Consider the following 72,089-nt stretch of genomic DNA (forward strand, 5'->3'; position numbering starts at 1 on the left):
GAATGCCCATCAGAAAAAAGGGATCTGGCGTTCTATCTCCAAGCAAGTGCGAACCTTGGGGGTCCACAGCTGGCAGACCACCCACTGCAGAAAGAGGTGGGAGGACCTGAGACACTGGGCCTGGAAGACCGAGGAGGCCCAGCTGGGGATGTCCTCCCAATGAGGGAGAGGTGCCTGTGAGACCCTGACCCCCCTAATGGCTTGCCTTTTGCCAGTGGCCTACCCTGAGGTGGATGGGCATATGAGGGCAGCACAGCAGCCACAACGGGGTGAGTACAGACTTGATCCTGGCACTTGGCTGGGCTTACTAGGGATGTTGTGCCTCGCTGCAGGCAAAGTGACATTGTTGTAATGACATCCTGTGTATCATCTATTCCAAATGGGTAGTATGCACCTTGGCTGAGTATAGGTAGTAGATGTGTTGGCATGCTTTACTGTAAGTGGATGTACATCTCCGATAAAAAAACCTCTCCATGTCTGGAATGTGGAGATGCTCATATTACATTGCCACATGTGTGAGACCATCCTGCCTATGCAAAGGATGTCTGTATTAGTATCACCCTAAGCATTGAGTATCACCAGCTCCATCCATCTGCATTAGTGGCTCTGAGGTGTCAGTCCACTCCCATCTGTGTAGCATACCTGTATATGCTACTGTGTGACTCTAAATTTCTCTCTGGACTGAATACATCATGTACTGTGAATGTTTTTGACTGATTGTGGGGCTGCCATCTAAGTTCCACTACAGATATGGCCTTCATGGGACAGGATCATTGATTTGATAGTTGTATTGTCATATATAGGTGAACTGCTGACTGTAGGGTATGTGAAGTTAGACTAACTGGGAAACTGACACATGTACAAATGATGAGGTCTGGTTGCACACATTATGCTTACCTAGGTGCAATATTTGTAGGGAAGTTACAGTTAAACCAATGGAATGGTACTAGAGGTGGTAGATGCCTTGACAGGTCTCGCATATGTCAGTATGGTGTGTTTATGGGATGGATGGCAATGGCCTAGCAGTTGATGTGCTACATTGCAGAGTTACTGCCTACATCATGCCCTAATGGTAAGTTGGGGGCACATCTGGTGGGCTGGGACTTTTCTGCTTGCCTTGGCCAAGCTGAAGTGGCAGTTTAGGAGAGGCTGGCCTATTGCATGTCACATGACATGTAGATGGGATTCAGATATTGCATTTAGGCCCTCATTATGAACACTGCCGTAAATCGGGCAGTGACCTGTGCGACGGGGCACTGCACAGGAGCACCTCTTCTGCCAGCCTTTCTCTGGCGGAGAAACCCACCAGGGAAAGGCTGGGGGATTTGGGATCATTATCTGAGGGGCAGCAGCGCTGCCCTGTCGGATAATGATGCCGTCCACCGCCAGGCTGTCTGTCGGAGGCAGCCTGGCGGTGGGTGAGGGACGCCTATGGCGGCCCTCCCTGTCATCATTATGTGGCGGTGTGGGCCGCCATGCCGGATGGTGGGATTTCCCGCCACCACCGGCATGGCAGCCCACACCGCCACGTTCATAATGAGGGCCTTAGTCTCCCCTGGCTGGCTCGTGTAGTAGTGGGATGTGTAAGTGGTATACAGGCAGTGGTGTTGGTCCACTTGTGCCTAATGCATCCTGACATATACCCTCTGAGATGTTTGTTGTCTGACCTCTGTGACAGGTATTGTCATTCTTTCTGGAATGGTGTTTGAGGGTTGAGTTGTGATGTTGCACATTCTGACTGGTGTGACTGCATGTGTGGTTGCATTGTAAGTTGACATGATATAATATGTGTGGTTCTGGAGTACATCTGGTGTGACACTGCACTCGGTGATTGAGTATGCATGTGTCATGTGTACTATATGGGACTTTTTAAAAGCACTTAGCAGTATGATCAGTTGTGATATATATATATGTGTTTGGTGTCGGCTGATCTGGCTGTATGATTGGGTCAGCCTATTCTAATGGCTGTACCACAGACTCTCATTTTACACATCAAATGTCAACTGTTTGGGTGTAAAACTTGAAATGGCCAAATCAGTGTTGATTTCCATATTTGCATCACTGTACGAGTATTTGCTCCGGCATGTAAGTGACAGGCAGGTGCAGTGTAATCTGTGAGTGGAGTTGTCTTCAATGTTATGGATATGTTACAGAGGGCATGGTCTGACCATGTGTTGTTACAGTAGTGGCCAGAAGTGTTTTGTTCAGTCAGCTGAACATCCAATGGCTGATAGGGGCATGGAGAGGTATGATGTGTATTCAGGCATTCTATTGATACTCCAGCCAGGGCATGCTGTGCCAGCAGAAATGGCTTTGATAGTCATCATGTGGATGACTCCAGTTGTGCTGTCATACTTGGATATAGATGTAGGAGTGAGGGTTGCAATACAAGTGTAGGTATTAGGGACATGTTGTGACATGATGAAGGTGATGTATAATGGCACTTGCGATGGCCTAACCAGGATAAGAATTGTCACAAAAGTGCTTGTTAACCAGTGTGTATGAGAGCTATATGTTAGCCCACTTTTGCCCTATCTCTCTTCCTGTCTCTCCCTCCGCCTCTCTGTATTTATGTGCATCAGAATCGTCAAGGCTGGGCAAATGCAGACCACATGCACCAAGTTTTCTTCTGCCAGATGACAAAGGCGGCACTCGAGGGCACCCGCCCGTGGCCCCTTCATCCATTTTGGCATGAGGTCTAGTGTTAGAACTTCACTCAGCCTGAGCCTTAGAAAGCATTGCTTGATTTTCCGTGAGTAGGGGGCGGCCATAAGTGGTGATTCTTTGAGTATTTTATATGAGTTAAGGATCAACCAGCCATGCGACCTTTTAGCTAGAGCATCGCTGTCTTCTAACCAGCTATGTAGTTTACTTGATTTATTCACTGCTTTGTTAAAAGCCTGCGTGGGGAGCGACATGTTACACAACATGCTGCAAGCCACTAGCCCTAAGCGCCTGGTCTCCTTTAGTTACCGTTCTGCACAGGTCGAATCTCCAGGCTCCTAGGGCAAAGCTCGTTTGCATTTGGCACAGCAGCTAGGAGTTGCTGTTGTACACATCCATTACATCCTTCAGATGGCATACTATACACCTGTCAGACTGTGCAGGTTTGGTCTTAAACCTGATGACCATTGTGCTGGATGTGGTATAGATAGAGCAGACTTTTTACACCTGGCCTGGTTCTGTGTGCTGATACAATCCTGCTGGTTCGAGGTGCAGGAGGCCCTTTCCCTTATGATAGAGGAAAGGTTTTTACTGGCTTCCTTCGTGGCTATACTTGGATATGTTAATGAATTATCTGCCTCCTACAGGCACTATGTTGCTTTGGAACTGCTGCTTGCCAAGAAACTGGTTGCCTGTAACAGGGGACAAGGGCAGGAACCTAAATTTAAAGACTGGATAAAAATACTGTAATGACCAATTATCTTTATATGCTAAATGTCTACCTATTTCCCAACGTCCCAGAGATATCTGGCACCCCCTCCATGCCTATCTACAGTTGCAGCCCACAGATCTTGCCCTGACAGTATAACCCACTCCTGTACATTCTTCTGTCATTCTGTACTACAGTATTTATACAGAGGTAACCTCTCTCAGATTTGGCTTGGCTTTGGCTTGTGTTTCCAAATTAGCTGAAAACCTTGATAGTTGCCTCTGTGAGTTGGGTACGCCCTGTCATGCCTACCACTATTTTCTGTTGGGTGAAGATTGAGGTATGGAACAGAATTGCTTGGAACTCCTAAATGTACATTGGAGTGAGAAATGTCATTAATGTACGTATGCTGTAGCTCTGTTGCCACAATTTCTGTGCTGACATGTTTCAATAAAATCCAAATAAAAAAGTGTTTAAATCTGTCACACCACAAAAAAACGTTATTTCTAAACATTTAAAATTCTGTGCTTTATGTACCTGTGACAGCCACTAAATGCTGAAGAGCTGTTTTCCATGAAAGAAAGATAAGTTGCTTTTTTCAGATGGAAATTCAAGAGCGATGACCCCATGTTAAATTTTGCCCAGTCTTGGTACAGCTGATCTTCTTTTTTGCCCTTCATACTGCAACCTACTGCAGTGATGCTTCAAATTTTGCAATGTACTGTACTATAACATAATATACAGGTTAGCTTTGCTGTTTCAATGCTCTTAGGTCTGACAGACTGCTGTAATTCAAAGGTATGCTATATCTGAGAAGAAAGTTCATATGTGTTTCCATAGGGCTCGATCCTTTGGGATGAGGTTACAGTAAATGGGCGAACCCACAGATCATTATTACTGTAAGCAAGTAGGCCAAGTAGACTTTCTCCAGTGCACCATTTTGGCAGTGTAACAAAGTTGAAAAGTTGTTATTAGCAAGTGTGTTTTGATGTAGACTCTGATTACTGGCCAAAGTTTATGGTGTCTCTTGCTGTTTTTACATCTGCATCCTAGTGTATTTTTTCTATGCAAGCTAGCAATAGTTCCTTCTAATGGCCAATATTTTCCTGAAAGCACTAGCTGGGACTAGAAATATATGAGCCCCTTTCTTGTGAGTAAACTTTATCACCTTTTCCTTCTTATCCTTGAATACTTGGCGGGGTATGCTCTTTTTTACATGAAGCTGATACCTCTTACTGTGAAATTTAAGGTCCATCCTTTGTGTAGGAATTCTTATTGTACTGGTTCCAGGTTAAGCAGTCCTTTGGTTGCGCTGGTTAATTTGAGGGTGGTTTAGATATAGTTATGCCAACAATAAGAACAAGAGAAAAGTCTTCTAATTGTGAAAGTGAAATTTTTGGGGAGGAGGCAGTGTGCAATTTGTAAAAACATAAGTGCAGAGCCCCAAACATTGTCTTAGGGTACCATTGCTCAATGCAAGTGTGGCCATTTCATTTGTTTTTCACTACCTTACACTTCCTTTAACTTTATATTAATCTTACAGGTTCTTTTTTCATCCCCTTTTCTGCCTTCATCATTATTTTCCTATCTCTCTTTCTCCTTCTTTCTTCCTTTTTTTGTCTCTCTGTCTTGCTTTGTGTTGTGGTCTGTTGGTGAAAACTCTCCTAACCTGAGTGTAGGTGTCTACCACAGACATATTATCGGTGGGTAGGACTAAGTAAGCATACTTTGCATAGATGAATGGTCTCACCTCTTGATGGAAATGTGCTGCACACGGAATATTGTGGCTGGTGGAGGGGGCTGGTGGTGGAGTTTGGTTGTTCAATCCTTCGGTAATGGAAGTTTTACACTGATGAATGGCAACATTGCTTTATGTATAGCTGAGAAACGTATGAGTCTTCTTCTTAAATCAGGTGTGTTGATGTATATGATTCTTGTCCCTTGGCTTCATGATCCACTTAACAATCTCTGGAAGCGTGCTGGATGATTTCCAAACATGGCAAGGATGGTCCTCACTTCGTGTCCAATGTCTTGGCCACTTACATGTATGCAGAATTTCAGCACTGTTTTTTGCAGTTACTAGGGTCTCACTCCAGTCAATGTATGAACCTCATAACTTTAGATGTTCTCAATTCAACTCTGTAGTTCAAATTACACCAATTTCTCACAATAGTGAAGAGTTTTTAGCACCATGAACTTGACAATGGCACGCTTATGAAATGTTATTGTTATTGCACGTCGCCCTTCATTAATATTCATAGAACTTATAGACCCTCCTCTTTCTCTTTGGAATTCATTGCTTTATGTTAAGAGATGGTTGACTGCTCATCACAATGTAGATGATCCTCAGTCTAGGAAGGTAGATCCTACTACCCATCACATAAAAGATACCAGATGCATGGGATTTTTTCAAAGTGATTTTGTTAGTTCAACATGGTGGACGGAGCGAGGTTTCACAGTGGCTACCTCAGAGCTCCTGGCACTGCCTGCTGCCCTCCACACCTAACTGCATTTTTGGCTTTGACATTCTTTTCCCTGAATGCTGTAGACCCCAGGGAGGGGTCTCTCTCTCTCTATCTCTCTCTCTCTCTCTCTCTCTCTCTCTCTCTCTCTCTCTTTCTCTCCTTCTCTCTCTCTCTATCTCTTTCTCTCCCTCTCTCTCTCTCTCTGAGGGCAATTCATAGGGGGGCAGCGGGGAGATGAAAGTGCAGCACCCTGGAAAGAATGGAGGTGCACCCAGGTCTCTGATGAGAGTCAGATGAAGGCAGGATATTGGAAGGGAAAATGGTCAGCACAGAGCTGCACTACACAATAATGCTGTAGCTAAAACTATTCTTTCGGTCACACCTGCTACATTAATTTTAGGTGCAGCCTGCAGCCTTGGAAGCCATCCATGGAAGGTATTATCTGTGGGCTGCATGGTGGGACAGAATGAGAGGTACTAAGAGAGACTTGGGAACAATGCCAGCCCCTAGTTTGGGGGTGACATATCTGAAGCTGTCTGAGACTTTCTGACTTGTACTCTCACTTGTAATTTGTCACTCTGCCACATGTAATCTATCCCAAGGTAAATGGAGTTCTTTAGGTTTTCTTACGAAGGACCTTAGGTTTATTCAGTTGCCTGTTCCACTTCTTATCCCCCCCATGGCTCCATCACTTTTGGCAGCCCTCTGTGGCAACCTCCTTATTTATTTGTTTAGATGAGAAGCTATGCCCCTGGAAGCAAGGTACCGTGATCATAAGAGGAGCTCCAATTTGGTGAGTGCCTTTCTTTTTCTCTCTCACTGCACTCCATTGTCATATCAATTTTTTTCACTGTCTGTAGGTGGAGATGGAGCCCTGAGAGATCCACTCCAGTAGTATACCTTCCCTGATAAGAGTGACTCTCTTTCTCCTCTAACTTTAAGGGATACCTAGAGACTTGATGGTATGTAAGAGGGTGGTGGCTAAATTTAGGCAAGAGCTTGAAAGCCGTCCAGGACTTAATTCACTAAGGGACTGCGAAAGCAGGATTGAGAATGGGCACAGGCTCTATCAGAAGAGGGAGAGGTCAGACAGGGCTATGAATTCTGATACCAGGTGATCGCAGTGCTACCTCTTCAATGACCATGCCAAAGTTGAGAAAGGAGGATCAACCTCCCCCACCCACCAGGCCCTCTTGGCCTCAGAGAAAACCGCTAAAACTATTGAAACCATGGAAAACATCAAAACCATTGAAACCATCAGTATAGGTCAAGACAGCCAAGTTAGGCAGCAATGGGGGTACATCCCGGAGACCTCAGGGCCTAACGTGGTCTTGGCAGATTAAAGGATGCAATCCACAAGTGAGAAGAGCTTCAGAAGGATGGGGAGCCCATAAGAGCCAAGACCCGATAGGCCTGACTACTCTAACTTGATTGTAGATAAGGCCGTCCCCTCCTTTTCTCAGGCCAAGGAGTATATCTCAATGGGTCTAATAGTATTTCCCACTCAATTTAAAACAAAGGCAGACCTGAGTTTGGAGAGCCATTTGGACTACACACATTATACTTTAAAGATCTTTGCGCTGGCAGAGCCTGCAGAAGTCAGAAAAGGATTATGTCTGGAAGGGGCAGCCACTCAGGTGGGAGTGAAGTTAGATGCAAGTGAGAGAACTCGATCAGCTTCAGGTTGGGAAGCCAGAACTCAGAGAACCAAGCCGATTCAGACAGCCCAGTTGCCTCACTCTCTTCAGGCTGGTCCTCCTGACAGAAACTTAAGTGTATCCTGAAAGAGATCAGGATGGTTGAGAAAACCCAAACCAAACAAGTTCCCCACGTGGAGGAATTAATAGAAAGGTGGTAGCCTTAGATGAAAAAATTATGACCTTTATGACCAATCAGTAAGAGATGGAAAATCACCTGATGCTTTTGGATATACAGTCAAAATCTAATATTTGCAGAATTGACTAATAAATTAGGTCTCTGCCAGGAAAGTGTGAGTAGCTGAAGAACCACTCTCATTAATTCAATATACGGATAGTAGGAGTCCCTGAGGGCTCAGAGTATTGCAATCAGATATGGGAAAATAGCTGCCTCAATTACTAAGAGAGTCACTGGGCAGGGAAATTACAGAGATGCCTGTTCAAGATCTTTCAATAGCGAGGGTCCATCGGGTTTTAGTAGGCACCCAAAAGGCAGGTGCAAGGTCGCAGGTATCATTGCTTAGTTTCAGGACTATCAGATTAAGGAGTCAATCTTGAGTGCTGCCAAATAAAAAAAAAAAAATTCTTCCTATAGAGGCTTTACTTTTGCAATTTCTCGAGGCTTGGCTAGTGAGACAGCCAGGAGGCAAGAATAGTTCAGGACATTGCTCCCAGAATCTAACGCCTTGGCCATCCCAGCATCTCTTTGTGGAGCACATTTAAGGATCAGCTGGAAATGGAACTTTTGAACTTTACAGATTTAAATGAGGCTCTAGATTTCCTCTTCACTCGCAAAACCTCTCTTGTTGGGAAGGGGGTCTTGAAGTGGGGGGAGAGTAGCCAGGATTCCTGTATACTGTACTCGGGGGTGTTTGAAGTATTCATCTGTTTTTGAAGTATTTCTCATTGAGGAGGGTGGGTTGTAGGCTGACAACTGGGGTTTGTCATTATGTTTATATGTATTGGCTGTGAGGCACCTGATTGGGTCACCGTTTGGGTTTGGTAGATGGGTTGCACAGAGTTTAAGAATGTGCTGGACAGACAAGAGATGGTGTTTCAGTTAATCAGCTATGCTTTCTCAATTTCTGTTGTCTTGTGGGGGTTTTCGATTTTCACTTCTTGCAGGTTGAGGCTAGTAGGGCAAAGGAGGAGGGAGGTACCCCCCATGGTTCGATAAAGATGCATAACAAGGCATCCATGTTGCTAGGAAGGGGAGGATCTTTCTATGTGCAGAGACTACACACTTGTGAAGATACTACTCGTAAATCCCTTTGTGAATGACAAACAACCGTAAACTTACCAAAAAGTGTACGTTTACCTTTGTGAATCAGGCCCTGAGTGTCTAAGTCGCATACTCATGGCGATTCAATTTTTTTTCTAGCAAATTCTTTTTTTGCAGAGGCATAGATGGTCTGGGAGGCATTCAAGTGTACTATCAGACTGGTCTTTACCTCCTGGACAGCGTTTAGAATTAAAAGAGACAGGGAAGCAATTTGCTCTCTGCAGAAAGAATTTGACATAGCATATCAAGCCACACTCTCTGATAGTTCCAATAGTCTTCTGAGAGATAGGTGGCAGGAAATGAAAGAGAGGGTGAGAGATTTTGTATCTCCAAAAGGAGTTAATAAACATGCAGGCTTTTCAGTGTCTGGTATATGAAGAAGGAGAATTTGCAGGGTGGTTTCTAGCCTGATGAGCCAAAGAGAGCACAAATCAAAATTTGATTTTGCAGGTCAGAAACCCATGCATAAATTGTCTCGTGGATAAGGTTGAGGAAATCAGGCAATGTTTTCACCAATATTACTCCACCTTGTACTGGGACATAGTGTTGGTGGGGCAGAGGGGACCAATGAGCAACAAATACGGAATTTTCTTGCAGGTCTGATTTTCCTTCTCTGATGCCTGAAACCGCCACAAACTTCATTAGTCCAATTACAATGAGAGGTGTTTTACAAGTAAAAGAGCAGCTGGCCAGTGGTAAAGCTCTGAAGGAAGATGGCCTGGAGTGTTACAAGGCTTTTTCAGCAACTCTCTCAGGACCTCTGACTACCCGGTTTAATTGTCTTTTGGGAGGCCGATGGGTACCAGATTCTTTTTCTCAGAGGGGTCTTGATCAACATTAGAAAAAAAGGGAAATCTGTAACAGATCTGAGGTCTTATAAACCAATTAATTTATTAAATCCCAATTATAAGCTATATACTGAAATTTTAGCTAATCGGATCAGTATTGTGACCCCTGCTTTGATCTCGCTGGATCAAACAGTGTTTATTAGAGGTCGAATTCTGTTCACAGATACTCAGTTTATGGCTGATTCTATTACTTTGGTGTCAACAGACTCTACTCCAGTGGCCATTTACCTACTGGATGCAGAAAAAGTGTTCGACCTCGTAAGTTTCTGTTTTATGTCATGGGTAAGTTTTGAGTAACATCCCCACTCACGAGGTAAATCCAAGTCTTATACCAGGGTGCGAGGGCACAATTGATAATTAACAACGAACAGGCAGAGGAAATAGTGTTGGAGAGGGGTACCCAGCAGGGGTGTCCCCTCTCCCCACTATTATTCGCTCTGTTTATTGAACCATTGGGTCAAGCCCTGCTGCAAAGTAGACAGGTTTCAAAACCTGTTTCGGGGACTATAATGAAGTTAAATGCAGACAATGTGAAGTTGTATTTAACACCCACATTGTATAATATAAACATAGACTTGCAAATAATTAAGGGTTTCACAGCTTTGTGAGGTTATAAGATAAATGAGGTTAATACAGAATATTTACTCTTTAATGTCACCTCAGAGGTTTTCCCTCCTCTTTTGAAAAGAAATTGTGGAATGAGCCCTAAGAGATATTTAGGTATATATTTTTCTGAAAGACAAGGAGAGTTCTTTCATGGTAATTACAACCCAGTACGAAAGTAGGAGGAGAATCTTTTGGAAATGTAAAGACAACTTCCACTCTAGATAATTGGTAAAGTCGCTCCTATTCTTCTTAATTTTATTTATTTTTCTTGCTGTTTCTTAGTGATTAGAAAATCACTTTTTCGTTAAGCTGGATCAGGTTTTACGCTCATTCAGTGTAGAACCAGGAACGCTCTGAGTTAAAATGAGTATTTTACAATTGCCCAAAGAGTAAGGGTGGGCTGGGACTTCCAGATGTATGGCCCTATTATTTGGTGTTCTGAGCACTACAGTTTCGCAGTCTGTCAGTGTCGCCTTTCAGTTTTGATAATACCTTTCTTCTCCAGACGTTAAAGTCCTGAATATTATTGACTTATCCTGGTGGGCGAAACCCATAAACTACAAACAAAAAGTGGGATACAAAACACTTTCCCAATTTGTGACACTCGAGCAGAGATTTTTTTAAGGCAGAGTATTCCTAGAATTAACGCTGAAATGCCAGTAGGCTTCTGCAGTTTCCTGTCTCCAGATTAATCTAAAGAAATTACATGTAAATGGGCAGATCTAAATATAACCTGGATTGGGGACTTTATGGGTCCCAGTTTTAATTCTTCACAGATGCTCTTTTTGGGTAAAATTCTCCATAGTCAGCATCACGTTTTTTATGTATGCTAAAATAAGAGCGACCTAGGTAATATTAATAGGATCGACCCAGCGGGGATGTCCAAATGGGCAACGCGGGAGTAATGAGGCCCAAAGTGTATAAAATGGGCTTCCTATTGTGCATAGTTCTGTTGAAGTATTGATTAAATTGATGTTCTCTCCATTCGATTCTAACTTTTGCATATGATGGGGTATGTCTTCATAATTGGCTAAACAATTATTGTTTATTTGATTGTAGGCCTAGAATCCAGTAAGCAAGAGTCACTTGCAAGGAGGCAGCTGTGTTTGCACGATGAAAGAGAAAGCAAGATGATCCTCAGTGGTAGTTAAGGGACAACGCAGTGCTCCTATTGGATGAAATTTTGTTTCCTCCCAAGGACTAATGGGACTTGTAGTTGTTACCAGGTTTGACTTTGTTAATGGCTGCTCGACAAATCAAATTAATGGAGAAAGTGAAAGCCTAATCCTTACCTCCGGGTCCTGACATAGAATCACCTTTTCTAAAAAAAAAAGAAATGTAAAAATTAAAGTGATTTTGTTACCCACATTAGGGATTCAATTATGTAAAAAGTCCCTCTACTTACTCACTTCTTTTGGCTAAACATCCTGTGGCAATATAGCATGGTCCATAATGTCTTGATTAATTTATTTGCAGATTATCCAGTTACAACTGTTTGTTTTATAGGGAATATCATTTGCCATGCTCAAAATACCAAATGCAGTGTGAAACTTGCATATTGTTTATAATTGTTAAAGTATGCTAAAATTGTCACTTTATGTATTGGTGGTATGCTACGTAGGTTAATACATTTTATAGTTCTGATTTCACAAAATGTTTAATATAATGCATGAACTATGCTTTGTTCTTGGTGTCAAGTTTAATATGCCTAGCTTGTAGCACTTAGTGGCTTAACTACTGTAGTTAGTAAGACACCAAACTTCATCCACGTTCGGGCTGTTAATTCCTTCAAACAAGGAGCTCAAGTCACAGGCGTATGTACTGATAAGCTTTAATTTCTCAAATCTCGTAATGATCTCAAATGTACTCATGATAGACCTGCTAGACATATGTGTGAGGCCTTAAGATTTGATATCTCTCCTAGGATTGTCACTTTCTGTGATTTCATGGGTCATGATGTCACTTCCGTGATGCCGCACTGTGATGTCATGCACCATAATGTAACTTGCATATTGTCTACTTCGGTTGATCCTACACTTCTTTTTTGGAACTTGTGCCCTCCAGTAACTGGTTGTGAAAGTTCCTGCTAGGAGCCTGTACTATCAGTTGTTGACTGCATTCCAAAGAAATTGGCACCTTGTCCCACTTCTTGTTGCAATGTATAGACATACATTTATTATCCATTTCCAAAGTGCCATTCAGCTACAATTAAATGGTATTTCTTAAATAATGCCACATTAGAATTTAACATGCTAAGGTTTGTGAATAGTTTCACAGTACTAACAGTTATCACTTTAGAACTTAAATCAATTAAATAAGTTCACAGTAAACGTTTCTTTTTGTACCATCTATTGATACATTCAAAGAGCACTCGTAACGTGCATTAATTCTGGCCTGCATCATGCACAGCTACACTACTGCTGGGAAATAAAGAGAAATCCCCCTCTACTCCATCTTGCATTATGTTCTAATATCCTGGTACTGAGACATGCATTGTGCTGGCTTGCCGTATCCATTGAATTTCATGCACTGTGCCCAATACGTTTCACTTGGAAATTGAAGTACGCCTCTGTTCATGGCAGGACAGATCGAGGCGAAGATGACTACAGTGAAGATCTGTATAATCTGCAAAGCTAGTAATACTACTAAATCCTAAACAATGCTCAATGGCGCAAGGCAAAATGACTGGGCTGCTGCAGAACGTGATGAGGGGCCCCTGAGTCTCTCATATCTCACAGATATTAATAAAGCTGGGGATGAACAGGCCCCCTTGAAAATTGAGCCCCCTTCTGTGCTGCTGGGTCCCACGTTATGCCCGACCACCAGTCGCTGCTCGCAGGTGTGACAAAGTGCGGGCGGCGTGTGGGGCAGCAGGAGAGGGTTGTAAATAGTAATACAAGTTTAAAAAAAAAAATAATTATAATTATCTCAACACCGGGCTCCTATGCCGCTGCTCCGTGTTCTGCAGCAGGCACAGGCTCCCAGCCTGCGGCCAGTCCTGATGCTCCTCAAAGAAACATCAGGTTTGGCTCAGAGCGCCCAGTCAAGGTGCTCCCAGGCAGACTGGGAGCCTGTGCAGGCTCTCTCCAGCCCGGCAATATGTTGCTGGGCTGGAGAGAACCTACTGCGCATGTGTGTTTGGCCGGCCCTAGACGGCCGGCCAAATGTACATTTGCAGTGAGGGGGAGTGTTCTGCACTCCCCCTCACTGCTCGTCACCCTCATGGCCCCACCCCTTTAAAAGAAAACCATAATAAGCAAAGTTTATTATGGTTTTCTTTTAAAGGTTTTGCACCTGCCACTGCTGGCGGGTCCACGCTCCCCCGCCCTAGCGGAGGAGCTGCCCCTGCCGACCACAATCGTTTTTTCCAAGTGTGTCATATTAGAGGTGAATTTGAATAATTGCCATCATACAAAATATTATTTGATGTGTTTTATTTTGATATGATAGCCCCTGCATTTGAAAACCATTTTCTTTCTGCATTCAGATTTGCATCTCATGCAAAACAAAATGCCAAACAGAAAAGGGCACACAGTTTAGGATAGCAAGAAACGGAGCACCAATGCCAATCATTCAAATTCACCTCTAATATGACACACGTATTTTATTTTGAGCCCCTCATGTAATATTGTTTTGACATGAAATTGTTTAAAAATGCTAGGAATGTAACTCCATATTAACTTGAGAAAAAGTTCAACTGTTCAGTAAGCCTTCAAAACATTTGCGCTGATTGCAACATCTGTAATTGAGCTCTAAACTTTCAATATATTGAGATAAAAAATTGTTTAACTCTGTGAGAATCCAAACTAGAATATTGTGAAAGGAAAGGGGTATTGGAGCAAAAATAAGGTTTCGTCCGACCTAACTTTCAGGGAATAAATAGTTCAGTCCTTACATGTTTTGCATGTCATCGCATGTAAATCCTTTCCTTTGGAAAGATGTAGTAATCCCTTGTCTTAAAGAAATGATTTCACAGTAATCCAACAAAAATGCATTTAACTCAATGGATATTAGACGCAACAAAGACTAAACCTTGTCAAATTATCTTGTGTTAATTGACTTACTAATAAAAACTAAGGACCTGATTTAGATTGCAGCGGCTAGGTTACTCAGTAACAACAGTGACAGATATTCCGTCTGCTGAAATATGGATCCAATTTGTTTCCTATGGGATTTATTTTTCAGCAGACAGGATGTCCATCACCTTCGTGACCAAGTAACCCATCTGCTGAAACCTAAATCAGGCCCTAAATGTGTACCACAGGACTGTGCAATTATACATGTTGTGAGAAATCTAAATCAGGCCCTAAGTATGCACCACAGAACTGTGCAATTATACATGTTGTGAGAAACTAGGTTGTTGACTGGCTGGGGTCTGAGCCCTGAACAAGCAACAGTCACAATCCCTTGTAGGGTGAACCACAAAAAGACACTAAATTAACCTTTTCTTAGCCCTGGGTAGCTTGGCACAAAAAGGACTCAGGCTTAACTTAGAGGCAATGTGTAAGGTATTCATAAAGGGAAAACACAACACAGGAAACATAGAGTACATTTTAATAAATTATTTGACACCAAAAAGACAAAAATCCAATTAGTAGAAGTGGATTTATGAATTTTTACATTTTTAGTGAAAACTAGCACCTAAAAGATCAAAGCGCCAACCGCAGACATGTAGCAGCAAGAGACTTGGTCAAAGTCGAGAGATACGGCTGACTGCGATGGAGCATGGTTCAGATACAAACAGTGAATTGGCCTGGTCAGAGCTTACCTTGGGACTTAGAAGAAATTTTGTGAAAAATGCTCTGAGAAAGTAATGCTCAACAGGACAAGGCTGGAGGAGGTGTCTGAGAAGGGTGAGTCATTGCCGGATAGCCTTGGGTCAAAGCTGTGGTGAAGGTTTCTATGTTTGAACGTAGTCTCTTTTTTGGAAGTTGAAAATCTTCCGCACGATGAGGCAGATAGCTGTAGCTGAAGACAGTTCCACAAGGCCGTATACCCCTTTGGCAAAAGACCACTGAACAGGATTTGCTGCTGTGGAGAAGAATGGAGTTGGAGAAACTGAGTGATGTTACGATCTGGGAGTATAAGCAAGCCGGTTGGTCCTGATCTCCTCCTGGCTCTCAGAGCAGTTTTTGACCTAAAATGTTCTAAGTCCTCAGTTTTGGGGTTTGGCCATCTGAGCACCTTTGGCACCACAACCGAGGGTCCAGGACTGGTGGGACACCACTTGGGGGTTCAGGAATCATTCAGGCTGGGTCCAGGTGCGGGTTCAAGATGGTGGGTGCCTTTTGTGCCACTGTGACTCTCAATAGGAGGCCAGCAGACTAGCCCTTGGGGCTACTCTGGTAGTCTTGGGTGCAGGTGAAGATACAGGGCTCAATAGTAGGGCTGGTCTCTGAGGGCTTTTGAGGCAGGCCCCGGGTGGCAAAGCATTCCTTCTAGGTACAGCAAAGCAGTCTTGCAGAGTGCACAGCAGGTCACAGCAGTAGGCAGTCCTCTGAGAGTCCTTCCACAGGTCCAGTAGTGAACTGAAGAGTTGGTGACCAAAGTCCGATTTTTATACCCTGGAGCCCTCCTTCTGGCGAGTGGGCGAAGTTTCTAAATAGTGGCTTTGAATTGCATGGAATTTCCTCACTTCTCTGCCCTGGCTCCAAGTTGGCTGCAGTGACAATGTGGAGTTTATAGGTCTGTTGTGTGCAGCAGAGCACTCCCTGTGCTGTTGCAGGGGGGCTGTGCTCAGTTCTGACCTCCATCCTGCCAGCAGATGGCCTGTTGAGGTGCACCTATTGTGTGACAGTCCGGAAGGAATTCAAAAAGTCCGTATGTTACCCAGTCATGAGACTCAAGACAAGCTGCAGGCATAAAAGGACTAAGGGAATTAAAATGCCAAAGTTCTAAAAGTGCCATTTTCAAAATTGCAATCAAAAACCCAACTTTATTATTAAATAGGGGTTTTCATTAAAATCCCCAAAACACCAAACATGAGATAGATACCTGCTCCCAATTGGAAATTACAGCTTACTAAGGGTAATAAGAAATCCCAAAAGTGATCCTTTGGATGTGTTAGGCCTCACAGTAGTGAAAACTGACTTTAGGAGTTATTCACTACCAGGACATTTAAAACTAAAAGGTACATGTCCAACCTTTCAATTTTAAGGCACCCATCATATGGGCTACCTAGGACGTATGTGAGGGGTGACAAATTTAATAAAAGGGGAGTTTAAGGCTATGTAAGGGGGATTTATTGCCAAGTTGACATGGCTGTTTAAAACTGCATTCGTGCTGCAGATGCAATCCTGGGACATGTTTTAAGGTGCTGTTTAAGTGGGTGGCACAATACAATAAGTGCTGCAGGCCCACAGGTAGCATTTAATTAACAGGCTCTAAGACTATGCTATACCACTCTGCACAAGACTCGTATGTAAATTAAAAATGGCAATTGGGTATAGGGCAATTTAACCATGTTTTAGGGGTATAAGCACAAGCACTTTAGCACTGGTTAGCAGTGGTAAAGTGCACAGAGTCCTGTGGCCAACAAAAATGAATTCAGCAAAAAGTGGAGTGCAAAAGGATCAATGTTTGGGGATGAACCTACAGAAAGGGCCAGGTCCAACACATGTATTCTCGTTGACAGTGCTTATTTTGCCGAAGAATGAGTGTCGGTACCAAAAGCACTGCTGCCACAGTGGCATTAAAATTCAACTTGCAGAATACCAATGCTGCTTATTGTTCAATTCACATCATACAACTTTAACCCATTACAGACACTGCTTTCCATTATCTCACTTTTGCTGATCCCTGCTTTCTCCTTTTGTGCCTGTTTCTACGAATTTCTCTTCCTCCTTTCCTACTTGGGTGTTTTTCTTTTTCTTTTTAGCAATCAATATTTGTTGAAGAAAAATAAGTGCCAGTCCCCACAAATCAATGCTAGTGTGCCCCACTATCAACCACCGGTTCAAATTAAGCCCTGGTAACTTCTTGTGTTACCACAACATCAGAGTCAAAGGTCAGGTGAAGTTGCTGAGATGTCATTAAGATCAAGTGATGTCACTTCCTGTAATGTCACAGTGAGTCAAATGGCACATGATGTCACTTCTGCTACCCCTGGCATTTTGACAATTCAAGATCCATGCCCAGGAGCCACATACATTGCTATAAATTGTAAATGTAAACAAAGGCAAGCTCATGTTGCTGTGGTGAAAATAGGTAGGTTTGACCACTAACTGTGTCTCACCACTGTGCATATTAATTGTTCAATATTCACCAGTTGCAGATTACATTTTAGATTCAGTTTAGCTGCCTATTGGCTTTATTTAGACATTACGTTTTGTATTCTTGGCCAATTTTCAAAGTTGTTTCTTCCAACTCTGACCTACAGTAGCCAGCATGTTTTGAATATTTACATCTGAGAGGGAAGGGCCTTTCAGAAGGCTTTTTTTCAATGATTGTTTAAGCTATAAAAGGTGGCCCTGGGCATTAGCGAGGGGAATTTCAGAGACCTCTGTCAGGATTGGACGTCAATTGCCTGACATTTTCCCATGAGGGTGGAAATCTCTTTCTCGCAGTTGAACAGGGGTCATCAACTTGCTGGCATGAGAAAGCGGAGCTTTGGCAAGCCCTACGGTGATGAATTTTGACTTTATTCTTTGCTTTGCAATTATGCTATAATATAATCACATATATTTGCTGTGTACATTACAGTTGAGAATTACTTTGATATATTTTCCTTTCATTGCTGTGACTATTTTTAAACGTGTGCCTCTGACCTACTAATCTCCTTTTTTAGGAACCTTGTGGTGAAGTAATAATAAATGTCTTCTTTAAACCAAGAAGTGCATTCCAGAGATTTTTGTCAGCTCGGTCATTAGTGAAAGCAAAACAGTTGCTCACTACTAAATGCCTATGATAGAGATACAAATTGTGGAACAATATTGTGAATGTGACACCAATCATAGAAAAAAAATGCAAAATTTCAGGACACTAAAGGCTGTAAATAAGAGCATTGTTAACACCCTCATCTTTACAGATAACTTTGCACACGAAGAGTGTGTTGTGTGATCATGGTCTGCTATGTAAATTCATGAATTATGCCTATGTATAGTAATGTGCACTTAGAATGTATATGGATTTATGCCGTGTTCGGCAAATACGACCAGGCATATACATAAAGCAGACATAACCAAACACAAAAACTATGGTACAAGTGTTGGGCTCAGTAATTGTTTCCCTCTGTGGGGTTGCATGTTAGAATATCAAGCACTAAAATATCACATCTAAGTACCTAGAGGATGCAAACGTTTTCAAGGTGCATATAGGTGTAGTTAAGAATAAGAAATCTGTATTTACCTATATATTGTTACCTTCTCAACATTTTGGTGGTTGATAATCTAGCAAAAATATTTTTGCAACACAACATTTTAAAAAGTAATATTCTGCTACCATATCTTCCACAGCAGTACGGTCTTGTGCAGCTTGCAGCCCTACTGACCTTTAAATGCAACCCCCTAGTGAACAGCAGCACTGGGATTCTGCTTACTAGAGAGAGCGCTAACATTCAGAAAGATGGAAAATAAAAAGGCAAGCATTTATTTACAGGTTAAAGGAAGTAAAAGAAAAGAAGCAAAGAAAGTAGCCTGCATCATTTATCTTTAGGAATACACTTTCATTTTTAAAGACACTTCTTCAAAAAAAGACTCTTCAATATTCAAACAGTGTATTTCAAGAATGTGTACAAGTGTATCATCTAGGTACACCATATAATATCTTTGCATTGAGCAGTGCATTGATAAGTATTTTTTAAAGTGAGTTTTCAAACATGAACCTCAAAACATTCATACATTGCCCTCAACTGCATCCTGACAACATTGGCAATGGTCAACTTTAAGAGGCAACTAATTTGTCATGTGGAGCCCTCTGTGTAGCTTTGGTTGTTGCTATACATGGACAACATTAGTTTATTAAATCAAACACAAGAGAAGGTTATGAACAACATAGACCCTGAACTAACGTATTTCAATGTAATTGTATATGTGACTATAAAAGAAAAGGTGGTAATGTGAAATTCTAGCATGCATTTACATGTTCCAGAGGATTTGCTTTTGTCTACCACTCAGAATGAAAATGCTTCTGCACTCAGTATCACACAGTGGTCCACCTACTGCTTCAAGAAGACCTATCTCTGTGCGAGTTGTGGGCCCTTGCAAATAGCCAATCAGATTTTGCCTAGCCCATGGTTTTATTCTGATTGGCTGAAGCAATGGTCAATCAGATTGCTAAAAGGACACAAATTGGATTGGCCTGTCTCTCATTTCTAACAGGGAACTGTATTAGGACCATGCAGATTGACTGCATCTGATTGCCAATTAGAATCGCTGTGGGTAACCAGCACTTCCTGGGACTATGTTTTTTGCCCAAACAAGAGGTGTTAGCATTTTATCAAACTGAAATTCAGTCTGCAGAATGGCTAAATGAAAGCTGGCAGTTTTGCTTTAGGTAACGTTATTACACTTCTCCTAATGCATACCTTGGAGTCCATTCACAGCATAGCTTATGATTTTATGACACTTTCTCATGGGTGATGCTCTCAGTAAATGGATTTCAGTTGTGCCAGGATAAAAAAGAAAAAATTGTGTGAATGTCATATATGATTTGACACGTTTACAAATAATTAACCAATATTAGTAGTATTGTTATGGTTATGCCATAGCCTATAGGAGAGGTGAATAGCCTTTTCTGAATCAAACAAATGTGTGTTTGTTGCTTCTGCCACCTAAAGTAGCATATATGAAGGAATAAATGTACCTTATCCCTTATCCTGTGTAGAGCTACACTAAGAAAAGTAAAAACCTCCTCATTGATTGAAATCCATATATATTAGCTGTGAAAGTATTTAAAAGTTCTTAAGATTCAGCATTTTCATATGAGGAGTGGTACGTAAATTTAAAATAAACATATTTGATGGGGCTTGACTGCCGCAGAATATGGGCACTTGAGCTGGGAGCTCCGGGTCACAGTGGGTAATCTTCTTTGAGGAAGGCAGCACTTGCTACATAATTGATCTAGGATGAGGTAATCTTTACCTTGGAAGGCCTGCAGGTGAGTGGGGCATCCTTTTTCATTGTTCAAGTGCTCATATTCACTGAAAGCATGCTGGCGTCCTAGCTTTACCTCTTTTGAGAGTCACAATGGTTATTTTGATATTCCTCTATGCTTGCAAAGTGGAAAATTCTCCTCCTCATTATAGTGAATATTTCACTATGAAAGTACAGCTGAAAGGCTTCTCTCAGTGATTCTTGTTGCCTACACATTCTCAAATACAGTACATTTCTTTGGTGCTTATTAGAATTATCCTTAATGACTAAAATTTGTTTCCGCGTGATTTCCATTTATCTACATTCCCGCTTGTATCTGTGCAATGGGTGAGAACTTTTTTCATCTCTATTTCGCTGCTGTGCAGGTTTCTGGCTGGTATTCCTCTGGCCTTATCCTAGAGGTGGACAAGACAAGACAAGGAAGCTTAAATTATGTTCTTCAGTGGCTGTATTTTTCAGTTTGTAACCCATTAATGGCAAATAGTCTGACTCCAACTGAGCTAATACCTTCTAACATTACTAATTCTACCATGTCTTCAACTACTCTGAGATCACATACTGCTACCGCCACACACAAATGAGTTAAACAAGACCCTCTCTCACCTGTAAAATCACAGTTTACTACAACTCTTGCCTGAAGACACAGAGCCCCACGCCCCTTTGTAGAGAAAACGAATATTCACATACAGCAGCTGGCTGACAAATGGTCTAATGTGGACGCAAACGTCTCTATGATTTAACTGGGAATTAGTGAAACTAATTCAAGATGAAACTCACAAGATGGGCACTTTAGAAAAGGAGGTTGCTCAATTAGAACTTAAGACGGAGGACTTGAAAAAAGTAATAGGAGAAACAATCTTTGTATTTATGGTCTTCCTGAAGGTATTGAAGTCACAGATCCGGTGTCTTTCTTTACAACGTTCTTGCCTCCACTGATTGACTCATCGCCTACAACAGTAATTGATACTCAAAAAGCACATAAACTTGGCCAATGCCCTCACAAAATGAATTCCACTGCTAAGCCTCGAAGAGTCATTATTGTATTTCTGGAATTAACTGACGTTCTAAAAATTATTAATGAAGCAAAATATAAAAAGCAACTATTCTGGTCAGGAAAGAAAATCTTCAGTTACTCAGGATGTTTCAAGAGCTAATAGGAGGAAGAATTTTCTAGATCATCAATTCACAATTCCGTACCATGGATGCCAGATAGGGGCTTATTCATTCATGTTTTTTCAAAGTCACTTTTTGAGATTAAAGTATTACCTTTGAGAATCCTGCAGACCTTAAGGATTTTTTAGGACATAATTCCTCCGATACTATGGGTACTTCAGGTCCCTCTAAGAGTTAATGCAAAGTATTTGCCTTATGAGGTGCTGATATTGTATCTATTTCATCGTTATATTTGTGGTTTAGCCACATTGTAATTTATGTTCTTATATCTGTTAATGTTCTATGTTAACTTCTAATATCTCTCTTTCATTTGCAGGTCGAATATTATGACTCCTTTTTATTTTTTCATATTTACATCAATTTATGCTGTTGTTAATGCGACTTGTTCCATTGTTGTGGTGTCTCACCTGCTGTCACCATCCCCATTCTTGGGTAAGCCTTATAACATAGGTACTAGCAAACATTTTTCCAGGGGTGGCAAAGTGCAGTCTGTGGTGTGCCCGAGAGCCACATTGATGCCAGCATGGTGGGAGTGGAGCTTTGTGAGGGGAGAGGTTATGGTGGGTGCTATTGCTATCTTTGAAGAATCAAGTGTAAAAAGAAAGAAACTTGATTATCCAATTATAATGAAGTAGAATTGCACAATGTAAAATGGGAAAGCCTGAAATCAATTTTGGCTTCCCAACTTGACCAAAAGTAGAATTGCACAATGTGAAATGAGAAAACCTATGATCAAGCCAAGCTTCCCTACTTGACCAAATTGTGTGATCCTAGACAAATCTCTAATTTTGCTTTGCTTCCTTTTTGCTCATTATGATATATGAGCACCTTGAAATACACAAGTTCAGGATATGTGCTGTACAAAACGTTCTCTTGTGTTCATTTAATAAACTATAATGTTGTCCATGTGCAATAACCACCCTGGAGGTTCTTTGTGATAACTGATTTGCGTTTTACTTCACTATTGGCATTGCTGTCAGGGTGGGCGTAGGAGGCATAAATGTTAATTTTGTTAAACTATCAGTTTTAAAAAATACTTCTGAATGCACTGAAATAATCTGATACACTAAGGTGAAACACATCTGCATGTTGATGAAATAAACTTTTTGGAATTTTGAAGAGACGTTTGCCCATATTTATATATTTTTAGCATCGCATGTGCGTAATTTTTGGACGCAAAAGCGGCACAAACTTACAAAATATAATTGTATTTTGCAAGTTTGCACCGCTTTTGCATCAAAAAGCAGTGCAAATGCAGCACCAAAAAAGTATAAATATGGGCCTTTATATAATTTTTCCTCATTTGTTGTAAAATGTCTTCAAAACATTAATCAGTGTTAAGTGGTGCAGGACACCTTATTTGCTTCCTCTCTTCTACTTCAGTTAGTTTAAATAAACGCTTGCTGTTCATTTAACACATTTCTGAATGTTACTGCTCAACCAAGCCTCAAAGTACTGTTGTTCTGCTGAGCGACCACATGTGAAGGTCAGGAGGGCTGCATGTTGCCTCCGGGCTGTACTTTGAGTGTCACTGCCTCATAATAACGTTTGACGCTTCAGTGATCATTGGTTTGACACATACTGTCTCTTTCCCTTATATCCTGCTCCCTTTCTTCCCTTGTTTCTTTATTTTTCCTCTATTTATTCTTTTTCCTCCATATTGTTTAGTGTTCTTTCCTTTTTTATGGACTTCTCCTTTTCAGTCTCTTTTCATATATTGTTGTACTTTGTTGTTAATGAAGACGTCCTAGATTTTATCATTGCTATTATGAATAAAATTCAGAGTACTCTCATGGAATGTCAACTGATTTATTAATACTATTAAAATATGGAGAGTTTATCACACCTATCAAAATATGATCCAGATTTGGTTTTGCTTTAGGAAATGCAGCTAACTGAACTTGAAGCTTTAAAGCTCAAATGTGGTTGGGTGGGTACAGTCTGCACATCTCTGACTCTCAATAAAAGAAATGGTGTAATTATTCAATGTGACAAAGCTAAAAATTTCAATTGTAACTCAAATATCAGATAGTGAAAATAAATGTATTATTGATAATATACTCATCAACCGTATTTTCTTAACAGTCTTTAATGTTTGTGGTCCCACACAGGCTGAATATAATTTTTGGCCTCATATGTCTTATCACAGTTTGCAATATAATGATGAATACTTTCTTTTGGGAGGAGATTGAAACCAGATTATGGATCCCTTTCTTGATTGTCAATCCACAGTGAAATGTTCTCGATTTAAAATGCACAAACACTTTTGCTGAACCATTATGCAAAGGAACTTGATTGACTCCAGGAGGCTTTATAATCCCTCTTCAAGAGAATATTCCTTTCATTACCCGGTCCATGGATCATTCACTAGGTTAGACCATATTTCTTTTAGCAAACACCTGCTCCAAGATATGATGAATTCCTCCATTGGACCTATGCTGATTTTAAACCATGCCTCTGTGATTTCAGATTTTGATTTTATTACTCTCCAATTCAAACTGAATAGGAAGAGATTTAATAATTCTTTATTGCAGGATGCTCAATTTTTGTCTTCTTCTGCCTCCCTTGCTACAGAATTGTTTACTATTAATAAAAATTCTGAGGTTTCACCTCAACTTCTTTGGGACACTTTCAAAAGCAACTACTTGTGGATTTCTTATTGACTATGCTGCTAAAAAGAAGAAACATTTTGATAGAGGACAATGGGTCAGATGTACAACCATTTCATTTTGCAAGTCTCTAATTACGATTCATTACGAATCACATTTAGAGACTCTCAAAATGAAATGTACAAATGTGTCTGACACATTTAGTGATTTCTAATTGGGGTTGCAAATTACCTACCTCATTAATATTCATGAGGGAGGTCACAATTGGCAACCCCATTGGAAATGGCCACACTCACAAGGATGTCTGTGGCTGCTTTACATTAAAGCAGGTTTCTGTTTTAAATGCAGCCCGTTTTGCTTAAAGGAAAACAGGATGCATTTCAAAAAGAAAAATGAAAAGTTTTCCGTTAATTTTTTCAGAGTAGGAAGTGGTCTGTGGGACCACTGCCTGCTCTAAAAAACACTATTTTTGCATGCATTCACAAACGAGAAGGGGTCTTGTGGGGACCCCTTCCCATTTGGGAATGGGTTAACACCAATTTGAAATTGGTGTTAACTGTGATCATTCACGGTCACAAAACAATCATACATACCAGTGCCACTCACAATTACGAAAGGACACTCTAGGGATGGCCCTTCCTAATTGCGAGTCGCAATCCTGTTTTGCGAGTAAATAATTGCGTACCAACACGCACAATAGGGATGGTACATCGTACCTGGCCTCCTGGCCTTTTCGCGGTTGAAAACAATGATTTTTACCTTTTGCAACTGCAAAAAGGCATCGTACATCGGGCCCATAAATCCTTATTATCCTCTATCAACAAATGGAACATTAATATTACACATCTAAGTCTAACCAAACTTTTACTAGCAAGACATTTTAGAACTTTTTATTTTTTCCTCCATGACCTGCTTGGCTAATGGCACAATTCAAAAAGCCACTATCTGCCGTATTCATACGTCATGCCGCAGGCTCCCACGGTGTCCTCTGTTTGGGGCGCGGTGGGGGCTGCAGTCTGTTTTCCCGGTGCGGGGCTTGCCGCAGCCCTTTTTCCCGGCCGCGGCTTGAATTGTTGCTTACGGTGAGGTCGGAGGCCCAGGGTTGGGCGTCAGGCCTCACCACATTCAACACATGGCGTGGGTGTTCGCCGCAGGGTTTCTGTTCCCCCAACGGCCCTTCATTTACCTGGTGGCCTGTTCTAGGGCTCTTTCTTTCTTCTCTTTTTCTTCCTTTTTTCTTCTTTCCTTGTTCCTAGTGGGGCCATATTCTCTTCTTCCCAGCATGCCCTTTCTTCTTGTCTTTTCCCTGCATGCATCTGTTATCCTTTCTAATATGGTGCCTTCTTCTGCCTTGTTCTATAGCCTCCCTCCCAATCCAAAATGGAATTATTGTTTCTTCCTACATGTCACTTCCTGCTGAAGGGTACATAAGGGGTTAGATTCTTGCATTTCAACACTTCCTTTGGTGGTAATCATGCTCTGGCTGGTTTTCTCTCATTCTAGTTTTTGTTCCTGTTTTTTCAATTTTTTCCAGTTATTCTTTTCTTGGTATTGGAATTCTGATTTTTCACGTGTCTTTTTTTCTTCTGTTCCAGGGAGTTCCTGACAAAGAGGTTTTTTCCCTTAGGGGTTTTTCCTCTGGGTCTCCTTCTGGAGGACACGGACTGTAGTGACGTACCATTGAATGGAGAAGAGAAAGAGTTGTGTACCATCTCATTCAGGGACATCAAGTATCATCACTCATCGGTCCAAAGAGACTTGGCCTGAATCTAGAGGAACTACCGAGGAGGAACCTATGCAAACAGACACAGCTCGTGGACCCTTAACTGCTAGTGAACGTGAAACCAGAAGACGAAAAGGATTGTGTCTTTACTGTGGTGCTTCTGGTCATTTGATTCAGACATGCCCCATTCGCCCTTTGAAGCCTTCGGGAAATGCCAACTACCATCCTCTGTGAGAAGGGAGGAGATGGGATTCTCTGAGGTACCTTCTATGTGTTCCTCCAAAGAAGAAATAACGTCCCTCTTTCTTTTGCCCATTACACTGCTGTTACCTGACGGTCGGGAAGAGAGGGCATTAGCATTGTTGGACTGTGGAGCCAGTGGAATATACCTTGATGAGACCTGGGCTATGGAAAAGAAAATCCCTTGGATACCTAAGGACATACCGGAGCAGGATCATACAGTTGATGGATCCCTTCTAGCTTCTGGACCTGTCACTAACACTACTCCTACCTTATGTTTACATTTTGGGAAACATCCGGAATATGTTTCCTTCGATCTGATTTCTTCACTGAATCACATAATCATCCTAAGTATACCCTGGTTAACACAACACAATCCCTTTATCAATTGGGAAACCAGAACTATTTAGCTTTCTTCCCAATTTTGTCAACATCACTGCTTTTCATCAGGAACATCCTTGACACCAAAGAGAATACTTTTGACACCCAATGAAGTGGGTTGTTCCATCAACTTTATCCAAGGGGTACCCAGTCATTACCTGGAATATGCAGACGTGTTTCAGAAACCCGAAAGGCCAATGCTGCCACCACATAGAGAAAATGATTGTGCCATTTCCTTAGAAACTGCTGCTGTAGTACCCTTTGGGTGAATGCACCCACTTACTGAGCCAGAAAAGAAGATACTCAAGGGATATTTGAAAGAAAACTTAAAGAGCGAGTTGATTGCTCCTTCTTCTTCAACCCGCTGGGGCTCCCCTCTTTTTCGTGCTGAAGAATACGATGGATCTACGTCCCTGTATAGACTTTCGCAGGCTCAATAAGATCAATGTAAAAGACCGGTATTGTCTGCCACTTATAAAATATATTCTGGAAGCAGTAAGAAAAGCAAAGAAATTTACTAAGTTAGATCTTACGGGAGCCTACCATCTTCTAAGAAAACAAAAAGGTGATGAATGGAGAACCGCTTTTCGCACCCCTTTTAGTCATTATGAATATTGTATAATGCCCTTTGGCCTAACCAACGCTCCCTCTATTTTTCAAAGGTAAATGGACTCAGTGTTTTCTGACCTTTTAAATCAAATAGCAGTTATGTACCCAGATGATATCTTAATATATTCCATTCATCCAGAACATCATACTATGCATGTACTTCAAGTTTTAAAAAGACTCCAGCATAAACAACTATTTTGCAAACCAGAAAAACTGTAATTTGACAAAACTGAGGTAAAACATTTGGGGTACCATATTAACCAAGTTGGCATTGCCTTGGTCCCAAACAAGGTTCAAGCCATTCAAGACTGTCCATCACTTCTATCAAAGAAACACAGTGTTTTCTAGGATTGGCCAATTTCTATTGTTAATTCATAGCAGATTTCGCCCAACAAACTAGTCATATCACGCGAACTCTAAGAAAGAGAGTCTACGGAATGGCTTTTGTAGGCCAGAAGTTGCAGAAACCGCATTTCAAGGCCTAAAGCGTTCCTTCATGCAAGCTCCTATATTACGGCATTCTGATACCACCAAGCAATTTATAGTTCTCACTGATGCTTCAGAGACAGCAATGGGGGCATGATTACTACAAAAGCAAAGCGATGTATGATTAGAGCACCCGATTTTTTATCTCTCTCATTTATTATCTGATTTGGAGTGTAATTACTCTGTTTTGGAACGAGAACTACTTGCCTTAAAGGCAGACTGTAATGAATGGAGACAATTGTTTACGGGTTCAAGGGAAACCTTTGGGGTAACAACAGACCATCAAAATTTACAGTGTTTATGTAATTTCCAATGCCAGAACAGGCGCCAAGCCGAGGGCTTCGGAGGGTACCTACTGTCATGCCTCGCCCTCCATGGCGTCCTTTGTTCGGGCCGCGGTCCATTTTCCCAGCCGCGGGTTCCCCACGGCCCTTTTTCTCGGGTGCTGCTTGCGTTGTTGCCCATGCAGAGGTTGGAGGCTCAGGGTTGGGTGTCGAGCCTCGCCGTGTTCAACCGCGGGGTGTCTGGTCTGCCCCAGTAATTCACTTAACTTGTGCCCTGTTCTAGGGCTCTTTCTTTCTTCTCTTTTTCTTCCTTTTTTCTTCTTCCCTTGTCCCCAGCATCCCCTTTCTTTTTGTCTTTTCCCTGCATGCATCTATTCTCCTTTCTAATATGGTTCCTTCTTCTGCCTTGTTCAATAGCCTCCTTCCCAATCCAAAATGGTGTTCTTGCTTCTTTTTGCATGTCACTTCCTGATAAGAGGTATATAAGGGGCTAGATTCTTGTTGTTCTTGCGTTGCAACACTTCCTTTGGTGGTGATCACGCTCCAGCTGGTTTTTCTTTGATTCCAGTTTTTGTTCCTGTTTTTTCCAGTTTTCCAGTTATACTTTTCTTGGCATTGGAATTCTGATTTTTCCCGTGTCCTTTTTGCTTCTGTTTCAGGGAGTTCCTGTCAAAGAGGTTTTTTCCCTTTGGGGGTTTTTCCTCTGGGGCTCCTTCTGGAGGGCACAGACTGTGGTGACATACCATTGTAAGCAGCACCGTGGCTAACGTAAAGGGTCGCCTCCGCCTCGGCCAGAGCAGGACCTGCAAGAATTGAGGTTGCACTTCAGCTGACAAAGGCAGTACGCAGAGAGTAGACCATGACATCATAAAGAAGGCAAGGATCCCTTAAACTGTGAAAATTACAGACCGATGTATCTTGTAAATGTAGATTACAAAATATTTGTTAAAATCCTGGTTCTTTGTGTAGATCCCTTCTTACCCAAATTAATGGAGAAACAACAATCGGATTTTATGAAAGAAAGACTTGCTTCATATAACACTAGATTGCTTTCCATGTCCTTAATAAAGCTTCCCTTCTTTGTTATCCATTAGCTACCATACATGTTGATGCTGAAAAAGCATTAGATAGGATTGACTGGAATTTTATGCTCCAATCTTCAGCATGGCATGGGCTTGGCCCAGAACGTTTACTTATGTCCTCACTATGGCCCTCATTCTGACCCTGGCGGTTTGAAACCGCCAGGGCGGAGGGCAGCGGAAGCACCGCCAACAGGCTGGTGGTGCCTCCTGGGCTATTCTGACCGCTGCGGTAAAGCCGTGGTCAGAAAAGGGGAACCGGCGGTTTCCCGCTGGTTTTCCCCTGGCCCAGGGAATCCTCCATGGCGGCGCTGCTTGCAGCGCCGCCATGGGGATTCCGACCCCCTTCCCGCCACCCTGTTTCTGGCGGTTTACACCGCCAGGAACAGGATGGCGGGAACGGGTGTCATGGGGCCCCTGGGGGCCCCTGCACTGCCCATGCCACTGCCATGCATGGGCAGTGCAGGGCCCCCCTAACAGGGCCCCACAAAGATTTTCACTGTCTGCTATGCAGACAGTGAAAATCGCGACGGGTGCCACTGCACCCGTCGCACCCCTACAACTCCGCCGGCTCCATTCGGAGCCGGCTTCATTGTTGCAGGGGCTTTCCCGCTGGGCCGGCGGGCGGCCTTTTGGCGGTCGCCCACCGGCCCAGCGGGAAAGCCAGAATGGGTGCCGCGGTCTTTTGACCGCGGTGCGGTCATTCGGCGGTGACCGCATGGCGGGCGGCGACCGCCGCCCGCCGCGGTCAGAATGACCGCCAATATGTCTCCCCAAAGCTTCAGTTTTGGTCAATGAGAAAAACTCCCTTTTACTTCTGTTTTAAAGTGGGTACATTAAGGATGCCCTTTACACCTAATATTATTTGTGCTGCCCGTTGAAGCCTTCTGTTCCCGTATCCAAAACAATTAATAAACAACTGGTTTTCATTATAGGGATAATCAATTAAAATAATTGGCTTATGTTGATGACATTCTGTTCTTCGTCTCAAATCCTGATACCTCTATCCCAGCTTTACTTAAATACATGTTTAATTTTACTAATTATTCAATTAATATTAATTCTAAGGAAGGTTTGACTAAAGTTGAATCCTTACCTTCTTCTTGGATTCCTTGTTCCTTTCTTGGGGGGGCCATCTTGATTTGGTTAAAATGATGATCATCCCTATATTAATATATCCCTGTATGTAAATATCCCTTCCATTTATTTTAGAAAGATTGATTCTCTCCTTTCTAAATATGTGTGGGGAAAGAACAAATCCAGAATCTCCATAGCAAAACATAAGAAACCTAAGCAAAAAGGTGGTATACAGTTTCCAGATTTTTCTTTTTATCGTAGTCCTAGACCTTTTTGTTTACGACAAACCTCTCTAAGGTTATCCAGTGCTCCTTTCTTATTGTTTCCCTTTTGGCTCGATATTGAGAAATCGTTCTTGAAACCTTTTTCCACTTGATATGTGGGTTATTTATCCTCCCATTTCTATATTACATATTCATCCCTTTTTCAACATGCTTGCCAGTTGCTGAAACCCTACTGTTTCCCAGCTATTTTTAATCATACTGCACTCTTGAAAATAACTTTATGGTTTACAAAATCTCTTAAAATAAATAATAGATCATTCTATTGAAAACATTGGAGACATAAAGGCAGTGTCTGGATATCAGATCTATTTCATGATGACGTTCTTCCCACTCTTTCAGAACATCTTTCCTTGCACAAACATTTTTCAAAAGAAATATTCTCTTCTAATGAATTTTGTATTCAATGTTTTTTATTCATTAAAGGATACTCTACCTCCTGCTTTGACTACTCTATAGTCTTCATGCCGATTAGATACCACTCCCTAAACCCTCCCTCATATATAAATCTTTTTTCTCTCCTAATCTTTTTCAACCTAAATCCAAGGTGGAACTTTGCTGGGAATCTGATTTAAAATGTTCCTGGTCTATTGCAATCTGGGACAAATTATGGCTTAGAATTCACAAAATAGCTAGTAGAACACAAACATTGCAAACATTGTTTTTTCTTTATCATAGACTTTATATTACTCTTTTTTTACCAGTAACTTCTCTAAGGGCAATAACAGTAATTGTTGGCCATGTGTACAGCCCAGTAGGGATCTTATGCAGAATTGTTATTGATGTCTGAACACTAACTTTTTGGTTTAAGGTCTGGTCTCAAATTAAATAGATTCTTCATGTGCAGTGTCCCTTTTTAACATTAACTCTTTTCTAGGGAGTTTGATTGATAATACCAATACAACTGCTAATAAAAATATGTTGTTAGATCTATTGTTGGCTTTAGCTTTGCAACAAATAATTATTAATTGGAAATGCTCTTCTGATATTTCATACAAATCTTGGTAGTATAATGTATGTCATCATCATAGACCTGATAGAACATGTATGTCTCTTTCTTTATCAGAAATACATAGGAACTTATTTTGGTTGCCATTAACACCTTTTCAGAATAATTGTTGTACAAATGCTTCAAATACTGTTTGTATACCATCAGAAAATGTCAAGCCCTCATGTAAGTTGGACTTTCTTTCTTTTTCATTAATTTATAATTATATCATATTTATTATCCTTTGATGTGCCTATGGTAATTTGTCTTTATTTTGATTAATATGTAATATAATTATTTCACTTGTAGTCCTCTATATCCCCTCCTTAATTACCCCTATCCTTAGTAAATGAAAATGGTTAAAAGCTTATGTTCCTTACAACTATTCATTAATGGATTGTATTTTCTTTTTCTCTCCCTTATACCATTGTATTATTAGTTTATTTCAGAACTATGTTTTGCACCCTAATTTTAATTTTTATGTTTATGTTTAATATTTATTAATAAAGCTTTTCAAACAAAAAAAATCAAAATACATTAAACTGAAAGAAATGTTAAGGACATGAACCTAAACTGTGACATTAAGAGACAGATTTGTGGAAAGAGGCACTGCACCGAGTGCAGAGCCACTTTCCCTGCACCCCTTAGCGCCCCTCTAGTGCCACCATGTGTGCACCGTATTTAAAATACGGTGCACCATGGCACAGGGTGGGGCAGTAGTGTAATTTAATGTGACGCTATTGATGTACTTTGCAGGAGTAGTGCCAAAATGTTGGCTCTACTCCTGCTGAGTACATAGGGGCCTATTCTAGATCATGGAACCCCCCTTTTAACGCCTGCTCTGAGCAGGCGTTAAAAGTGCCGTAAAAAATGGTGCAAGGAAATCTCGGAGATTTCCTTGCACCATTTTTTCACTCCCCCTAACGGGGGAACACCCTCCCTTGCATACATTATACCTGGCGCAGGCATAATGTAGCACAAAGGGTTAAAGAATGGTGCAATGCATGCATTGCGCTACTCTATAAATACGGCGCAGGGAGTTCGACCTCATTGGGCCACATTAAAGTAAAAAATAATTAAGCTTGTGGTGCAAGGGGTTCATAACTATGCCCCCAAGTTCATCATTTGATTGACCACACAAATGTAGTTACCCTCGTAAAGCACCACTGATAAATTCTGACGTGGCATTGAAAATGGCCTCATCTAAGATATCACTGCACGTCACATAGGTGGAATTAATTGAACACACTGCCATACTTTAACTCAGGATATAGACGTTCTGTAGAGATGTTGGCACTTACTGGAAAACACATTCTAGTGAACTGAAAAATTTGGAAATGTCGCAGGCTACTTTCTGTTGCTTAAAAGTCAAGTAACAGCATTCACAAAAAAAACTATAGTCTAAGTACTGTCACCCTACGTCTAAACTCACAAATCAGCTAAGTGTAGTAGTTAAGGAAATGTACATTCTGTCTTTGTTTGCTGATTACAGCCCACACTACAGCAAACCCATGAAATATATAACATGACATTAAAGTAGAGCTTAGTGCAAACCGGCATCCACCTGCTGATAAATGTGATTTGTTTCATAAACACAGTTCACTTACTAGATACCGTTCCTTGGTAAGCATAATGAATTTAAGAAACAACTGACATGGTAATATTTTTTTAGGTATTTCCAGGGAGCCTTGACGCTTACTCCGGCCTATATTTATTTTGAACTTTATCTACCATGGTAATAGTTTGTTTTATAATCATGCAAGTTTGCATTTACCATAAACCTTGAACATTTTCTTAGTTCAGGTGGCAACTGGAAACAATCTCGCACCTGCACCATATTTTTAATAAAAAACATGATTTTGCCTGTCACAGCTAGACAAGGTGACATTAGAGGCTACTCTTACAGTGGAGGAGCTGGAGGTGGTCGTGGCACAGATGTCCCGTAATAAAGCACCAGGGGTGGATGGCTTGCCAATAGAGTACTACATCACTTATTTGAAACATTTGAAAGGCAACTTATTGGCAGTGTTCGAGGAGGCGTGGTCCCGCAGTCTGCTCCCACCATCGCAAAGAAAAGCGATGATAGTGGTCCTTACTAAACAGGGCCAAGATCTTACAGACGTTAGGTCATACAGACCGCTAGATTGCAAAATCTTGGGTAAAGTATTGGCAAATAGACTTGCCCCCATAATACACACTTTAATACATGAAGACCAGAATGGCTTTATCCCAAAACACAATACATTCCTAAATATCCGCAGATTGCTCAGCGTCATTGGGGATACTCCACCGGAGGCATACAATAACGTGGCGATGTCATTAGACATCAAGAAGGCATTTGATATGCTAGGTTGGGACTCTGTTTGCCACCATGCATGATATGGGGTTTGGCCCCGGCTTCATACGCTGGGTACAGACACTATGGGGGTCATTACAACCTCGGCGGTCTTTTAACAAGACCGCTGAGGGACCGCCGTGCGAAGACCGCCAGTAGTGGCGGTTTGCCGCTCTGCGTATTATGACTGTTGGCTGCTCTCTGTCCTTTTTCGGACGGAGAGCCACCAACAGCCATACTGGTGGGCGGCGGGGAAGTGGAGGTTGCTCCACCTCCACGCCAACAGAACACCGCCCAGCGAATCACGTCCTGTGGTTCGGCGCGGCGGTGTTCAGTTGGCGGTGTGGTGTCGGCGGAGCAGCCCCCATGGCTCCCGTCCCCTCCCGGAGGATCGACGGAACAGGTAAGTCGATCGTCCGTTAGGGGAGCGGGGTGGTGGGGTGTTGTGTGGGTGCATGGGGGTGTGCGTCTGTGTATGTAGAGGGGGTGTGTGAGTGTGTGTATGCTTGCGGGTGTGTTGCGTGTTTTGGGAATGAGTGCGTGTATGTCTGTATGGATGTGTGCGTGTATGTCTGTATATGGGTGTGCGTGTCTGACTGAGTGTGTGGATGTAGGCATGTATGTCGGTGTGTGTGCGTGTGTGTGTTGGTGGTGCCTGCGTGCGTGTCGTGTGTGTGTGAGTTATGTGATGTTGGGGGTCGGGTTGGGGAGGGGGGCCCTGCCACCTTTGGGGGGTGGCAGGGGTGGTGGCGGGTGTAGGGGGGGGAGTCGGGTGGGGGTGGAGGGTGGGGGAGACCCCTATCAGTGCCAGGGAAGGAATTCACTGGCACTGATAGTGCTTACCGCCATGGATTTCATGGCGGTTCATACCGCTGGAAATCCACGGCGGTAAGCCGGGTCAAAATACCGGTGGCGGTATTGTGACGGCCGCCGGGCTGGAGACCCAGGTCTCCAGCCCAGCAGTCGTCTCCGCCCTGGCGGGCGGAACGGAGAAGCGGTGGATGACCATGGCGGTAACCGCCATGGTCATAATACTAAAAAAAAGACCGCTAGTCTGTTGGCGGTCTTACCACCGCTTTAACACCGTCCACCAGGGTTGTAATGACCCCCTATATGCTGAACCCAGGGCTAGGGTGAAAACGGGAGGCATCATTATATCCGATAGCTTCCCCATTAGCAGAGGAACTAGGCAGGGATGCCCACTATCTCCCTTGCTGTTTGCCAATTCAATGGAACCATTGGCAGCTAGGTTACGTTCAGTGGAGAGGCAGTGGGGGGTGGGCAGATCTGGAATGCATCACATTATTTCGTTATATGTGAACGATGCATTGATATATCTGGAAAAAGGGAGCGAGATGATACCTTCGTGATATCCCTGTTTGATGATTATGGGAGTATATCAGGATTGGTGGTCAACTGGGACAAATCTTGCTTGTTTCCCTTGACTGATTGACCTCTGGGCGTGAGGGAGGATGCTCCAGCAGGGCGTCTGAGGTGGTGTTTTGACACATTCAAATACCTGGGAGTCCAAATTTATCATAAACCTGGGGATCTGAGGGATGGCAACTTGGGCCGAGCGCTGAACTCCATGAAAGGATCTCTGCGTTTTTGGTGCTCGCTCCCCTTGTCAATGTTGGGCAGAGTAGCGGTGGCGAATATATTACTACTTCCCCGTCCTCTTTACTATTTCGTGGCACTACCGGTCGCAGTACCCAAAAGCTTTTTTCGCGAACTGAATAAACTACTACTGGGACTCATATGGGGAAAGGGCAGGACTCGAGTTGCACTTACCACCCTATATCGGCCATTAAGTGATGGCGGGCTCGGCGCCCCCAACTTCGAACTTTATTTTGCTTTTGCGCAACTGCAATGGGTACTGAACTGGATACACTGGCCTGAATCGGCAGAATCTGCGTGAGTTAACACGCAGCTACATGGTGTGCCGTTGCTCGCATGGCTGTCGAATAACTTGGTGAAGGGTGCCACTGGTAACCCCTTAATGATAGCTGTACATGAATGCTGGAAACTGTATATACAAAAAAAGCCGCACGAAGTCCCCATAGTCTCCCCTCATCCCCTTGGGACAACTTCCAGGAAGGGCCAACACGACCAGAGCGTACTCCGCTGCCGCTTGGGCAGAGGCAGGAATATTAACAGTAGGAGACTGCTTTGAGGACGGTGTCTTGATGTCATTTGAGGCAGTAAAAGACCTTACGTCAGTGGGGCCAGGTCAATTCATAGCATACTACTCTATATGCCATCTAATCAGGAGGGTGTGGACGTCAGGCGACCAGGAACCAGCCATTTCCCCTGCACTACACCACATGTTGCTGTATGACAGTCAAACTAAAGTCATAACAAATCTCTATAAAGTCTTAAACAGATCTCCCGAAACTGGTTTGGAAAATGTAAGACGGCGGTGGAGCGCTGTTCTCCTGAACCAGTTATCCCCGGAGGATTGGTCACAGGCCCTCGGTCACACCCGACAGGTGTTGAGGAACCCTAGGTTTCGCTACACCTAATTCAATTATATACATCAGACGTACCTATCACCGTCCCGTTTGAGGCGCATGTTCCCTGCGTCTAATCCTCTATGCCCACGCTGTGGCTCCCCGTCAGCCCACTTCTATCATATGGTATGGGAGTGCGGACCCCTAGAAGAATTGTGGCGGGAAGTAGCAGCTGATATCTCAGAAATAACGGATCATTTATTCCTGCTAGAACCTAGATCCTGCTTACTGGGTGTTAGAATTAGGAACAAAAAACACATATATATACATTCACAGGTTTGCAGACCTAGCACTCATAATGTACAAAAGATTGATTGCAATGAACTGGAAGGCCCCCAAAGCACCAGAACTAAAGTTGTGGCGTGCCCTGACACTACGCTGAGTGCGCACGGAGCATCAAGTACTACGCAGGCTGCGAGACAGAGGCCAGACCCACACGGGAAGTGACGCTTGGGAAACATTTGTCACTAGACTAGAGGTTAAGAATGATGAGCGCCCGCCTTGAACAGAGCACGCATATTGGGGAGGGTATTTTGATTACACGACATGCACTTACCGCCTACATTATTTGATCTCTCCCCTTACAGCTCAATAATTGCATAAGAGGCCAGGAGTGGGGGTATTCCCGGTCACCGCTCCATGTACATAAAAAGGTAACCACAAAAAACACACCCAGCGAGAGCGCACAGGGAAACCGATGCTGGATCAGTTCAAAATAAGGGCTAAATGATAAAGTTGAGATAGGAATGCTGACACACACAAAAATATCATATGGTCACGTATTCATAATAACGGACATGATAGATGACAAGTCAAATCTTGCACGATCCATGACAAACAAACATCCGGAATACATGTTATAACAAGCGACACTACAATACAATTCACCAGTACACGATGGTTGGAGAGGAGGGTAGTGGACTGCATTAAAAAGTTAAAGACTGCAGTAACAGCAATAACTCTTGATACAGTTGTTTACTGAAGAATGTAAATCCTGCTATTCGGAACTAGACCTAGGTTGTTGTTACTCTATTATGTTGTTACAGATCAGTTGGTATCCTGATGCTTCATTAGCTGCATTTACTGCTGTGTACCTGTGCTGAAAACAATAAAATAGATATTTTAAAAAAAAACATGAATTTGCCATGGCAGGTGGTGCTCGAATCACAATAAAACTCTGCATGTGGAATGGTAAATTGGTCAATTGTTCTTGAGTGCTTTAGGGAAGTAATATGATGCATTCCTAAAGTTCGGTTTCAACACAATCGTTCTACTCACAATTTTGGGGTCATTCTTCTTTTGGAGCACGTGCCTTTCAAAATTCATGTTCAAGCATACACTGGGCATACATTGGTTGAGGATATGTGTCATTAATGATGCTAAGGTCATGCCACGAATTGAAAGAGGTCAGATCTGTGCCACATATTTTTCTGATTTAAACACAGAGGCCCATATTTATACTTTTTGACGCTAAACTGCGCTAACGCAGTTTAGCGTCAAAAAATTTAGCGCCGTCTAACGACATTCTGAAGCGCCATGCGGGCGCCGTATTTATGGAATGGCGTTAGCCGGCGCTAGCAGACCGGCGCTGCCTGGTGTGCGTGGAAAAAAACCACGTAGACCAGGCAGCGCCGGCGTAGGGGGAAAATGGCGTTAGGGCGTCTTAAAATGGGGCAAGTCAGGTTGAGGCAAAATAAGCGCCTCAACCCGATTTGCGCCATTATTTTCGACGCCCAGACGCCATTTAAATGACTCCTGTCTTAGTAAAGACAGGAGTCATGCCCCCTTGCCCAATGGCCATGCCCAGGGGACTTATGTCCCCTGGGCATGGTCATTGGGCATAGTGGCATGTAGGGGGGCACAAATAAGGCCCCCCTATGCCACCCAAAAAAAAAAAAAATATATAAAAAATTATACTTACCTGAACTTACCTGAATGTCCCTGGGGTGGGTCCCTCCATCCTTGGGTGTCCTCCTGGGGTGGGCAGGGGTGGCAGGGGGGGTCCCTGGGGGCAGGGGAGGGCACCTGTGGGCTCATTTTGAGCCCACAGGCCCCTTAACGCCTACCCTGACCCAGGCGTTAAATAGTGGCGCAAATGCGGGGTTTTTTGACCCGCCACCTCCCGGGCGTGATTTTTGCCCGGGAGTATAAATACGACGCATTTGCGTCGCCGTCATTTTTTTAGACGGGAACGCCTTCCTTGCATCTCATTAACGCAAGGAAGGCGTTCACGCAAAAAAATGACGCTATTTGCCCATACTTTGGCGCTAGACGCGTCTAACGCCAAAGTATAAATATGGCGTTAGCTTTGCGCCGAATTTGCGTCGAAAAAAACGACGCTAATTCGGCGCAAACGGAGTATAAATACGGGCCAGATTGTTTTAATTGTCCACATATTTTGGACAGTTTCAAAGTTTTCAGATGAAAAATGTACCACTGAGTTTGGATGCTTTCTACTACTCCTTTTCAGCCGTAGCTATAGACAACTGTAGCTGTCTGGGCAGCCTTATTTTATTAATCATTAAGAAAAGCACAATAGGAAGTACAGAGACAAAGTGGACTAGTAGTTGCCGTCCTTTAGGCCTTTGGCTTCCACATGTTTGACATGGTTTATCATTGTTCACTTGGACACTCCATCAAGGCTATGGCATGTGGTGAATGATGACATTGCTCCAATTGTGCTCCCATAATGTTTTGATGAAGGGACATCAAGTAGTCCTTTTGTCAGACTGCAGATACAACATGACTTATAGCTTGCAATTGTCTGCAAGGTGTTCTTTGATGTGTTTATTTTGCTGGTCAACAATATTTTAATTTCTCATTTATGGCTTTTAGAGGAAGCATTTGCTTTCTGGATGCCTTAGCCAGTCATAAAAATACAATGCTATTCACTGATTGTCCTTACACATTCATGTGTATTACTCTGGTGTCACAATAACATCTTGATGCATTTTCTGGCCTTTTGCTAGCAAACTGAAGATGTGGAAACACATAGGTTTTCTTAAGTAGTGAACACACTGACTTTGAACTGAAGTTCACCGCTTAGTGAGCAAACTAAGGCCCATATTTATAATTTTTAACACAAACCAGCGCCGACACCATAGGTGTCCTCCTGGGGTGGGCGAGGGTGGCAGGGGGTGTCCCTGGGGGCAGGGAAGGGCACCTCTGGACTGCTTCCATGGTCTGAGACCTGTGCACCATTTTTTAAGGCCCGCCCCCCTCCTGTGCTTTTTTTAGACAGGAACGCCTGCCTTGCATGTCATTAACACAAGGCGGTTTCCCGCATCCAAAAAATGACGCACACTGAGGTTTTTTTATGTCCGCGGGTCGGCGTCATAGTTTAAATATGGGGCAGAGTTTGCGCCAAATGTGCATCAAATGTGTGGCGCAAACAGAGTATAAATATGCCCCTTTATCTTTTGATGCCTTTTTATAACACTCCTTTTGGAAGGTACGTCTTGGCACTGCTAATACAGTCTGTTCAGCAAAGGGGCTTTATTGGAAACTGCCAAATTGTAGACAAGTTGTTACTTCATTATTGGATTTTGTTTCTAGGAGAGCTGGGGCAACACACATATTCGCCCTTAAACAGCTTTTCTAATAAAATAAAAAAACACATTAAAGCTAGACCTACTGGCATTGTCGATTTTTGTTTCTATCTCTGCCTAAATTTAAAGGCAAACAGAAAGCCTGCAGGATTTTCAGAAAGTGGGAAAGCAATGGAGGGAGGTCAAATCGCACCTATCAATATAGTCAAGCAACACAACTGAGTTATTCATCTATCATAATAATGATAGCACGGATGGGTTGTGGGTTGGGATGAGCACGTGAAAGCTGCATCGTGAACCTCTGCACACAAGGTGCCCACCCGGAGTCACTTAGTCATGCAGAGGAGATGTACTTTTGTTCATTTTGAATAGAAGTGTCGAGCATGTTAGTACTTCTAGTAGCACAAATACAGAAGAGTATTAGTTAAGGTGAGAGGCTTAAAGACCCTGTCAGCAAACCAAAGAGAACCTAAGAGACGTGTGTTAGGAGGCAGAGATATTGAAATCGAGGTGCACAATGGAGACAGAGGAGGAAGTTGCATAAGTGAGGGACAGCATCTCAATATTTCAATTAGTTTGCTTTCTAAACATTTCATTACTGAACGCAGTTTGAGGGTCTGTTTTTGGCGTCACATTGAAACTGTCATTTTCATTACATTTCTTAGCTTTTATGAACATTTTACCCCTTTACTCAACTACATCTAAAATATTTTCACACACTTTCACAGATTTTCTTGATGGTTAGACTGCCTCTAATGGTGAGAAATGCCATCAGTATTGGTGTTGATGTCGTTATTGGTGAAGTCATGTGAGGTGAACATTGAGGTTTTGGTGGTATCTTTTATGTCACATGTAATACAGAATTTTCATAACAATGTACTGGGCGAAACTAAGGTTCTATTGTTCCTTATCTGGCATTTTTATTATGTTTGTGTATTCACTGCAACTCGTAAACTATACCTCCACCTAAAGAGTTTCCTTCGAATAGGTACAGATTCTAACCTATGTTGTATTGTGCCCAAACAATTTAAGACGATGTGACAACATAAACAAATATTAAAGGAAAATGTGAGTAAGCCATCAAATGCACACCTGTAGGAATAACCTATGCTCTTTCAATAAAGGAACAGAGGGTAAACAAATAATTGAATATACTACGAATGAAACTGACACGTGTTCCCTGCTGCTTAGTATGCATGCGAGGCACCACACTGATATTCACTCAGGACCTGTCAGTCGAGCTTGAGCTGCCAGTAGGCAGAAATTCATTGAACTTCGATTGAGTCTCCGTGATCTAACCCTGAATGGAGCTAAGACTGAGGGGAATCTGCTGGGTTCTTTGCACATCTTGAGGCTAGCCTCATGCACCCGTCTCCCCTTTTCATTCCTCTATTGTTTCTCTTCTCTCCATCAGTTTCAATAAAGGTTCACATCTTGCTAGCATTCTCGGTCTCAGGTATAATACCACACTATAGTATCTGCAGGACAAGCGTGTGATCACTTCTTTCACAATCTTGCCCTCAGAAGAGCATGGTGGTCTTAGTGTGGTTCGTGGAGGTCTCCTGGAAGGGCTGATGAGCAGTTATCTTCCTATCCCATGGCAACTGCTGGCAAAGCATAGTCTCCAATAGTAGAGCTCTTTCTTTGTAAGACACTACCTGGAGTCCTTCATTTTCCAAGAAGGGATTGAGTTTCGGGTGCTGCATGGAACAAACTGCTAGTCTAAAAACAAATCAATCCTAAATCAGCATGAGGTACTGATGTTTTCCACCTAACTCATATTTTAAATGTATTCCTTGGAACCATCAAATACATGTGCCAGTAATATGCTGTATGTGACTTGAATGCCATATTTTATGTTGAATACTCTAAGAAATATAATTATGACAAAATCAATGTGGAACAAAGCGGCTTAACATGAAGCAAAATACACATCTGCTTTTCAAAAAGTAATCAATACGTTACCCTCTACTTATAAATGGTTGGGTTCCGCTCCCTTTGGGTGTCTGGCCTTAGCTGACTGCTGGAAACACTGCTGGGTAGAGGAGCCAATTGCTTCTCTGTATATGCTATTAGGCTCTATAACTTTTTGTGCTTACCTAGTACCTATCTCCTATCACTGCATCTTGCTTCAAAAAAGCACTGAAAGTATTACAACTTTAGCTTAGCTGCCTTCTTTTCCTTCACAGAAGCCCCTGTGAAACCCACATTTGCCTTTAGGTCATTATGTTTGCAGAACCTGCATGATACAAAACCTTCACGATTACAATCACAAAAGCCTCACTGACAGAACATGCCATTTGTAACTAATTCTGGGTATAACACAATTGCTTTGTAAGTTTGATTAAAACAATCCAAAAAGGACTTTAGCAATATCCAAAGTCATACTTTAATATTTAAATATATTTATTTACAAAAATGAAAAGCAACATGCATATCATGCACAATGTGGAATGGATCATATGCAGCAAGAATTGCCCTTCCCAAACAGAGTCTCTCTTATAGAATAAGTGATGGAGAGGTCAAACAGTTTTATGTCCTGTTTCTGCCACTGTACAAGCCCTTCCAGGACAAGCAGAACTTGTGACCAGCAGCGGCAGAAGCACAGGGCAACAGGATACTTGGAAGCCACAACCACTCTAGGAAGGCCTCTTAAGAATAGATTCAACAGAAAATGGCAGAGGTTCATGAGCAGGGCGCTTCGTGCCAGCCTCCCGGGTGACCAAGATGTCCTTTGTGCAACGGTCGATGGTGAACCTGTACTTGGAATGGACCTCCTTGGCTGCACACTCCCTGTACTTCTTTGCTGCCTCCTCAAAGGTCTCTTTCGCTATGACAGTCCTGAGCTCTGGCCCCACCTTCTCATGCAGTGCCTGCTGGAACAAGGAGTGGAAGGGGCTGTATCTCGGTGACCGGGCTGCCTCTTGGCTTGGCTGACCCAGAACCTGCTCCTGCAGGCCAGAGTCTTTGGCCTCCGCCAAATGTGAGAAGTTTCTGCTGGGGGGAGAGAAAGCTGAGCGGTCCCTCTCCTGCTGCAAACAACGTGGCTCAGAGTGAGGCGGGTGAATGCCACTTTCTGGCTTAGTGGGCACTGTGGGGGGAACCTGGCCTTCAAAGCCTTGTAAAGGCACAGTCATCCTGGAATCCCAGGCAGTTCCAGGTTTCAGAGCCTGCAAAGTGCTGGCATTCAACAAGCACTGCTGGTAGCGTAGGGCATCGCTAATGGGGCCACATTTAGGCCAGACCAAGAACCTAGAAGGCAGTGGGTACTGTCGGTATGTGGTGGCCACACTGACATTGGAGGAGATGAGCTCCACATTGCCTGAGCCCGAGTACTGCATAGTAAGGTCCAGACAGTTGGGCAGGAAGCCACAGAAGTCCTTGGCAAGGGCAGGGTCAGTGGGACCTGCTGGAGGGTATGTTGCACTGCTCTTGTAGGAATTGTACTCAGCTGCCTGCAGAAGACGGCTTGGCAAGAAAAGGGCCTGTGATGCCTCCATCATTTCCCGCTCCTTGTACTCTCGCTCCAGCATGATGTGCTCCAGCTCTTTGTCAGCAAAAGCTCTCCTCTTCCGCATGCGATCACTCACTGGGGCTGGCAATGGAGCATTGCTGCCCAAGTAGGCATCTGCCGTCACAGGTCGGTATCCTAAAAAAATAGGTACATGAGTTAATTTATGGAGCAGTTTGACATGGAAAAAGGACAAATTCATGTCCCATTTTAGTGAAACAGTACAATTAGGCGTGGATCACATTACAAAAAACTGAGTACTATCATAGAAATAGATAGATTACAATTTGGTCCATTTTTTATGCATTTTCCGCACCTCATTTGCAAACAGGGGTTTAAGGGCAAGCCCTGAAGGAGTGTTGAACTTCACGCAGGAGGCCAACAGACACCACGTGCAAAGTCCTAATTGTACTCCTGTCCAATTCGGCCAAATATGAGGTTACTCCATTATTTCTTTTTTTTTTTAAAGATTTAAAAAACCCTCAGGACGACTGAAATCTCAGCGTCATTCCTAAGAGCCTAACATGCCACCTTCAAACCGGATAAAGAAAGCCAGGGGGTATTATAGAAGAATGCATCAATAAGATAATGTTCTACATTCTATGGCTACGTAGATATACTCCTTAATAACTGTTTTATTATGATCGTTATTATTATCATCATTATTATAGTGTCTAACTAATAATAATAATAATAATAATAATAACATTAACAAACCAAAAAGCAATAATAATAGCATGGATAGTAATAATAATACGAAAGATATTCGTTTTATTATTATTACAATAATAAATATGAGTTTAGTATTAATATTATTTTACAAATAATTATAAAAATAACTATATTAATAGTGCATATTGCTGTTATTAGTATTGCTATTGTCAGTATTATCGTTAGTAATAATATTAACATTATTATATTATCATTATCATAATGTTAACAAACAACCTTTCTTACCAGGTGCCTTGCTCAGGGCTTCAGCGAGTCAAACCAGAGCAACTTAATAATAAAGGACAGGGCCGCCTGTTTCTCTCTTTTACTCGGGTTGTGGTGTGGGTAGATGATTGGGCAGGCTTTTGTCTGCCTTGGGGAAGCAATATCTTTGCTTCCATATGTCCCCGAGGGGTCAAGCATTGACTGGGAGGTGTGGCTGCCTGTAGCCCCTCCAGCTTCAAGTCAGGTCTAGTGCCTCCAGGACCGAAATCATTAGGTTTGGAGTTTGTGGGCCCAACAATTCTGAGCCTGGAGAAACTGAAAAGCTTTTAGTTTAGTTTCAATGAGGGTTCAAGTGCCACAGGTACTACGTTTTTTCCAGTCACAAACGGGCCGATTCTGTGAATCTGCCCATTGGCAACTGGAAAAAAGGAAGTCGGATGTACAAAGCCCAAACTGTGATTCGGTAACTTGTAACCGAATCGCATTTTAGGTTTGCGGTTCAGTATTAGGAAGGGGCATATTGAGGGCGTCCCTTCCTAATATCAATTCTGAAAGGTATGTACGAATGTTTTGTGACCAAAATGCGGTGCCAAAATATTTGCAATTTACCGCCAATTAAAAGTTGGTCCCCAGGAGACTCATTCCCCGGTTCGGTAAGTTGTTATCAAATTGCATTTTAGGTTTGCGATTCGGTATCAGGAAGGGGCGTGTTGAGGGCGTCCCTTCCTAATAATTCTGAAACGTATGTACGAATGTTTTGTGACCAAAATGGGGTCACAAAATATTTGCAGTTTACTGTCAATGAAAAGTTGGTCCCAAGGAGACCCATTCCCCTTTGTGAATGCTTGGGAAAATATTTTTAAGTGCAGGAAGTGGTTCCACGGACCGCTGCCTAGTCATAAACAAACATTTGCAATGCTATGGGTCTCGTGTTTGCTTGAGTTAGAGCTATTAGCGTTGTAAATTGCTAACTGGACTTTCTTGCCACATAAATTGAAACAGTTGACATAAGTGAGCTCATTCAAAGTGCCATGGCCGCCATGAGCATGAGCGCAAAGAGACACAAAAGGAAAAAGAAGTTCGCTTGCAGTCAAATGTATTGGACAACGTGCAATTATCCATATTACAGGGTCAATGGCCAAGGTGGTAACAAAACTGCCTAAGGAGGGACCAATGTAAAGCATTTACCAATGATAACAAAGGATTTTTGAAAGGCAAGCCCACAAACTAGTGATAGTGATGGCCATGCGGTGGGCGTGGTTAAAAGCCCACAGATAAATTACAACACGTCAGAGTGCCTGCGCGCTCGACCTGAAAATGAAACTTAAACATTTCATTTTTTTCTTTTTATATGCATCCCAAAAAGATTGCTTTATTTAAAAACAATCACAGACATGGTGGTCTGCTGGCACCAGCAGACCACCATCCCTGTGATTTTTGTGATTCCCAATGGGTTACAAATTGCACCCTACCTCATTAATATTCATGAGGTAGGTCAATCTGCGATCCACTGGGACTCGCAAAATGAAACTCAATGGAGTTTTGCACATTTGGAATTGCGATCTCCTAATTGCGATTCCCATTGAATCGTAATTAGGAAATCGCAATTTCTAATGTACGTGCATGTGACCCTAAGTATTTTTGCACATTTAAAAACTGCTACTCGGCTCTATATTTTCCATTAGTAAAAATGTTCCCCATGATGCAATTCCTGAGAAGTATGTAAAACAATGAATGGGTGTGTCCTCATTCTATATTATGTAATACCATTAGCAAAGCATGCGGTGTATAGAGTACATCTAAAAAACAGCCAAGTATTACAGTCCTATAATGACTCTGAGGGGTCAAGGAGAAAGTGGTGGTTGATAGTTGCAAATGTCTCCAGAACCCAGTGATGTCAGTATACGTGCAAAACATATATTAACTCATATACATATTTATATTGTACCTTGTCATTTTGATTGGGGGCGTTATAATTATTTGAAAATAAAAATCAGTCTCTGCTGTCATCTGTGTAAATTACTGACCATAATTAGGCCCACTTGAATTTTGCACCAGGGAAGGGGCATATTATGCAGCAGGGTTGACTAAATGATCTGCAAAAATAGGCAAATTATGCATTCTAATTCGGCACATTCGGTGATAGTATAACTTAATTATATTATTTTGTCATTTTTACACCCTGTTAACACTGTCTGGGCATAGGTTGCAGCTCTTTGGTACAAGTTCAAACCCAAATATAGCAATAAGCAATAAACAGGTGAGCAGTCAACTTTTACAAAGGGCCTTCCACTGAGCAGCAACACGTTTTCTATGTGTTTAGTAACGTTTTAGCTGTTTGAGCGAGAAACATTTTTTTTGTTAAAATCTGCACATTATGCAGCAGATGATGAACTATGCTGCAAATACCTAACTATGCAAAAAAAAAAAAAAAAGCTGTGCAATTGAGTATTTCCAGTGGCCCCAGCCATAATTAACACATATTATATCACCCAATAAATTATTGATTTTAAGAGCATTGACAATCTGAAAGTAAAACATCTTGATAAGCTAAATCGGTGCAGTAAAACATGCGGTTTAAAATTAAAAATTACTCTTTACGTCATGCCCCGGAATCAAATAAATGATTTCTACCTATGTAGGGCTTCATTTCTAGGTCTCTATAGGTGAGCTGTTGTATGCAAAGTGTGCAGACGTTAAGGAAATCCAAGGACAGCTGAAGGAGAAAAGAAAAGAGAGATAGTTAAGATAGATCAAGAAGAAAAACGAGAAGAAAGAACAAGGGATTTCAGGGTGCAGAGAAAGATAAGAACCTTAGAAATACTTTTGTAGTTTTGAAAAAAAATCATAATATTCTCGGAGACCACACTACGTGGTGGCTTTAATGGGGCCAGCAGAAGCCCGTGGAAGCCACGGTGCATTCTTTAACCATATTCTTCACGATACGTGTCAAACACCGAGCACATCACAGCGCCCATACGCAGGCCCGAGCTTGGCGCGCTCACGGGAGGCATCGTACAGACACAGGCCTTGCTTTCTCCAGCGACTGATGCAAATGTAAACAAGGCTCGCTGGGAAAGCAAACGGCCTGTGCGTTTCACCCCCCTCCGAGGAAGCAGGGACATTTGTTTGGGGATCCCATTATGCCGTGTTTACTCAAGAACAATCTCGACAGGTTCATTTGCAAATAAAATTCAATGGAAATGGATTCTTCTGCATTGCTGTAATCTGCTGTTTAAACAACGCGTGGCAAGTCGTTTCCAATTTAAAATGTGTAACTGGCGTTAAAAACACGGCACCTTATCTCTGCAGAAAACTGAGAAGCGTCTCCAAAGTTTAGCACGTGGTGGGCCTCTGCCCCGCCCCATTCACCTGCGTGCTGCGTTTTCGCTTCTGACACGCTCCGATTATATATTATATGATACAACCTGTCTGTTTACGTGGTCTAAATCAGTGCTCCGAGTACAGAGCAAGGAAGACGTAGTGATGGAACAACTGACGTGAAATAATTGCTCTTTATTTTTGGTGAGCAGTGTGTAACATCTACAGCGATTGGCGCGGGCCCGGCACTAGCGTGCACTATGACCTATGCCCTCTGCTGGCTGGTACGCTTCCAGCAGTCATTTCTGTACTGCGCTGCGACTATTCAAGGGAGAGATACATTTTCCGCACCTCATTTGCAAACAGGGGTTTGAGGGCAAGCCCTGAAGGAGTGTTGAACTTCACGCAGGAGGCCAACAGACACCACGTGCAGAGTCCTAATTGTACTCCTGTCCAATTCGGCCAAATATGAGGTTACTCCATTATTTTTTTTTTTTTTAAAGATTTAAAAAACCCTTAGGACGACTGAAATCTCAGCGTCATTCCTAAGAGCCTAACATGCCACCTTCAAACCGGATAATGAAAGCCAGGGGGTATTATAGAAGAATGCAACAATAAGATAATGTTCTACACTCTATGGCTACGTAGATATACTCCTTAATAACTGTTTTATTATGATCGTTATTATTATCATCATTATTATTGTGTCTAACTAATAATAATAATAATAATAATAATAATAACATTTACAAACCAAAAAGCAATAATAATAGCATGGATAGTAATAATAATACCAATGATATTCGTTTTATTATTATTACAATAATAAATATGAGTTTAGTATTAATATTAATTTTACGAATAATTATAACAATAACTATATTAATAGTGCATATTGCTGTTATTAGTATTGCTATTGTCAGTATTATCGTTAGTAATAATATTAACATTATTATAATATCATTATCATAATGTTAACAATCAACCTTTCGTACCAGGTGCCTTGCTCAGGGCTTCAGCGGGTCAAACCAGAGCAACTTAATAATGAAAGACAGGGCCGCCTATTTCTCTCACTCTTTCACTCGGCTCGACTGTTGTCTCTGTATTTCCATATGCATCTCTTACTTTCTCCCTCTCTCTCCTCCACTCCTCCTCTGCTTCTCTCTCGACTTTTCTTTTTTGTTTTTGTCTCTTCAACGGGTTTGCCACCCCTCATTATCTGTGTATCTGCCTCTCTCTCTCCTACACCTCTTCCTGTCTTTCCCTCTCCAACTCTCTCTCTCAATACTAATTTACTTTTCTTTGAGTGTGTTGGCTCACTTCAATGACTTCCCCTCCTCACTCACTTAATTTATAACGATATGTGTCTGAGGTTATCTCTCTCATGTCTTTGGCACCCCAACCACCAACACCTACAGAAACTCGTGCTTTCACGTGTTCACTCTCTTAGAGCAGAATGTACTAAAAACGTTTGCATTATCAAACCCTGAGATTCCCAAAATCAAAGGCTTTGCGAAGGCAAAAATGGTATGTGCAATGAGCGAAAACCATTTTGCAAGACGGGAAAGGCTTCCCAATTTGAAAAATAGGTTTTTCGAGGTATTCCGAATTGCAGTCAGGAGGGAGACTGAGAGGGCATCTCCTTCTAAATGTGAGTCACAATGGTATGTCTCCGTGGTTTGAGATATGAATTGCGATCACAACTCATTGATCAATTACTGACCTTAAAGTTACGCGGTAGCTGATTCCCAAAGGGGATGGTGTCCTGTTGGATACATTTCCTTTGTTAGGCATGTTAAGCAACCTCGGAGCGAGCAGGCAATCATCCAGCATGCCACTGTCTACTCCTAACTCGATGCATTCCCAAACAAAAATACTTGTTTAAATGTAGCATTACTTAATTTAAGAAGGATGAGCGGTTTTAAAAAATCGACAAGTTTTGTGTTTGGAAATGCAGTCACGGGACTGCGGTCTGCTGTTTCTTGCACCACCATCCACCTGTTTGCAGCCAATAACAGAGGGTCACAAATAGCGGCCTGCCCAATTCATAGTCATTCCACAGGTAGCTCTGTGACTCCCTAGGTCTGGAGATCTTACACAACATATCAATATATAGGTCACATTACCAAATCAGAGTCAGGTTGCAAAAAGTCAGTGTGCAATTGGCAACTACTTTTTGCAACCTGTTTTTAGTACATTGGGCCTTTGGTTCCCAAATTATGAGGCAGGCAATATTCTTCTACTGCCTCCTTATCTTATCCCCAAAAAAACAATATTGCCCAACATTCCATATTCATTAACATGGTCCTGGGGTCACTCATAATACACACGTACAGTTCTGGTTTTACATTGATGCTATGACTTGTGCAATAGAGGGACTTTAATCTGTTGCATCATGGCCCATATGTGCCTTCATCAACGGCAAGCATCTTTATTTTTTACCGAATGTTGGAAGGTAGCGGGTGTTATGCACACTCCTCACATTATAATTTGTAGCTAGAACCAAGAGAAGGGCAGAGGCCTGTGCTACCAACACTAAATATTGCCACCAATCCCAAAAACCAACAAAGAGCATGTCACAAGAAGCCTCTCACCTTCCAGGATGCTTTTAGCCAGTAGGCTGGGTGGCCTGATGTGCCTCTGGTACACTGTCTTTCGCTCAGAGATATTCTGCTTCCCTGACAGGCCCTTCTTATCCTGCAGAGAAGAAATCCAAAGGAAATACATCACATTTTGAGAAGCATTGCATCTGTTTTCCAAGGGCTATAATGTGACACTGGCTAACCCAATTGACAGAAAGTCTGGCAGACCATGCATTGTATTCATCCTTGATGAGCATATTTCATAAATGGTATGCAAGTCATAACAAAGTCAACTCCCTATATGGCCCATGCCATGTTATAAAAGATAGATAGATAGATAGATAGATAGATAGATAGATAGATAGATAGATAGATAGATAGATAGATAGATAGATAGATAGATAGATAGATAGACGGACAGATGGACGGACGGATGGACAGAAAGGAAGGCAGACAGATCAGCTAGTGAAAGAAGAAGTCAAATTTATTAGTGCTTGTTGCAAAAACCTAGTTGCTATGGGAACAAGTACTTTCATCAATGTTATTGATCTAACTGATGCACTAGTGATAGTAAACTATTACATCTATTCATATAAAGTAGCCACCTCCTTCCATGTCATTACGGATATTCTTTCCAGTCCTGGAATCATATGATAACCTAATGCATTTTGGAGGATGGAGCCGTGTATTGTTTCCATTGAACTAATTTGACAAACACTCCTGAAAACAATGTATTGTAAGTGGAAAGTTCAGGAAAAGAGACACTATCCTTAATGACCTGGAAAAGGATGGTCATCCTTTTTTCAAAGGTGTTCACAAATCCCACGTTCTCAACCTAGAGCTCCAACAATGCTCACAAGCACCTGCCCTTAAAAATATCCCTATGAAAGGATCCACTTGAGTTGCATTTAAAATTAAACCCGCAAAAAAAAACGATTTAATTTTCCTCTTAGAATAGCAAACATTTCTCGGAATGGATTTATGGTCTAAGCACTCCAGGTTTCTACCCTAAAATTGTCACTCTGGCTCCACTCTAGACTTGAAGTTTAAAGGTGCCATCCATAGTATAGAATAAAACCCTCCTGCACTGACAACAATTAATAGAAATAGCATTTGAGAATGTAACTTTGTTTGAAGACGTCTGTTTAGGTTTTGAAATCTACTGTGACATTGGTTACTGGATGGCCTACTTCAATCTAGAGGCAAGGGTTAAGATAGTGTATTGGAACGGCAGCTACCAGACATGGATCACTCTTTTCTCTTGAGGGCTGGCTTAAAGCTTCCTGGCCCTCTCTCATATGGAATGTGGATCGGGTTCAACCCCCTGGACTGCCCATGCCTCCCCCTAGTCCTCTCAAAGCTGTCTTACATTCTATGATGACAGCTTTTCAGCGGTAAGAAGTTAAACCATATCAACCGTGCTCTAGCTTCGCTCATATAACCTGCATGTGAAGCATGACATACATTCAAGGTGTCTTGCATTATATAAAAAGTACTCTGGATGAATACTTCAACATATCTTGGGCAAAAAACAGTCCCTCAAGGGAGTCTCCTTTATTTAGAAATGCCCTGGGTCTAGAAACAGGCCACTCTACACCCCCATGTGTACCAAACAAAATCTACAGTCAACCTATTACAATCCAATACTATTGCATCTGATTATCTGTCAACTTGATTTGGCCAGAACTGCATTCTGCTCCTAATACTCTTTGCCTGTAAGAAGCCCTTTGTGATGAAACACGTCAGCTGTAGTAGATGCTTGTTCAGTTGGCCTAAACAACTACTGGAAATTACCTATGTCACCTACTGTCCCATATGTATACAAGAGCATTCAATGTACATACATGTTCTTGGTGACCACATCAATCTTTCTGAAATGTAACACTATACTGAATGAGTTCACTATATACCTGCCATTATGAAATAAATATGACTGTTTGTATCTAAAAAATGCATACTGTGCATCTTGTCAATGTTTGGGTGTGTTTGGACAAACTTTGTCTACTGGAGGGTATATCAAACTCCATGGAGTTGTGATTCCCACTGTCACCTGAGTTTCAGGAAAGATACAAAATGGCTGCTATTCGGCTGCTTCATCTCCTTTCCCTGATCCCATAAGTTCTTCCCTGGCAGATAGAGTGAAGAAGTGGAAGGCAGCATCATGGCCCAAGTAACAAGCATTGGCAAAGCTATTAGTTCTCTACTATGCAAGAGCTATTAGCTTTGCCAGTGTTTCGTAGCCATGCTGTATTGCAGTATGGCTGCTGTGCAGCATGGCTAAATGGTAGAAAAGAGGGCTAAGACGTGGCCAGTTCTGGTCGCATCATATCACTTTTTACTTTTTGTATGGTGTTATGGTGAGTGGGAGGTGCAACACAGACAATAGCAGGGTGGGAGGGAAGAAACAACATGGATAAGGAAAGGGTGTGAGGGAAGAAGCAACATGGGCAAAGGGGATGGGAGGGAAGAGGCAACACACACAAGGCAGGTGAGAGGGAGATACAACACAGACAAGGGGGGATGGAAAAATGGAGGAAGGAAGCAACACGGAAGAAGCGACATGAGCAACAACGAAGACAAAAGAAAAATAATACCTGAATCACAACAAATCAAAATGAAGCAAACAGTCCTTCGATACAGTCTCCAAATGAAAGAAAATGGAGTGAAACAGCAATTAAGAGTGAAAATAAAGCCAACGAACGGTAGTTAACGCTGCATTCCAGGCCCTTAGTCTCAGAGTTTTTTTAACTTGGCTTTCGAAGTAGGCATTGTTTAAAAAATGCGATGCTGCAATGCCACAAAGCCTCTAGCGCTCTACAATGTCCTCCTCTTCTCTAAACCATCTCGTTCTCTCCTGATTTATAACCTCTTCCTCCACTTTCTCCACTTATCTCTGGTTTCCCAGCCCGCCACATGCAACCAACACGACGGTCACGCCACACAGCACCCGAATTCTCAGTTTCTCTTGAAGGTGTGTCTCATCTCTTCTGACGCATAGCAATGTTTAAAGCTTCCTCGCATGTCTCTTGTTTGCCACAGTCTGATATACATACTGTCAACTGTCTGGGTCCCTCCTACGTGGATGATCTTCCCGTCTTTACTAAACTTGAGTTTAGGAAAAGCACTTTAGTCGATCTCTAAATTCTGTCGTAATCGTTCGCCCCCTATTTCCCTGTGGGTCTAGTTTGCGCTTTGCAAAATCTCAGGCAAATAAATACAAATACCCTACCACACACCTATCCCTTCCCCCCACGCTGCCCAAGATCAGCACGCGGGCATCATACATATGCCGTAGTGTTTAGGTCGCTTGTCCAACTGTACCTTTAAACAATCGGCGCAGTCATTTATGGCCCCACACAAACGCCATGTGGGCACCCTGTCCACCACTTGTTATTATGGAATGGGTAGTTGTTCCGAAAAACTCCTCCCTGTCAACAACCGTCCTTGTTGGCAGAAGGGGCGGCCACGCGGCGCACACAGCGATTTAGACCCGAACCTTCGGGAGCCATGGAAGTGAGGCGCCATATTTATCCTAACACTTTGCGCAAGTAGCAAAGTGCCTTGTGGTGCATCCACTCTCTGCGTGGTGTCCTCATGTTCGTGTGACACATATATTCCCATGCATTGATGAGTGATGTTGGCACATTCAACACTCAGAGCAATCATTTATTGTGGCCCTTTTATTTCGATGCTTCTGCGACGCCGCCGTTTACCTACATTAGCCCCTGCACAACGTAGCTCGCATTAGGAACATTAGGCATAGTTTTCCTTTAATCATGTTTTTCAAAGCCACAGAAATGGCAGGGCGCGGAGCAGGAGGGTGATAAACTGAAACAGCAGCAGTAAGCGCGGCACTTTAATATTGTGCGACTGCGCGTTAAGCGCGCACCCACCAACAGCCTCTTCTAACTGCGAGCAGACGGCTCCCACAACACGAGAGGATATGTGCTGTTTGCAGGGTCAACAGGCGGGTACTGCGCCTGTTTGTGGGGACAACACGGGCACCGCGCGCATCTGCGCCTGTGTTTGGGTTTATTCAGCCCGGCAGGCCTCGTCTCCCCGGCAGGCACCACCTTTGTTTATGAGTATTTAGCTTAAAACGCCGAGCCGAATCTGCGTCTCTACAAACAAGCCTGCGCTTGGAGTAAAAGGAAGGCACAGCATGTTTTCAGAATAATACACTCAAGTGCAAAACAGCTTTGCTGATGTATTTTGAAAGTGCTACCAGAAACAAGTACAAAGGTTCCGCTTGATTGCTTTGCAATAGGAAGAGGAAGTCGAAATAGTTTTAAAGAGACGCATCTCGTGTTATGTCAAGTCAGTATTGCGCCGATCAGGCTGCCAGTTGACCAAACACTGTCAAGAAAAACAATCAGGGTCGGACTGAGACAACAAAATAGGCCTGGTCACCAAAAAAAAGCGGTCCCATTAGCGAACCGGCTCGCTAGAAAAAGCAGGAAATCAAAAACCTAGCCCTAAAACCGGCCAACTAATGCTTAAAAAACGGCCCACACTGTGATCTGTCAGACCATGCCACCTGGCACTGCCTGATAGTCATATCGGCCGGTCCGTCCCTTAAAGCAATCACAATAATAATAATAAGTGAAGTACAAGAGTACTCTGTTTAGCTGACTGCAGTAAAAAGAGAAAAATAATTATATTGTTAAAAATGTAGCATTTATGTAAAAAACTGCTTTGTTAAAAAACACATTCCGTCTGCAACAAATCGAATAAAATAATGCCAGAGAATGTGCCATATAGTGCTACATAACTTGTCTTTTCTTTCCACTTAATTTGGGTAACTGCAAAATAATGTGGTCTTCCATTGCCGCATAATCCTAGATAGCAATGATAAAGTTTTGATAAGTGATTTTGTGGCTGTCGCTATAATGATGAAAACAATATTTCACAACGACACTCGAAACTGTTTCCATTTTTCACACATCCCTGTGAAACATGTTTTATACCACTTCAATAAATGAACGCGACACACACGCATGCAAGTGTGTGTGTGCGCGCGCGTAAGGACTGAAGTACTTTGAGCAGTGGGAACAATTTTCAGAGAGGTGGGTGCTGTCATCAGTGCTTTGTAGTGAAACCATGCGGCTGTGAAAGACCCAAGTGCTACACAAAGTGCTGCAAATGAGCCACTCCAATTCCGTGTAATAATGGTGGGCAAGTTGGGTGCCCCCATTGGTGCGTTTGAGAACACATTGCCCTAAATAAATGAATAAAGCATGGCGTGCTAGAGTATTTTTAGAAAAGTGCATTATCCATTTAAATGTTCTCTTGAAATGGCCAGTAGTTTTGCATCAGTCGTGTAGCTTCACTGCTAAATCTATGTAGTTCACATCGAGTGTGAGTGCATTACACAAGTATAGCTTCTTGGTTTGTTTTGATCTTATTAACATCTTTGTTTCCATTACATCCTAGAATTACACAAAAAGCTAAGTGTCTCATTTGGAGGGTCCTTGCTATTGATACATTTTGAAAATATGTGTGAAGTCCATTTGCAGGTATTTATGTTTTTTTTAGTATTACAAAACGTTTGACTTCCTGCAGTATTTCATTTCATACTTATTGTGCCCAAGCACGATTTGTCAATGGTTCAAGTTAATATATTGCCCCACTATGCAGTCAAGGAAAGGAAAAGCAAACACCAATTTACATATTAAATAAGGAGCAATTTGTCAAAAACATTACATGACACTTGACCTCTTTCTATGAACGCAAATCAAATGCAACAGGACAAAAAATAATCAGTAAGGCCTTCGTTCCTCTTCTGAACATCTGCAGGGCTATGTTACGCGCGCTGCAGCACTCCCGGGACGTAGCTTCCAAGTGTGTAACAGGTGCAGTGTCTCCAGGGCGCGGAGGCCTGAAAGGCCCATTCAGCGCTGGTTATTTAATCTTTTACAGTTCAAAACAGCGGCAAGGGGACACATTTACTTCCTTGTGCAAGGACCCGTCTGGGCTAATGCTCGCGCCACTATATCCAGCACCTCTGCCTCAGAGTAACTTGTCATCGGAAGTAAATACTTCGCTCCTCAAAAACAGCTCTAATGAAATGTCAGATCGACAAACACGTGCTCTTTTATCATCACTCGTGAAAATGTCTTTTCACTGACATGGGCGCGCGTGAGGGCGGCGTGGGTGTCTCGGCATTGGTCCTGGGCGGGCTGGCAGGGGGATGCCCGCGCATAAACACGACAGACTCAGCTGTAGGTCCCAGGGGAGTGTTGCTGCAATACTGCACTAAAGCCCGCGCAGGCCTTCCCTACCCCAGACACGTACTCCTATGGCCGCCCTGCAGGGTATCCCGGAGGTGCCCTGTGTAATTCCGCGCTCGAGGCCTTGTGTTTTCCTCACAGCACACGAGGAAGACCCCGTCATGGGCTCAGTAGCGCCCGATCTGAGCGCGGGTACGAGTGGCAGGACAAGGAGGAATCCTGTCATTTAACACATTTCAGAGCCGGCCACTGCTTGTTTCTCTATTGGTCACTCTCCGAACTGCACAGATGCTTATCGCCAACATGTTCATCCTCCCCTCAACGACCTGTAAGCTTTGGCCCCATTCCTCTGCCCCTAGGTGTTAATGTCTTGTTGTGCCACCTTCACAGCCCGTAGGGCCCCTCTCACCTCTGTGGCCTGTCTGGTTCTCGCCACCAGCACCTTCCACACCCTGTCTCACTCGGTGACTTGCAGTCCCTGGTGCTTCTCCCGGACCTGTCCTTCCCCGCTCATCTCAACTGCCTTCCGGCCCATATTGCCCTCTCGTGTCCCACTAGCCTCAGACGCTTGCTGCCCCAGCTCTGATACTCCCATCCTTCGAGTCCCCTTCCCCGACGTGGCTTTGTGCCCTCTCTTGACCCTCCACACCCTCCCCACCTTTAGCCTCAGGGTCCTAACCCTTCTGCCGATACCCTCTGTCCCAACTTACTAGCCCCGATCGCTTGCCTAAACTCCCGCGCGCCACCACTGCGACTCCCCTTCTGTGCCCCCTCGCCTCAGTGGCTCTCCCCAGATCCTAACTTGACGCGCCCACCTCCCGCGCCCCGCTCACCTCTGTGGCCTGCTGCCTCCGGAGCGCCACCTGCGCCGCCATGACCCGCTGCCGCTCCACCACCAGCAGGCAGTTAGCGCACTGACAGTCCCGCCAGCGGCAGAAGCGCTTGTGGCCCTTCAGGCAGGACACCACACCGTGGTTCCGGCAACGGGCGCACTTGGGGGTGCGGCTGAGCTTCCTTTGCTCCCCGGGTCCCTTATCGGAGCCAGTCGGGGTGCCCTGTACCGGGGGACGGGATCCCGGCGGCGGCGCCTCCTCCTCCTCGTCGTCTTCCTCCTCCTCGCAGGTGTCCCCGGCTGGCGGGGGGCTGAGGCTGGGGGGCGCATCGCTCTCCTCGTCCAGCTCCAGACTCTCCACGTCTATCTCCGAGTCCCCGGCAGCCGGCTGCAGCTCGTACATGGCGACCCTCCCCTGGGCCGGGCCTCTCTGCTGAGACAGAAAGGGAGGTGTGTGAGTGAGAATCATTCAAACAGTCTTCAGTGTGAACAGCAAGGAGGAAAAAAAAGAAAACCACAGTTCCAGGGACACAGGGGTGTTTATTAACAATTCCAGCGGTGAGGGTGTGCTCAGAGCCAGATGTGAAGGCAGAGCCACCCCTCAGTGACAGTCACCTACTTGGGGTGTGGGTTGGGGGGAAGGGCGTGTTTGGGTAGAGGCTGGACCTCAGAAAGCGAGGACGTGCTCACTATAGGCGAGCATATACAGACTAATAAATACACTGAAAAGAGATGTCACATTTTCATTACATCTTTGACTTTAAAGGGGTGTCCCAATGGTTGTGTCGGGTGGTGCAATGTGCGTAACTAAAATATGTGCGCATAGCTTAATGTATGTTGCTTTTTATTTTTAAGAGTTAAAAAGTATGCCATCATATATTGTACATTCATTTTGATAGTGTCACATAATGCTACAGGGCGGCCTAAGGTGTGCCCTTTGGTGCGGTTTAAGCCCCCAACCCCCATAAACACTAATTAGGGCACAAGAAAACAAGACGTGATCTCGTGATCCAGAACAAATCACCGCGTCTCTATGTTCGGTCCTGCGGTGCGCCAAACACATAGGCTACATGATAAAACCTGTGATTTAAGTCGCAGGAGGCAGCAGCAGTCTCGCACAGAGTTCTGCAGGCTGCACTGGCACATACTCGGCATATGGCGCTGGTGCCCGGCTGTGATGGGCACCACAACAAGGAGCCCTCAAGAAAGCACATAGTCTGCCGCCCCCTGCTATTTATTTTTAAAGAAAACCTCTGCTTTTCAAGCGGCATTCCCCACACGCATTCAGCAGAGCCGAGGCCTCAGGCGGTGCCAAAAACCTGCGCCTGGCGAACACTGTGCGAAGAGTCCCACTAGAGTTTCCATCTGGCCCACTTTATTTATATCTAAGTAAACAAAAAAAACAGTTTTCTGAAGTAGCTCTTCGGTAGCCTTACTGCCAGGTCCTCTTACTATTCTAGTGACTGCGAACAGCTGAGAACTTGTGCGCGAGCCATCGGTCACGAGTTCTAAGATTAAACCCACGAATTTGATAACTTTGGCATGACTAACACTTACATTCACGGCTATTTATGACTATTCATACCTCGGCATTAAACCACGGACTTGCGTGTATTATGATTGTGTGTTACCCTACAGCATTCCCAAAGCGGGCCTGTTTCCCTACTATCACCTGCCTCCTTTCCTCTGTTGGTACTCTCACCCCCGCCCCGCCTCCCTGGTCAGTGCGTACCTGCGCTCGGTACCGGAGATGGAGGAGGCTGAACCTTCCTTGGGTCCAGGCAGGGTCCTGTGCAGCGGGTGCGTAAATGCGCGCCGACCACTCCACGTGCAGCCACCTCAGGCACGCAGTTCAGGCACTGCCCGATGACAGCTCACTATGCTCACAGGGAGGGGCACCTGCGGTGTCCCTGCTGCTCCAGAGGGTAAGGAGGTCGCCTTGAGTGTAATCCAGGCCCTTGTGGAGGTGCCGCGCCGCTGGGTGCCGTCTCCTCTGCCTCCCGCGGGCTCTCAGTCTGCAATAATGCCCGGCCCCTCGGCGGGGTTAATTGTGTGGGAGGTGGCCGCTGATTGGTCCAGGCGGCAGGGGGCTGGGCGGGGGGAGACCGCGCCCTTCACTGGGAGGGCCTGGCTGTGTGACAGCTCTGTGGCTGCTGGTCACCTCCACGGACGAGCCTTTGATATAAGCTAAGGGCTCACAGGTAGAGAGGGTTGGGCTCAGAGACCACCGAGAGCATCCCAGCCCTGAGGCTGCAGAGCACATCCACCCCGCACTGTCAGCAGCCTAATCCTGCTCACGGCAAACGGAATGAAATACCCCACGACACTCACAACGCACAACGCTTGCAGTGATGTAACTCAAAATGATTCCCCCGCCCCCCAACTTTTAGAATGTAACGGAGAGCTCCCGAGTCGCCCATGTCTCCAAGTCAGCCTTTCACTTGCATTGGACTGAATAGGGCAGCCTGAAGGTTTGGGGATGTGGGGTGAACGAGGGGCCCCTACTCACCACAGGGACTGCATGGGCTGCGTTGTACCCCTGCATGCTGGGTGAGGCTTCTGTCTGCTAATAATGGTTGCCCCTTGTGTCCGCCTCCGGCCAGAGCCCTTCAGGGCTTCTTTGGTGGGTGTTTTCCACATTTGAGGGGCGGACAGAGGTGAAAGGCTATTTGTCGTCGGACTTTTTTAGTGGCACATTAAACAAACAGAGCTGAACAAAGTCCCAATGATGATACAAGCTATTGGAGACAATGATCCAATGTCGTGCGTGCACACCTGTGTGTATGTGTCTGTGTGTGAGAGTGTGTGCGCGTTAGACTGTGTGTGTGTGTGTGTGTAACCGCCCGAGCGTGCTTTACCAGCGCAAGCGGCTCCTGCCCCTCCCAGAAGGCAGGTTCGACCAAACTAACCCAGGTGCTGCGACACGGGGTGAAAGCGAGCGGCCAAACAGAGAAAGAGCCGTCCGGCAGCCCCAGGCCTCCTTGGTGCGAAGAGCCTTTTTAAAAATGTTTTTTTTTTTTTTTCTTCAGAAATGTCAGTATTGCTTCGCATTAACACAGAACGGGGTATTCTCCTGTTTCACAAACTGGCGAGGTGGCCCAGTGGGAGGAGCATCGCTACCGAGATACGGGCACATCCAGAGCTCGCGGAGTGGGTCTGCTTCTCCCAGGACCCTAATATGAGCGCCACTTCGGGGTGCAGAGCGGCAGCTGTCAAAGACACGTGTCAGCGTGCGCTGCGCGAGCTTCAGTGATACCTGTCATTTTTGGCAGTCCCATTAGTAACAGCAGCAGCTATACTGGTGGTAATAGCGATGCTAACACTTCTGTTAATTTATTATTAGTCATATTATTCAAGTTTTTGTCAATAGTCAAGATGTTATTATTATTAGTTATCTAGGAACAGTGACCTTGGGGAAACGTAGGTACCATTAACGTTTGGAATCTTAACACCTGTTGGATAGGACTTAGAAAGGAGCGCGCTCCATGTAGGCTATTGGGTGGCTGACCTTCGCACGCGCAGGCTGCGCACACAGGCCTCCCTACTGCTCCTACCATTTTTGGCTGTGACAGTATTTATCTCGGCCCTTATCGCTGTTCTTCATCCGGGCACGTAGCAGCCCTGTCTCGCGGGACACTGTCAGCAGCAGTAAGACCCGGTGAAGAGACCACGAGCCGGGAGAGGAGGGGGCGAGCCGGTCACTGCACCTCACGCGACAAGCGCACGTCATCAGATGGGATAAGAGCAAAATCTCGTGACGTCACGCGGGCAGGCCTCAGGGGGTCTGTGCACGTGCCCGCCGCCTGACAAAGACGCAGGTGTGTGCTACTGTCCGCAGCAGAAAGAGGGGCACATAAATGTGGCACAGTTCGCAAAACGAGAGGCATTTATTTATATATCTTCTGCCAGCGATAAGATGTAAAACACTCTGTGTACGTGGCATTGTTCGAGAGCAGAAGATAGCGTGTTTATATGCTCACAGCCTCCGAACAGAATAAAGGAAAGAATGTACATGTCCATTTTGTACGACTAGAAAGATGACATGGTGTGTAAGTACCTACGGTGTAGCGTCAGGAAGAGGGGCGTGTGTAGGGCCCACTGGCTGTGATCAGAGTGCAGATGGTCAAAGTGTTCACTCCAGGCATCAGGAAGAGGGCGTGCCATTAGCTGCCGATAGAAAGAGGGCATGAGTATGTGCCTACAGTCTACCTTCAAGAAGAGGGGCGTGTTTAGGACCCACTGCGCGCTGTCTGGCATCGGACATGGTGCCCACTGTCCGAACAGAACGAGGGGCGTGTGTATGTACCACTGCTAAGCATCAGAAACAGGTTATTTACAGAGAAAGAAAGTTCAAAATTCTGCCTTGAAGAATGGCTCTTTTACAAAAAAAAAACTATTACGAGGCGGCAAGAGTGCATATTTAACCTTAGCATTCGTAACCAGTACATCAGAACCAGAGGTTTATTTGTATTTTTTTTTTTTTACCTAACTGATATCCAACCGGACAGAGAGATGAAGGTATGTCAGTGAATGAAGTTTCATCGAATCGTTCATCTGTCGCCCTACTGTCATTACTTCACTGACAGTGTTGCAAATTTATTAATTCAATGAGCAGTACTACCGTAACATAGAGTTAGAATGATAAAATGGATTTAATGCATTATATTTTCTGGATCTCGTAGGAGAAAAGTGTGATGAACTCGGGCGTTCACGTCTAACCGCTTTGTTGTTTCAGTTGTTATTAATATGTTGACGATAATAATTGATACATTATTTATAATAATGTTAACTTCGTTAATACTTAAGTACATTGTTATAATTTTGTTTTAATTATGACAACCATAATTACTTGCTTTAGTTATTTTTACGGGATATGTTACCATTCGTAAAACTATGTTGTTTGGCCTTGTTATTTGTTTTATTTTTGTAGTAATTATCTCTATTATGTTTATCACCAGTAGTGTTTTCGCCATAACGATGGCACAACAAGTGGGGTGTGCGGACAGCGAGCACAGAGAATGATAGATTCGCGAGCCCGCACGCGGTAGAGCATCGACAGTCGTGGCACGCAGAGGCCTCGCATTTGACGCTGGCTGGCGTGAAGTGCGCTTTTGTTATTGCCGCTTTCCTGCACAGCTCTTGTTCGGTTCAGGACCAGATATTGCCACAATACCCCGAATCGTTTTCCTGTACAGTTTAACCCCAGTAAAATTTCAATAATAACAACAACTTCATGGCAGTCAATCATGTTTCAACTCTGTACCGAGAGATGTGCATCAGCTGGGATCTTCATCAGCAAAACAAGTTTATGGTTCCAGAAGGACAAACAAAGCGTCTCCCTGTGTACAGTAGACACATATGGGGCGGACCGGCATTCCCTGGATCGGTGGAACTTTCGATAAGTGTTATCTGCAGGGACGGTGACTCGCTGCAGATAGGCCGAGTGTGTACAGTAAACTCCGCTTCAAGTCGGCACTCCGTGATGGGGCGATAGGAAGGCCGGGCGCAGATGTCCTGCAGCACAGGGCTCGGAGCCGTCCGGTTAACGCAGGTCCACGGGCCTCCCAATAAACATACCCGAGGTGGGTGGGGGTCATTAACTGTACCACAGCACGTCTGCAGAGAAAGTGTGTGGCTCGCTCCTATCTACCACTCATTGCACCTAGAACAACGCTGTGCCAACATTTAGAACCGTCAAGTTATCACGGGGCGCCCCAATAACGATGTCAGAGGTGGGCGTGTGCCACTAAACTGTATCACAACACGCCTGCAGGCAGAGGAACATGTGTGTTCGTTCCTATCCACCGCTCATTGCACCCCGATTAACGCTGCGCCAACACTTAAAGCCATCAATTTATCTCGGTCCAAAGAGCCGTACAATAAGTATTACCTATAAAGGCTGTGTACCACAACGTGTCTGCGGAGAAACCTGTGGGCTTGCTGCCATGCACCGCTCATTGCTCCTGTGTCAACACTGTGCCAACAGTTCGAATCATCAAGTTATCTCAGTCCCAAGAGCCGCACAAAAAACATACCAGATGAAGGCCTCTTTCATTTAACTGCACCGCAAAATATCTGCAGAGCAACCGGTGTGCTCCCTTCTATCCGCCGCCCATTGCACCTTATTAACACGCTGCCAACACTTAGAACTGTCAAGTTATCTCAGGCCTGCGCCCCCTACTAAACATATATGTGATTGCGCTTGTGTCAGAGAGAGGGAGACAGTGCACCACAACGTCTGAAAGGGGTCATCTGTGCTCCTACTCATATGTGTGCACTCCACTCAGCAATACTGTCTGTACTTAAAGCCGTTCGGCTAACGCAGGACCAGACAGGGCCATTTAAAGGATTTTTGGGGCCCCCTATTCCGAACAGCTTTGAATTTATGATCAAGTTTCAGTTCTTTCATGTCCTTTTTGTCCAGGTTACTGACAGCTCGCAGGCAGACTGCTCCAAATTCTAAATGTTTAAATCTAATATTCAGGGGTAGTTATGTGTGTTTTCAATAGTATAACACAGCAGCAGTTCACTAATGTTACTGCAAATAGTCTGTGTGACACCGTCCCATTTCTCATATGTGCGGTCCTGTTTTCATCTTAAGAATTTTTTTTATGAATGTTACATGAAACATACACACAACAGTTGTCTGCAAAATGTCTGCAATAGACTCACACACTACCCAAATTAAAATAAATTAAAGGAACATGCTATTTACAAAAACGTGTTTAAGAATTATTCAAGGTCATTAGGGCAAGAATCTCTGCAGAAAAGGAGGCCATTCAAAGGCTGGGGCCCTAGGGCAGAGCCCACTTCGCCCATACCTTGAACTATCTCTGGGTCCAGGGCCCCAAATAAACGTACCCGAGCTACACGTCTGTGATGAAACTGTGCCATAACAAGTCTGCAGAAGAAACAGCGTGGGCGCTTCTGTCCACCGCTCACAGCAGTTCGCTCAGCATTATTGTACCAGCACTTAGATCTGTCCAATTGCCACAGCCCCATCCTCCCCTGTAAATATGCCAAACATAGGTCACAGAACTTAACCGCAAAATGTCTCCAGAAGAACAAGTGTTTCTGCCAATGCTTAATTTGTAAATAAAAACATGCTGGTGCCCAAAGCTCTCCTTTGAAACATGCTTCTGTTGCAATTAACTATGCAAGCACAAAATACTGAGGCAGCGTAATCCTAAAGGTATCTTTAACCTCTTTAATCTATTTACAGCTACTCCCTGCCCCTTCAGCTCACTCCTGCAGCTTTCTGCTTTCTCCCTTTATGAGGCTTTTTGGTCTTTCTTGCCCTCCGTCTTTCTCAAAGGTGTCTTTTGCTCGCAGTAAATCCCTGATGCATCCAAAAATAAGTCCTGGTGCCCCTAACGGGAAACCACTGGCTCAAATTAAGCACTGGTTTCTGCTCCTATTCACATTTCTACTGCACCTCTCTCAGCATTGTCTACAAGTACCAGCACATAGAGCAGTCTAGTTATCATATGACCACCGGCTGCATATTAAACCTGCCCTGGAAATGTCTTCAGCACCGTGTGTCTCTGTCCGCTTCTCATTCAACTTTACTTGGAAGTAGAGCCCCAGCACTAAGAACTGTCCAGTAGGAATGGACCCGGTATACCCACATCATGTGAGTGTGTGCCAGGAAACTCTACCATGTCATGTCTGCTGAAGCACCCATGCCCCTGCCCACCTCTCATTTTGAAGTGTGAGTATGTGAGTGTTAATTCCACCTTAAAAGTGCTAACTTACAATGAGGAATAACATTTGTACAATTGTTTGCTGCAATTAAAGTTTATACCAGGCCTGGGTATAGTTCGCAAGTTCTGCTATGAGAAACTTCACAAAGTGCCTAAAAAACTCCAACGTGCAGAGTTCCGCGAGTGGCAAGGGTTGGGTAAGTTGCAGGATTTCAGCTGATTTTCAGCACTCGGATTTTCTCCCGCTCTGTAAAATCAGTGTGAACAGCATCACATGGAGCGCCAGAGGGCACTAACTTCTTTCTGCCGCTCAAGTAGATTTTCTACTCAAGCAGCAGCTTCCTCAACGCGAGCAGCAGCTTTCTCAACACGGGCAGTAGCGACATGCAGTGACCGCCCACGTTCAGAAATCTCACTCGCACTCAGCAACTTAACGTTGGTGAGCCGCACAAGATAAAAACCCTGCTTCGTTTCACTTCACAGAGTTTTTTGGAATCCCGCACTATGCGTGGAGCAGAAAGTGGGCAATACTCTGCAAACTCCACATGCCAAGCGGAATTCTTCACCCACCCCTAGTTTATTTACCGCCCGCAAATGCTGTGTTGCAGTTTCAACACATTGAAAGAGCCAGTGGCCACTCCTCATAGTGCCTGCAATGATGATCGGCTGAGCTTACGCGTTCTGAGCCTTAACGTGTTACCAGTAGCCTGGTGATACAGTGATCTCTGAAGCACAAGCTCAGTTCAGAGATGCACAATATTATGAATGGGGCGCTAGAAACAGAGTTATAAATCCAGCTCAGGTGGAAGCTCGCACAGCTGTATCACAAAGACAATATCGTGCTGTTCACTAACAAGTCTTCGTAGGAGGCTACAGTGCCTGGAAACAGGTCTATTTTGCCTTGAGGAGAGAGTGTAGGGGTGGAGTTGGGGAGTGGGCAGGTCGGGTTGGAAATGAGAAGGGGTTAGTGCAGCAGCATCATGTTTACTAGAGCGCCCTTGCCATCAGAGAGGGCGCTATAATTTGATCATTAGTGCAGCAGGTGTGGAAGCACCAGGGTTCAGGGTTGAGAAGGACCAACCAATTATTAATGTATTATACTAACCCCCAGGGCTTATTGAACGCAGTTTCATTTTCCCTGTTTGCCTTAAGGCCTTTGGCAGCATCCAAGGACACTGCTTGTTCTTCCAGCACTTCCTCTGCTCAGGCACTGGTTTATCCTTCCCCAGTGTATATTTTGAGCTAGTGGTTGCAGGTGGGGCCCACCAGCACTGATTTTTGGGGATCAGTACTTGGTTTGTCTGGTGGTTTCTTAAAGACGCATGAGATGAAATCAGGAATATGGATCCTTGGTTTTTAGCACCTCAACCTTCATTAGTGCCAACTCTAGGCTTTTGGCCAACACTTTGAGCCCAGGCACCTAGGGGCATATTTATAATACCGTAGAGCCACCTTGCGCCACATTAGCATAATTATTTTTGATGTTATTGTGGCCCAGTGAGGCTGAAATCCCTGCGCCATATTTACAGAGTGGCGCAGTGTACGCATTGCGCCACTCTTCAACCCTTTGCCCTACTTTATGCCTGTGCCAGGCATAATGTGTGCAAAGGGGGGCATTTCCCCCCTAGGGGGGCCAAAAAAAAGGCTCAAGGAAATCCAAGAGAACACTTTTTATGGCACTTTTAACACCTGCTCAGAACAGGCGTTAAATGGGGGCTTCCATTATTTAGAATGGGCCCCTATGTACTCTGCAGGAGTAGCGCCAACATATTGGCACTACTACTGCAGAGTAAATCAATGCGTCACATTGAATGATGCTATTGCCCCCTACCCTGCGACATGGTGCACCGTATTTTAAATACGGCACACACATGGTGGCACTAAGGGGCGCAGGGAAAGTGGCACTGCACTGCGCCACTTTCAATAAATCTGCCCCTTATTGTTTTACAGATTAAACATTGCTCTTGCCAGTTGTCTGTGGGCTCCTTCTACTCAGCAGTGAGGTGCTTGTGCACAACGAATATTTGGGCAGATTTTTGGGAAGTGGCGCTGCACCGAGTGCAGTGCCACTTTCCCTGCGCCCCTTAACGCAACCCTATCACCACCATGTGTGCGCCGTATTTAAAATATGGTGCACCATGGCGCAGGGTACGGGGCAATAGCGTCATTCAATGTGATGCTATTGATGTACTCTTATACCATATATATGCCTGTAATATATGTAAGAGACCCTTTCTGCACCTGTTGAGTATTCCGACCCAAAGTGACCTGGCACTCTTTCAATCTGAACCGAGGAAGGTAATCATATTAAAAACACCAGGGGGAATTTGGATGCTGGATCCTCTGCCTATTAAGGAGGTCCATAGTGAGCTGGTGGGACCTAAACAGATCAATGCCATAAAGATTCCGCAATATCAATGTGTGAGCATTAAATTGTATTAAGGCTGTTACCTGATATTGACAGAGGCTTTCTTGAGCTACTGAGGAGCGTATAATCTTAGGAAAGGGTGCTCCTGCTACCAAGTCCTGCAGCCCTTGAAGCCTGCTGAGATTCCTTCTCAAGAGTCCCCCTGTTTCAGCAGTTCTAAATGTTCTAAATGACATATCCCTATTAACCACATATCAAAGGCGTGCGCCCTATGGGACGGAATCAAGTGGTTTCAGAAAGCTCTCCCACCCTGGGACTAATAGGAAGCAGTTACACAACGTTCATTATCCATGTGAATGTTCTCCCTCCCTTTATGGGACATTTAAAAAAGAGAAGGCAATTCTGGACCGTATTTTCCATTTTACTGTGTGCTAAAATTCAATGTGCATGACATGTTGGCTCCCATCAATCTCGGAAAACAATGAAGTTGGTGCTTCAAAACAGCAACACATCTGAAATCATTACGTGAAATCACTATTTTAAGGACAGCAGTTTTCTTAAAAACTACAGTTGCAATCTTAGCAAGAATAACCATCTTGGGCAAGACACTTAATTTGCCATATACTAATTACGAACGTCTGATCACACAAATGTAGCGCGGAGTTGCCTGCTTCTTGGCGCTTACTCCCTTGTGATGGAATCAGCAGTAGCTCTAGCTTATCAAATTTGCCATTGTATATGACATCAATAAAGGCAATCCCAATTTCAGCTCCTATTGAACCATAACAACTTACCTGTCAAATGAACCATATCGAAGGATGGCTAATTATGCCTACTTCACAGGGTCACAAGCTCAACATATATCAACCATGGTGCCAACCCTGCCCATAAAACAAGAAAGCCAACATCCAGGTAAAAAATCTTAAAGAAAGGGGTGTTTAAGTTCCCTATTTAGTGCCTTATAACAGCAATTGCAAAAACAACAGATGTTGGATGGAATGCAGAACAAATCAAACATTCACCCCCAGTCACAGATCAGGGTTTAATCCATCAGTTGTTTTGCCTGCCATGCCATTCCAGTTGGGACCCAGCCATATGCAAATCAGTCTTGACCCTGTTCCCCATGGGAACAGTCCAGCCTGAACTGCCATGCTAGGTCCTCCCCAAACCAGAGTCAAGCATCCTGTGACTGGTGTCAGGGTATCACCCTTCATCAGCCAAACTAGCTGGAATCTGGTGGCATATTAAGCACAGGACCCACGTCTGGGCATACCCTTCCCACTTGGGGCAACAAATGAAAAAACAACAAACGATGGACGGAATGCAGAACAAATCAAACATTCACCCCCAGTCACAGATCTGGGTTTAATCCATCAGTTTTTTTGCCTGCCATGCCATTCCAGGTTGGACCCAGCCATATGCAAATCAGTCTTGACCCTGTTCCCCACGGGAACAGTTCAGCCCGAACTGCCAAGCCAGATCCTCCCCGGACCAGAAACAAGCATCCTGGGACCGGGTTCAGGGTATCACCATTCATCAGCCAAACTAGCTTGAGCAGGAGGACTTGACACAGTCGCATGTGTTCAACAAGCATTGGTGAAAACAACTATATAGTGCATCAAGCATTGGTAACATCAAGTACATATCAAACATTGGCAATATCTATCCTGAAATGCAGACAGTACAATGACGTTACAAGCAACCCAGTGGTGTAACACCCACATGATTAAAACAACGCCCTTTAGGATGTTGACAAATTAGGCAGAGTTGTTGGGCCCTGACAGGTGGCACCTCCCGTCATCTCTCTCTCCCACTGCTGCCTTATTATGACCTCAAAGGAAGCCTGGGGTATGCCTAGACTGCTAAACGGGCATCTGTCTAGAACATTTGAGGGGTCCTCCCCTTGTGTGGAGGGGGGAATGATCACTGCTATCCAATGAGGTGCTGCACCAACTGAGTTTTGGCTCCCACCGGCGGGCCTCTCCCTCCCCCAGCACTTGATGCAGAAATATTCCTGAGATCAGGCGGCAGTGCTGGGTCAATGCCCTCTGGACATGACCTTTGCAGAGAACATAACATGCAACATTAGCAGACGACACTGAGTTGAAGAAGGAGCACGCACCGTCATGATGCAGAGGGGTTTGGAGCAAGGGAGAACACCGCTGGACTACAACTGCTCATGCCCCCCAGAGTAGGGATCCTGAGAGCTGTGCATAGTGCTCCCAGCCCTAACAGTTAGGACAGACCACATCCCATTTGACTCAGCGAGAGCCTCCATGGGATTTACTGGCCAGCAACCTATTCCCAGTCCAACACCCTTTATGCCCTCTGTGGCTCTGATGTGTGTGGAGCAGGATGCTTCCGGTAACAAAAGACATTGCTCACAGCGCAACCGCTCATGCTGGCCCATTGCAGACACTGTGGGAGTGCTCTGGGTATGGCAGATCCACGTCGCTGACAGCTACAGCTGAGAGGAGGTCCTCGCAGCCTGGAACAAACCACATTAAGATGAGGCACAGGGGAGGCATGGGTCCCCCGCCAAGGCAATGTGTTGGGGACACCATGAGTCATCAGGGCAAATTCCTTCACCTGAGGCACCAGCCACTGCTGCTAAATGCCAATGCTGAAGAATACCTGAGCTCCAAGGTTAATGCTGTGGCAGTGGGACTGGGTCTGTTACGAGCGGATCAGCAGAAGCTGGAGGACTGGATCACAAATACGGAGCAGGAAACCAAGGAAATACATCTAACACTCCAGGAGGGGAGGGGCAGGTGCACTCACTCACTGCCAAGGTCCAGGACCTCAAGGCCGGACCCGAAGACTCTGAGGGGAAATTGAGACATAACAACCTCCGGATCATGGGATTCCTTGAGGAGAGGGCTCCGATCCAGTGCAGATCTTCAAGTCCTGACTGTTGTGGGTGCTGGTGTCCACTCAGCTGTCTGCCTATTTTCTGCTAGAATGGGCCCACCGGCCAGAGGGAGCCTACCCCGCGCTGTGGTGGCTTATGTGATGAACTACAGAGATAAAGAAAGAAGCACTACTATGGCCCACTGGAATATCTGCACCGCTGCACCACAATGCACCAGAGTGTTTATATTCTCAGACTATACCCTATCAGTGCAACAGCACAGGGCCTCGTTTCTTGGAGTGAAATGCAAACTGCAGCAAGTGGGACTGTGATACTCGCTCCTCTTCCTGGCAAAGCTTAAGGTCATAGCTGGGAGTAGAAGCTACTTCTTCACAGAACCAACGGATGCTTGGGACTGGGTAGAGCAGAGCTGATATGAGGCCAGGGCAACATCCTCGCCATCTCGGCCTCAAAGATCACTTCCTACAAAATACCGACATGGCAAGGCTGAAAATAATTACGTGGGATGTCCGAGTTTTGGCCACTTCCCGAAAGAGACATGCTGTGCAGCAATACATAAGGAGGGGGGGAGCACGGATCACATTACTGAAGGAGACACATGTCATGCGCGGAGAAGACTCTTGCCTTCAGAGACGTTGGAGGGGGTCAATGTTTTTGCACCACATATTAAGGCTTTGCCTGCAGAACCCTTATCTGGATCCGACCGGGAGTACCCTTCCAAGTTCTGGCTTCTGATATTAACTCAGAGGGAAGATATGTCCTTGTAAAGGGCCAACTGTGTGGGAGAAGGGTTCTGCTGAGCAGCATCTATACCCCCACTGCGTCCCAATCTTCCCTTTCTTTTCACATTTCCACAGTCTTAACGAAGTGGGCCCACCTGCCATGAATATTGGCATAGACTTTCATTGTGTGATTGTGTGATTGACCCACACTTAGACAGATCTGACCCACCCCTTCCACATTCACTGGTAATGACCGCTGCAATGCACTTCTCCCAGTGACTCCAACATTGGTCCCTTCTAGACTGTATCCCCTAACCACAGAATAGTCATACTACTCCCATGACTTATACGTCCACCTGGATATTATGTGATCCAGGCACTTGACTACTTGCGCTAGAGGCAAATATTTGGGGAAGACCTTTTTGGACCATAACTCCCTGCAGCTGCAACTACAGTGGGGGCCCCCAAGACCTCTGCTCCTCACTTGGCGACTCTAACCTGCTCTACTGGAGAACCAGGCATTTTGTGAGGCAATGGGGGAGACCCCCACAAACTGTTTATAGGACAATTGGGGCACCTTAACATCCAAAAAAATAGATTTAGGGGCCATGAAAGTGGTACTCAGGGGGCACTGTATTTGCTTGGTTGTGGGCCCAAGGTCAGCCTTACAAAGAGACCTGTCCCAGCTGGAGTCCTTCCTAAAGCATTAGAGACTGAGGCCAGAAGTGGTCCTGAGACACGTACAGCACTAACTACAGCACTCGCCAAGCACACGCAGCTGGTAGAGCAATTGCGATGCTTAGATTTCCGTGCATACCAAGCCAAAATGTATGCTGAAGAAGACAAGTCAGGACGTTTATTAGCTTGGCTTCTGAGCAGCACTGACCCCCCACCTATCACTAGAATTAGGATCTCACCTACCAAAGTCGCACTGCACCAGATGGATATACATGCAGAATTCACCACATACTATTACTTCTTATCTGATCCCCGTATGTGGACTCGCAGGATGACATCTGTCATTTGCTGACTTTGGTGGAACTCCCAGCGCTCACTCCTCTGGAAAAGGAGGACCTTAATACACCTCTCAACAATACAGGAAATACGTGATGCCATTAGTGATACAGTGACTCTCAAAACCCCAGAGATAGATGAGCTCCCTACAGAGTTTTATAAAGTTTATGAAAATCACTTTGCCCCCAAACAATTAGAACTATTCCAGGTAACCCAAGAGGAGGGGCGTCTCCTTCAGTCTCTCTGAGAACTCTTATTAATCTCCCTCCTTCAGCTAGGAAAATACCCCCAGGAGCTTGCCTCGTATCAACCA

General features: G+C 44.1%; 1 protein-coding gene across 2 annotated transcripts; it reads right to left on the minus strand.

Moving 5' to 3' along the window:
• Positions 1-42,073: 42,073 nt before the first annotated feature.
• Positions 42,074-59,101, minus strand: DMRT2 (doublesex and mab-3 related transcription factor 2). 2 transcript variants are annotated; one of them, XM_069228542.1, is made up of 4 exons: positions 58,830-59,101; positions 57,099-57,527; positions 50,048-50,150; positions 42,074-43,334 (listed from the first exon to the last, which is right to left on the minus strand). In XM_069228542.1, the coding sequence occupies exons 2-4, from the start codon at positions 57,498-57,500 to the stop codon at positions 42,325-42,327; spliced, it is 1,515 nt and encodes a 504-aa protein (XP_069084643.1). In that variant the 5' UTR covers positions 57,501-57,527; positions 58,830-59,101; the 3' UTR covers positions 42,074-42,324. The 2 variants fall into 2 exon arrangements, with proteins under 2 accessions (XP_069084643.1, XP_069084634.1); XM_069228533.1 differs by having other exon boundaries at positions 57,099-57,530.
• Positions 59,102-72,089: the final 12,988 nt, after the last annotated feature.

The sequence above is a fragment of the Pleurodeles waltl genome, chromosome 1_1, assembly GCF_031143425.1.
Source record: "Pleurodeles waltl isolate 20211129_DDA chromosome 1_1, aPleWal1.hap1.20221129, whole genome shotgun sequence".
Lineage (NCBI taxonomy): Eukaryota > Metazoa > Chordata > Amphibia > Caudata > Salamandridae > Pleurodeles > Pleurodeles waltl.

Bases quoted from the DNA above. Each gene is read 5' to 3' on its own strand.
- DMRT2 (XM_069228542.1), bottom strand. From the start codon at position 57,500: ATGTACGAGCTGCAGCCGGCTGCCGGGGACTCGGAGATAGACGTGGAG. The intron at 50,151-57,098 runs GTGAGCGGGGCG...TCTTCTCTGCAG, and splicing joins GGAGGCAGCAGGCCACAGAG to GATAAGAAGGGCCTGTCAGG. The intron at 43,335-50,047 runs GTGAGAGGCTTC...CTATTTTTTTAG, and splicing joins GGCTAAAAGCATCCTGGAAG to GATACCGACCTGTGACGGCA.